Consider the following 72,089-nt stretch of genomic DNA (forward strand, 5'->3'; position numbering starts at 1 on the left):
TGGCTGGGTCTTTCAGCGTGACAATGATCCCAAACACACAGCCAGGGCAACAAAGGAGTGGCTTCGTAAGAAGCATTTCAAGGTCCTGGAGTGGCCTAGCCAGTCTCCAGATCTCAACCCCATAGAAAATCTGTGGAGGGAGTTGAAAGTCCGTGTTGCCCAACGACAGCCCCAAAACATCACTCCTCTAGAGGAGATCTGCATGCAGGAATGGGCCAAAATACCAGAAACAGTGTGTGAAAAGCTTGTGAAGAGTTACAGAAAACATTTAGCCTCCGTTATAGCCAACAAAGTGTACATAACAAAGTATTGAGATGAACTTTTGGTATTGACCAAATTTTCCACCATGATTTGCAAATAAATTCTTTAAAAATCAAACAATGTGATTTTCTGGGGTCTCTCATGGTTGAGGTTTAACCATGCTGACAATTACAGGCCTCTCTCTCATATTTTCAAGTGGGAGAACTTGCACAATTAGTGGTTGACTAAATACTTATTTGCCCCACTGTAGTTGACCTTCTTATAAATCTCCAGGTCTCAACCCCATCGAAAATCTGTGGAGGGAGTTGAAAGTCCGTGTTGCCCAATGACAGCCCCAAAACATCACTTTGACAAAACATCACAAAGAAGATCTGCATGGAGAAATGAGCCAAAATACCAGCAACAGTGTGTGAAAAGATTGTGAAGAGTTACAGAAAACGTCTGGCCTCCATTAGTGCCAACAAAGGATACATAACAAATTATTGAGATGAACTTTTGGTATTGACCAAATACTTATTTTCCACCATGATTTGCAAATAAATTCTTTAAAAATCAAACAATGTGATTTTCTGGGTATTTTTTCCACATTCTGTCTCTCATGGTTGAGGTTTACCCATGTTGCCAATTACAGTCCTCTCTAATATTTTCATTTGGGAGAACTTGCACAATTAGTGGTTGACTAAATACTTATCTGCCCCACTGTACTAGATAGAGAATCAAAATAAGGGGAAGTATTCAGTCTTCCTCAAACCCCTGACAACTCGACACGTCTCAACACATTTCTTAGTCACTTCCAAGATAAAATCTCATCTAGAAACATCGTCGGACCTTTTCAAAACCGCGTTTGCATGACAACAGGTGCAAAACGTTGATAAACAGTTCAGATCTGGTGAGTACTTTTCCAAGGAAAGTGAAAGTTAGCCAAGGAGAAAAACGGAATCATGGAGATGAAGAAGGTCGGTCCAAAGAAAACACAATTTGAAGATGAAAAGTCAGGCAAGGAACCTATGTTGGAGGCCGAAGGTGAAGGCAATCCGTACGCAATGGCAGGTCGCAGCCCACATGGTAAGTGGAAAACATTTACTGTAGTGTCTTAACAATATGCACTGAAAATAGAGAAAAGTATTTGTTAACTTTTTTGACTTAAAAATTGCCTATTCTTTCTACTGTAAGTGTTGCTCTTAAATTTTGGTTCAGACAAAGAAGAAGAAGAAGCTGGACGAAGTGACTACATCGGACTGCAAAAGCCAGCTGAGGATATCTATTCAAACATTTCGGACATAGGTAAACTCAACTGCATAATGAGTGTTTCAAGTACCATATTTTACACACTATAAATCGCACTTTTTATTATTTTTTTTACAATTAGGCTGGGCCTGCGACTTATACACAAGTGTGACCTATAGATATGCTTTTTTCGCTCTGACCCCCAAACAGCCTTTTATGTGTTTTTTTATATAGTTATCTGAAAACTGATATCATAATACGTTAACAGATGCCTATTTAGCCTGTTGTTCTCCATTTTACTTTTATTACGTTAACTTATAGTGTTTGTTTTGGTTTATGATCAATTAAAAAATTGCCTCCCAAAATGCAGTTATATATGGAGGTAGATTTGTGTTCTTATTATTCAATCAAAAAAAAAAGTCGCTACAATCAAAATATATATTTTCAATTAAAAAAAAAAGTTTTTGAATGCAAAAATAAATTTGAAACTAAAAAAAATGCATTTGAAAACTTTTTCTTTGATTGAATTTTTAAAAAAAATTTTTAATTGAAGTTGTTTTTTTTTTTTTGATTGAAACAACTTTTTTGATTGAAGTAATGTTGTTTTGCATTTGGGCCACATTTTGGCTAGGACATTTTGACATTATTCAATCATAAAAAAGGTTGCTTCAAACAAAAAAATATTTTCAAAAGAAAAATCTCAATCAAAAAAAAAATATATAGAAAAAAAGTTTTTGAATGCGAAAAAATTATTGAGACTCAAAAATTTGCATTTGAACACTTAATTCTTCATTGAAAACGTCTTTGATTGAAGCAATCCTGTTTGTGTTTGGGTCATATTATGGGTAAGACATTGATGTCTAAATCATTCAATCCCCAAAAAAAGTTGCTTCAACATTCAAAAAACAAAACAAAAATTCAATCAAAGAAAAATTTGCCAAGACAAAATGACCCCCCAAATAATATATCTATAAATATATTTTGAAAATATTATTTGTATTTGAAATTATTTATTTTATTGAAGTGTCACTTTTTTTTGAAGTGCAAAATGTTTCGAACTACCTTTTCTTGATTGAAGTGGAAAAAGTTTTGATGTCACTTGTTTTTTTTTTAATTAAATTTTTGACACAAATGTTCATTTAGCGCTATTGGTCAGACATGGTTGAGTGACAAGTGGCTACGCTAATCGCGTAAGCCTTAAAAGCTTGATGAAGCAAGAATCATGGCCAAAAATTGAAACTTCAATAAAAATAAATAAAATAAAATACTATTTAAAAAATAAAAATAAAAAAATCGCAAACTCTCCAAATTTTTGAGTCTCCGATATTTTTTCGCATTTTTCTATGATTAAAATGTTTCTTTTTTGATTGATTTTTCTTTTGAAAATATTTTTTTTGTTTGAAGAAACTTATTTTTTGATTGAATAATAAAGACACAAATGCACTAGCCAAAATGTGGCCCAAACGCAAAACAACATTACTTCAATCAAAGATGTTGTTTCAATCAAAAAAACAAAACAAAAAAAACCCGACTTCAATTTAAAAAAAAAAAAAATTAAATCAAAGAAAAATAGTTTTCAAATGCATTTTTGTTTTGTTTTAAATTTATTTGCATTCTAACACATCTTTTTGATTGAAGTGACTTTTTTTTTTTAATTGAAAATATACAGTGGGGCAAATAGGTATTTAGTCAACCACAAATTGTGCAAGTTGTCCTACTTGAAAAGATTAGGGAGGTCTGTAATTGTCAACATGGGTAAACCTCAACCATGAGAGACAGAATGTGGAAAAAAAAAAAGAAAATCACATTGTTTGATTTTTAAAGAATTTATTTCCAAATTAGAGTGGAAAATAAGTATTTGGTTACCTACAAACAAGCAAGATTTCCTGCTGTCAAAGAGGTCTAACTTCTTCTAACGAGGTCTAACAAGGTCTAACCAGGCTCCACTCGTTACCTGTATTAACGGCACCTGTTCTAACTCATTGTCGGTATAAAAGACACCTGTCCACAACTTCAGTCAGTCACACTCCAAACTCCACTATGGCCAAGACCAAAGAGCTGTCGAATGACACCAGAGACAAACTTGTAGACCTGCACCAGGCTGCGAAGACTGAATCTGCAATAGGTAAAACGCTTGGTGTAAAGAAATATACTGTGGGAGCAATTATTAGAAAATGGAAGACATACAAGACCACTGATAATTAGGGGTGCTCGATATCTATTTTTTGAAACCGATACTGATATCGATAACTTCCTGCTCCTCAAGGCCGATACCGATACGATAACCGATAATATATGTTTAATTTTTCAATGTATATTCACCTGAGTTTTTGAAAACCTGTAGGTCAAAAATACTAGTGGTTGATTCAGCATAGATTTGCCTTTGACCGGACCAGAATTTTCATGATGACATGAACATTATTATAATGAACAAAACAAAGACAAGAACAGTTTTGAATAAAAATAAAGTGTCCATATTATTTTTTTTTCAAATAAATATCATTTGAGTCAATCACAATCAATGAGTCAATATCATTGACGATGTGTTCCCCTGAACTATGAGCACTGATCTAAAACAAACATAAACTCAACAGGTATTATGCTTTGTCGGCATATAAAAAATTTGGTGCCACAGGAGAGGAGACTTTTGTCGTCTTGTTCCATGAAACAACTTTCTTAACCTGGCAATTATAGAACAGCAAGCCTACCAATAACCAAAACGCCTCTCAAGAACTTGGAAACATAACACTGTAAAATGCAAACATTTGCTAATTGCCATAGTAAGGTTTATAACTCAGTGAAGGAAAAATAAGGCCTCTAGAATGGTAACAAATTTTTGCATACTGGGAAAATGGGAGTAGAAAGAAATGGACACATCCCAATCCGACACCGTGCCAAAAATATTATTGATAGGCCCGATAACATATGGTTATCGGATTTATTGGGATGACGTCATAATTCCTATTATCGGACCGATAATTATCGTGCACCACTACCGATAATCTCCCTCGAACTGGGGCTCCATGTAAGATTTCACGCCGTGGCGTCAAAATGATAACAACAACGGTGAGCAAAAATTCCAGAATCATAAGGGAGGACCTAGTGAATGACCTACAGAGAGCTGGGACCACAGTAACAAAGGCTACTATCAGGAACACAATGCGCCGCCAGGGACTCAAATCCTGCACTGCTAGACGTGTCCCCCTGCTGCAGAAAGTACACAACCAGGCCCGTCTGCAGTTCGCTAGAGAGCATTTGGATGATCCAGAAGAGGACTGGGGGAATGTGTTACGGTCAGATGAAACCAAAATAGAACTTTTTGGTAGAAACACATGTTCTCATGTTTGGAGGAGAAAGAATACTGAATTAGATCTGAAGAACACCATACCCACTGTGAAGCATGGGGGTGGAAACGTCATGCTTTGGGGCTGTTTTTCTGCAAAGGGACCAGGACGACTGATCTGTGTAAGGGAAAGAATGAATGGGACCATGTATTGAGAGAGTTTAAGTGAAAATCTCCTTCCATCAGCAAGGGCATTGAAGATGAGACGTGGCTGGGTCTTTCAGCATGACAATGATCCCAAACGCACAGCCAGGGCAACGAAGGAGTGGCTTCGTAAGAAGCATTTCAAGGTCCTGGAGTGGCCTAGTCAGTTTCCAGTTCTCAACCCCATAGAAAATCTGTGGAGGGAGTTGAAAGTCCGTGTTGCCCAATAACAGCCCCAAAACATCACTGCTCTAGAGGAGATCTGCATGGAGCAATTGGCCAAAATACCAGCAACAGTGTGTGAAAAGCTTGTGAAGAGTTGCAGAAAACGTTTGGCCTCCGTTATTGCCAACAAAGGGTACATAACAAAGTATTGAGATGAACTTTTTGTATTGACCAAAAACTTATTTTCCACCATGATTTGCAAATAAATTCTTTAAAAATCAAACAATGTGATTTTCTGTTTTTTTTTTTCCACATTCTGTCTCTCATGGTTGAGGTTTACCCGTGTTGACAATTACAGGCCTAATATTTTCAAGTGGGAGAACTAGCACAATTAGTGGTTGACTAAATACTTATTTGCCCCACTGTATATTTTGATTGAAGTGACTTTTTTTTTTAATGAAGCAGCTTTTTTATATTGAATAATAAAGACACAAAGCTAGTTATACCCCAGTGCAACTTCAGTTTTTTTCATCTTCATTGTGCATTCTTTGGCTGGTGTGACTTACAGTCAGGTGGGACTTATAGTCCGAAAAATGCGGTATATGATTTTCCTTTTTTTGTCTTTAAAAAATAACCCCAACACAAATTTACCCTTTCAGGGACAGCGGTCACTACAGTGAACAACTATTCAAAAGTTGACATTTATGACTTTTAACCCTTTATAGGGCAAGTGACTATTTTTTTGTTTGTTTGTTTGTTTACTATTTTTACTAATTATTAGTCTGAAATATCAACAAATCTTAGCTGCCTCTTACATTCCTAACCATAAAAAGGGACAGATTCTGCAGCAGGATGGTGCTCCATCGCATACTTCAATCTCTACCTCAAAGTTCCTCAAGGGAAAGAAGATCAAGATCCTCCAGGACTGGCCAGCCCAGTCACCAGACATGAACATCATTGAGCATGTCTGGGGTAGGATGGAAGAGGAAGCATGGAAGATGAAACCCAAGAATGTTGATGAACTCTGTGAGACATGCAAGACTGCTTTATTTGATGTCCCTGATGACTTCATCAATAAATTGTATGAATCCTTGCCAAACCCCATGGAAGTCATACAAAATATTAAATTTGGATCTCACAGCACCACTACTTACTTCGCTTATGTTATGTAACATTTTTGTATTTGAAGAACATTTTTTGTTCAAATTTCACTCTACTTTCTGTAGGCGACAAAACTTTTGTTTTGCCAAAATTTGACCTTTATGTTTTAATAAATGATAAATCTTTTTTCAGTGAAAAAAAAAAAAAAAATTTGTACATCCAACATCATTTGGGAGGGTCTTAGCTTTCATATGAGCCATTTCTGAAATCAATTTAATAATTAAAAGTCAGGTTATTAGCAATTGTTTCTTCAACATGGATAAGCGACAAGACTTTTGTCGGGGAGTGTACATGAGTGCCCTATAAGGGTAAGAAATAAATCATACTTCATCATGACAGGGGAAAAAAACGGAACAACAATCTTTAACTTGAGCAATTTGTAGGACGTACCACCATCACAGTTCTAATGTGGTTCAGCATAATTAGGTTTATAAGAAACTTACGTAAGTTTCCTTTAAGAAAAAAAGAACATTAAAAAAATCAAAAACAGAAGTTAAGTTATTGCTGATTACCAAGTAGCTCTTTTTTCCCTTTGGCCATTTTAGATAAACACAACACAATTTCTATTGAGTTCGGCCTGACAGCTGTTTTTAACAAATTTTTGGGTGTAGAATCAAAAACTGAGATAAATTTTTTTTCACGTCATGTTTTTGAGATACAGATCCCTGTTTACTTGGAAAATATGAACACCGCTGTCCAAGTACTTAACATTTAGATGCAAATATTGATATATAATTGAATATAAAAGAAATAGGACTGCATTGTTTATTTTTTTTGTATAAAGAATATGTTTAATGGTTATGGTGTTATACTTGTAATATGTGTATGGCTATGTGTGTGTAATATGCGTGTGAAAGTATTAACAACACCATAGGTAGTTAAACTATAAAAACAACATCAACAACAAAAAGGTAATTTAGGAATCAGAATGCAAATTTTTTTTGTAGCATAAAAATCTAAGCAGAATTTCTTTTTTTTTTTTTTTTTTTTACGACATTCAACTTGCAAATGAAATTATTTGGCCAACCGTAATATTTGATGAAATATGTAAAAAGGAAAAAATATATAATTATTTAATACAACCATATTACGTAAGTAGCTTAGCATTTTAAGTCTGCTAGCTTAATGCTGCGTCTTGACTGGCTTCAGTTTCACTATTACACAAAAGAAACAGAAACAAACAGGATGTTTTGGCGATGAGATAAAGTTGCCTCAATGCAGAAGTTGAGCACAGTTGTTTAAGTTCTACACATTTCTCTTTGTTTTCATCCAATTTAACAGTGAGACTCCCAGATAACAACTGACACAGCAAACCAGAACAGGATACAGGATAGATGAGAAAGTTCTTTATTACCTTGAAACAGGTCACTCCATGTAACCCCAACTAATTTATGTCAATGTCTCTGTCCAGGTAAAAAGGCCCAAGGTGCCGCAAGGCCATACAAACTTGCATGCTTGATCTTAAGCGTGCTTTGCTTGGCGCTGCTGGTGGCCGTCATTGTCCTGATTCTGAAATGTAAGTTTCAGCTGCAAACGGTTACTTTTCCCCTCGTAAAGACACAACAAACCTACATTGTGTCAGTCCTCACAGTTCAAATAGAATGGACATCAGTCAACATCATTGACAAAATAAAACAAAAACAAAAAAAAAAAAACAGCTACTTACATCTCATTGTCCTTTTTTTTCTTTTCTTTATTTAGCCCTAATACATACTACATTACCACAACAATAACTGTCAATGATCGTCCATTGACAACTTAAATCTTTTTCGTAATACTTCAAAATACTCATCTGAAATTACCCCCAGTGATATCAGCAAAGAACAAATGCTATGCTAGTAGGCTAGTGAAACACACGCCATAAAGAACTTAAACATTATGTCAATGTTAATTTAAAGGTTGTTTTCACAGGCTTAAACCAGAATTACATTCTTTCACTTGAAATACCTTTCTGTGGATTTTTCTCCCAAATTCCAACTCCGCACCAACATAGTCAGGCGCAAGCTTGCAACAGGAGAAATGTGATTTTTAAAATAAAGCGTGTAAAGGAACAATTTTTATTTGACGTGCTGTTTTAGGCGACTTCTGGAAAATAGTGCGTAAATAGTGAGCTATATATATTCATTTAGACATATTCATTTAGACGCTGTCAGTGTTGTTAATTTTACTTTAAAAAAGTAATTAATTACAGTTACAAATTACTTCTCCCCAAAAGTAATTGTGTTAGTAACTGAATGTAAGAGTAATGAGTTACTTGGCAAAGTAACTAGTGATCATTTTCAAAAAAAAAAAAATCAATAAAAAAAAAACAGGTCACACAATGTGAAGTTTAAAGGGTTTTGGGGACAATTGGCCCTAGCCCAATTCTTTACCCTCCTCTTAACTAGACACAAGGGTATTGCGATAACTAGATAGTAACCTTTGCTATGTGTGGAAGTCATTTAAAGTTGTGAATCAACCGTTAAAGTTGTTAAAATTGCTCCCGTTATTGCATTAGTTCCCTTCTGTCTACTTTCAACATGTGTAAGTTTTAAAACTGTTTCATCATTCAAAGATATATTTACAGTAAGTCAAGATTTTGCCGATTTAGGAGCATTTTGGATTTAAAAAAAAAAAAAAAAAAAAAAAGTTACTTAGGTTCGCTAGGAAGGATCTCTACATCAGAGCCTTCCTGAGAGGTCTACTGCTTTAAGATGGCGGCTGTTTACTAATGCATGTAGTCCTTAAAACATGTTGCCAATGCAGCCGTGTCTGTCATTTGCATCTACAGTAGTTCTATAATATGTGATGTCTACCGTATCATGTGGGCGTAGTTTGTAGGCTATAGCTACAGTCAGGTATTATTGGAGCCACCTAGCATCGTCTTTGCAACGGCGTCTTCCCCACTCGTGCTCTGCTCTCTTGTCTCCGTGAGTCCGTCTCTCTCAGGCTTTATATTCAACCAACTTAGTAACGATTAGTAACGCACGCCTTTCCCACCTCAGTAACGGTAACGGCTAGAGATGTCCTAATCGATCGGCATCCCGATTGATTGGGTCCGATCACGTCATTTTCAAAGTATCGGAATCGGCAAAAAAAATATCGGACATGCCTTTTTTTAATATATATATAATTTTTTTAATTAAATCGTTTTCTAATTGTATTTAACGTTACAGACATAATGTCTTCCAGAGGGTTATCAAATTTATCGCGTTAATGGCGAGAATTAATATTTTTTACATTTATCATGTTACAATATTTAATGCAATTAACGCATGCGCTGCACGACCCACTCACGCATTGACGCGTTCAATTTATAATGGCGCCGTTTTACCCATACAGTATATAGAGCTAAAAGGCAGCGTAAGATGAGTAGAGTGAATTTTGGCAACCTTTGGAGACTTTTTTTAAATGGCTAAAGCCGTACAATCCCTCTCCCAATGATTAGAATAATCGTGGGAATCAACGTGGGGAAGAAAGGTTGTAGTTGATCTTTTCTTAACACCCTATGTTATTCCCAACGCAGATAGATATATCAATTGGTACCACGATGCACAGTCATGGTTGCACTTCCCATCATGCATTTGGGCAGAAGTTAAATGGCTACAGTATCATTTACTGAAAGCTCAACAAATACACTAGATGGCAATATTTAGTCACAATGTACAAAGTCACATTTATCCTTTAAGAATTACAAGTCTTTCTATCCGTGTATCCCTCTCACAGAAAGAATGTTAATAATGTAAATGCCATCTTGAGGATTCATTGTCATAATAAACAAATACAGTATGTTGAATGTACATATTCGTCCGAGTTTTATTCATTTTTTTCTTAATGCATTGCCAAAATGTATATGATCGGGAAAAATTATCGGGAATGATTGGAATTGAATCGGGAGCAAAAAAAAAAAGCAATCGGATCGGGAAATATCGGGATCGGCAGGTACTCAAACTAAAACGATCGGGATCGGATCGGGAGCAAAAAAACATGATCGGAACAACCCTAGTAACGGCGTTGCCAAGATGAGAAAAGTAATTAATTAGATTATTAATTACTGAAAAAATTAACGCTGTTAGTAACGCCGTTATATTCTAACGCCGTTATTAACAACACTGGACGCTCTACTGCCCAAAACAGTGTGTTTCCTTGTGCACTGCCCGACAGCCAGCTATCACCGAATGTACTTCAATAAACCACAAGGCTTGGTCTTTTATTGCCTTTATGTGAAGTGACTTGTTTTCTAATTGTGAAACTATAACACAGAAACATACACATATTCCGTACTCAATACACTACAAACTGTACAACACACATACGTAAGGCTATTATATAGATATCACAACTTGCTTGAGGTACGACTAGCCTTAAGCATAGGCTGGCTTCTATAATACAACAACAAGATTTTGTACATATGACTGTTCTTTATAGAGGTATGCATATACTGCGCATCAATAAGTAAATGACTTGTAAGCCAAACTGTCACAAAATAGATGCAATTATTTTGACCAACAGGTGGCAGCAAAGGTCAACAAGTTTCGCACATTGGCTCAAATATTCAGCACAGATGTAATTGTTGAATTATACAAATTATAAATTAGAATATTTCTTAAAAAAAAAAAAATCTCATTTGCAAGGCGTTGCAGCTTTTATTTTGGTGTGGCAGTGCGCCACAATCTTTTACATTTAGAGGAAACCCTGCAGCTACAGCTATTCAAAAGATGACAATATAGAACCAGTGACTATTTTTAGTCAATAAATATATAAATAAACACCATAAATATGAGCAATTATTATCATGTGTATATACTGTATATGTACTATATCTATTTATGGCGGAAAACACTCAGGTGATTTGAAGTTCCGGTCTGAGACCCCCAATTTGGCCAAATTTCAAAATTGCCCTATATGCATGTGTGATACATTACTGGAAAATTTAAAATCTCGATTTTATCGGGGAAGAAAAATTTTTTAACAAGCACGCGAGAGCATTATTAAAGACACCACGATTTTAACGAGATACTATCGCGTACTTACCTCTTTTTGATCCAAAATTTCCATGTAGCATTTATCACCGAGTGTCAAGACACAGCTGTGAATGGCCACAGCCGGATTTTGGGGGGATTTTATGGGTGAAATATGGTTATATAACAAGTGTCGTGATGCAGAAATCGCAGACATCATGACAGAAATGAAAAAAAAAAAAAAAAAACAACTAAGCGATCGTTATGAGGTAGGTATCCGTGACTTTTTTTAGACGCTAATTCTTTCATTGTGATGTAATTTGTTTAAAAGTTTAAAATATGGGAGTGAAGTTTTTTTAGTCGTTTTTTTTTTTTAAACTAAATATTAGACATTAATTAATGATTCTAAGCTAAAAATGACACATTTCGAATAATGGATATGATTTTTTTTTTTTTTTTAAACTTTACCTTTTTATGGCGAGGTTGAAACAAAAGCGGTTGCGAGACGTCTGTAAACGGGGGTTTCCTGGGTAAAACTGACAAATTAAAAACAGTTTGGGGGCTTAATGCGCCATGAATCTGCTATGGCAGCATATAGACATATTTTTCTATCAAACACAACAGTTCTTTTGGATTAAAATACAGCAGTTTATTTTAAAGAGGGGTGCAAGAATAGAAACTGCTTTTTCAGCCTTGTCTGTGTTTTCCGCCATATATATATATATATATATATATATATATATATATATATATATATACACCATGAATCATAATTGTATTTTTTTTTTTACATATTTTAATTATAAATGAATTTATAATTTGGTTATGTCCCTGAGTAACAGAGACGTGGGAAGTCACTCACAGCAGGTGGGCTGTAGGATGTAGTTTTTTCCATCCCAAAACAGCCGTTTCGGTCTAAATTTATCATGCTCGCGCGTTTTCTCCATACAAGGCGTGCACAATGGCAGTACACAAGCATGCTGGATAGTTTACATACTATTACTATGCTACTATAAAGACAGCGTTGTATTTCACCTACAGTGTGTGTTGGAGTTTTTGTATTGGAAGAAAACGCACCCGTTTAATATAATGCAAATCCCCGCAGCTTGACGGCACAATGACACACAAACACATTTGAAAACTAAAAGGGCCATAAACCTCGGTTTAACACCCCCTATTCACAACACTAAAATAAATTCCACACTTATATCCGACAGCGCTCTGCACGGTAGCAGCTCAACAGCAACAACAAACAATAATATGGCTACAATGCAAGCATGTCTTACCTACAGTATATGACGACGCCAAAGGACAATCATCTTCATTTTCGCCTCGAACGGAATTTTAGAAAATTTCGCCGGTTTTTAAAAGAAAAAAATTGCTAATTCGTGTTTGTGCCATGTTAGCGCCGCCTCTGTCAACAAGTGTCAGGTGGTGTTATTAACAATAAATAAATAAATTAATTAATAAATAAATGAATACAACTTCTTCAACATACATATTTAATCCCCAAAGTTCAATATGCTATTGTTTCTTTTTTTCTTTCTTTCTTTTTAACAACAACCCAAAAAAAATCCTCTCTCTCCCAAAGACTCCTCTCAAAAAATCTACTAAAACACCCCCCACACCAGGGGGTGCTGCAGCATCCTAAGCACTCCACTTTCCGCGCCACTGCCGAGTAACACTCTAGATTTTTTTTTTTCTTCCATAGTACGGTAGGTCGAGTCATTACAAACCACTGATTGCGACAGACATCTAATTCATTTAACCTTTTCATCCACAAATCATGATTTATTTTCATTTATTGTTTAATCCTGACAAAGCACTCATTCAATATTTATAAATAAGTCAAAATGAATTCGACGTCTAGTGCCGTCAGTGCCAGCTGATGGAATTAATGAGTGCTCTGTGAGGGGTTTAAAAAAAAAAAAAAAACATTTTTTGTGCATTAAAGTGTTAAACCTTCTTTCCATTCTTTTGAAAGATTAGCCTTTTTGATGTCCATCCCCCTCTCCCCCAAGTCCTGTTATGCAAAATACAAAAATTATTTACATATCTTAGCAGTTTATGCTGCTTTTACCCCCTCATCAACCTTTTTTCGTAATTCTAGCAAAATCCGCATCCATGGTTTGTCCCATGCAGCGAATCAACTTGCCTCCAGAGACATGCGACATGGACCAGTGCAAGGCTTTGACACCTCAAGATAACCAACGATGTACGCGTCACACACTAGTGAAACGACTGCATCAGTGCTGGATATTTACTTTCGCCACCTTTCCACCTCCTAATGATACGGTTTTTGTAGGTCGCTGCTGCTACAAGTGCCCTTCAGGATGGGTGAGACTGAACCATTCGTGTTTCTTCTTTTCCACGTTCACCCTGAGCTGGCCCGAAAGCAAGATAAACTGTTTACAGCAAGGTGGCTTTTTGGCCGTGATCAAAAGTGAACAAGATCAGGTGATTATCATGCCCAACTTGGCTTCATTGGCGCCTTTTGTCACCACTGATGACCAGTTGATTGCTAAGACCAACTCTGGCTTACATTCTAGACCTCTCTGACTTACAATGGGAACGGCTTTAAATACTGGATTGGTATTGGACGCCAAGAGAACAAATGGAAATTCAGCGACGGCACCTTACTAGAACAGGGGAATAAAACGTGAGTACTTCTTTGTTATCAACATGAATTAATACCAAAACATCTAGAACTTTCAAATCAAATCTTATTTTCTAATTTACTTTGCAGTTACTGGAGAAATGCAAATAAAGCGGGAGATTGTGTTTTTCTGAAAAGCAGCGATCCCGCTAACAGCAACTGGATGACGTCAAATTGCAACTTCTACACCTATTTCATCTGTCAGATGCAGATCTGAAGCGCTCTTCATCAGTACAAACCAAACGATAAATGCTTTGCAAGTTGTGTTACGTAGCACTGTATATCATCTCTAGCTATTTGTCTTCTTGTATATGACGGAAAACACTCAGGTGACTTGAAGTTCCGCTCTGAGACCCACAATTTGGCCAAATTTCAAAATTGTCTGATATGCATGTGTGATACATCATTGGAAAGCTTAAAATCTCAATTTTCTGGGGGAAGAAAAATTTTGAGCAGGAGGGCATTTAAAAAAAAAAACTTTTTTAAACAGTAAAATCCTATCTAGAGAGAGACCTCTAATAGACCAGGACGACTGAACTGTGTAAAGGTGTCCAAACTTTTTGCAAAGGGGGCCAGATTTGGTGTGGTAAAAATGTGGGGGGCTGACCTTGGCTGACGTCCTTTACGTAGAACAATATATTTAAGCAAATTTTAGCAAACCATTCTGTGTGTCACAGTTGCTTTATTTATTTATTTTTTTTAATTAATAATTTTAAAAACCTCGCAACTAGCCTTTGTGGCGTTCTCTTTTGACTCTCGGGATCTTGCGAAATACTGCTGCTGTGAAATTAAACTAGCTTCAATTTGCTTCACTTTCTCGCTGCGTATCTTCCCTGTAATCTTGTCGTGCATGTCAGCGTGTCTTGTTTGGTAATATCGCCTCACATTGAACTCTTTGAAAACAGCGACTGTCTCTTTGCAAATGAGGCAGACACAGTTGTCGCGTACTTTAGTGAAGAAATAGTCCAATTTCCACCTATCCTTGAAGCGTCGCCATCACAGTCAACTTTGTTTTTTGTTGTTGATTGTTGCCATTTTAGAAAATTGGAAGTCTAGGGTCACACGGGGTAGTGAAGCATTTAATGCGTAAGCAGTCCTGCTGACCAATTTAATAAATCTGTGTGCGGGCCAGACATTATTGATCTTATGAAAGAGGCTGGGGGCCGGATGAAATTTGACCAGGGGCCGCATTTGGCCCCCGGGCCGCACTTTGGATATGTCTGGTGTCAAGGAAAGAGTGAATGGAGCCATGCATCGAGAGATTTTGAGTGAAAATCTCCTTCCATCAGCAAGGGCATTGAAGATGAGATGTGGCTGGGTCTTTCAGCATGACAATGACAAAACTCACAGCCAGAGCAACAAAGGAGTGGCTTCATAAGAAGCATTTCAAGGTCCTGGAGTAGCCTAGCCAGTCTCCAGATCTCAACCCCATAGAAAATCTGTGGAGGGAGTTGAAAGTCCGTGTTGCCCAACGACAGCCCCAAAACATCACTGCTCTAGAGGAAATCTGCATGGAGGAATGGGCCAAAATACCAGCAACAGTGTGTGAAAAGCTTGTGAACAGTTGCAGAAAACGTTTGGCCTCCGTTATTGCCAACAAAGGGTACATAACAAAGTATTGAAATGAACTTTTTGTATTGACCAAATACTTATTTTCCACCATGATTTGCAAATAAATTCTTTAAAAATCAAACAATGTGATTTTCTGTGTATTTTTTCCACATTCTGTCTCTCATGGTTGAGGTTTACCCATGTTGCCAATTACAGTCCTCTCTAATATTTTCAATTGGGAGAACTTGCACAATTAGTGATTGACTAAATACTATTTTTGCCCCACTGTACTAGATAGAGAATCAAAATAAGGGGAAGTATTCAGTCTTCCTCAAACCGCTGACAACTCGACACGTCTCAACACATTTCTTAGTCACTTCCAAGATAAAATCTCATCTAGAAACATCGTCGAACCTTTTCAAAACCGCGTTCGCATGACAACAGGTGCAAAACGTTGATAAGCAGTTCAGATCTGGTGAGTGCTTTTCCAAGGAAAGTGAAAGTTAGCCAAGGAGAAAAACGAAATCACGGAGATGAAGAAGGTCGATTCAAAGAAAACACAATTTAAAGATGAAAAGGCAGGCGAGGAACCTATGTTGGAGGCCAAAGGTGAAGGCAATCCATACGCAATGGCAGATCGCGGCACACATGGTAAGTGGAAAACATTTACTGTAGAGTCTTAAACACATGCACTGAAAATAGAGAAAAGTATTTTTTTAACTTTTTTGACTTAAAAATTGCCTATTCTTTCTACTGTAAGTGTTGCTCTTAAATTTTGGTTCAGACAAAGAAGAAGAAGAAGCTGGACGAAGTCACTACATCGGACTGCAAAAGCCAGCTGAGGATATCTATTCAAACATTTCGGACATAGGTAAACTCAACTGCATAATGAGGGTTTCAAGTACCGTATTTTGCGCACTTTTTTATTTATTTATTTTTACAATTAGGCTGGGCCTGCGACTTATACACAAGTGTGACCGATAGATATATATCTTTTTCACTCTGACCCCCAACAGTCATTTATGTGTTTTTTTTTAATAGTTATATAGTTATCTGAAAAACTTACTATTATACATTAACAGATGCCTGTTTAGCCTGTTGTTCTCCATTTTACTTTTATTACGTTAATTTATAATGTTTGTTTTGGTTATGATCAGTTAAAAAATTGCCTCCCAAAAATGCGAGTTACATATGGCGGTAGATTTGTGTCCTTATTATTAAAAAAAAAAGCCGCTTCAGTCAAAATATATATTTTCAATTAAAAAAATGTGTTTGAATGCAAAAATAAATTTGAAACTGACAACTTTTTTGATTGAAGTAATGTTGTTTTGCGTTTGGGCCACATTTTGGCTAGGACATTTGTGTCCTTATTATTCAATCAATAAAATAAGTTGCTTCAAACAAAAAATATTTTCAAAAGAAAAATCCCTTCAATCAGAAAAACAAACAAACTTCATTTATAGAAAAAAAGTTTTTGAATGCGAAAAAATTATCGAGACTCAAAAATTTGCATTTGAACACTTAATTTTTCATTGAAAACTTTGATTGAAGCAATCCTTTTTGTGTTTAGGCCATGTTATAGGTAGGACATTGGTGTTTAAATCATTCAATCCCAAAAAAATTTGCGTCAACATACAAAAAAAAAAAAAAAAAATTAAATCAAAGAAAAATCATTTACAAAGATAAAATGACCCCTCCAATAATATATCTATAAATATATTTTGAAAATATTATTTGTATTTGAAATTATTTATTTTATTGAAGTGTCACTTTTCAATGATTGAAATGTTCCTTTTTTGATTGATTTTTCTTTTGAAAATATTTTTTTGTTTGAAGAAACTTATTTTTTGACTGAATAATAAAGACACAAATGTACTAGCCAAAATGCGGCCCAAACGCAAAACAGCATTACTTCAAAGAAGTTGTTTCAATAAAAAAAAAAAAAAACAACTTGACTTCAATTAAAAAAAAAAAAGTTCAGTCAAAGAAAAAGTTTTCAAATGCATTTTTTGAGTTTCAAATTTTTTTTTGCATTCAAACACATTTTTTGATTGAAGCGACTTTTTTTTTTTTTTTTTAATTGAAAAATATATAATTTGATTGAAGCGACTTTTTTTTTTATTGAAGCAGCTTTTTTATGGATTGAATAATAAAGACACAAATCTACCTCCATAGTTATATACCCCAGTGCGACTTCAATTTTTTTCATCTTCATTGTGCATTCTTTGGCTGGTGTGACTTACAGTCAGGTGCCATTTATAATCCGAAAAATGCTGCATATGATTTTCCTTTTTTAAAAAAACAAACAAAAAAAAAAAACACAAATGTACCCTTTCAGGGACAGTGGTCACTACAGTGAACAACTACTCAAAAGTTGACACTTATGACTTTTAATCCTTTATAGGGCAAGTGACAGTTTTTTTAATTTACTATTTTTACTAATTATTATTGTATTATCATTATTTCTAAATTGCGGAGGTGCGGTGAAAGAGTGGTTAGCACGTCAGCCTCACAGTTCTGAGATTGTTGGTTCAATCTTGTCTCCGGTCTCCCAGTGTGTAGTTGCATGTTCTCCCCGTGCCTCTATGGGTTTTCTCCGGGTACTCGGGTTTCCTCCCACATCCCAAAAACATGCGTGGTGGACTGATTGAATACTTCAAATTGTCCGTAGGTCTTACTGTGTGCATGAATGGTTGTTTGTCTTTGTGCCCTGCGACTGGCTAGCAACCCGCTCAGGGTGTACACTGCCTCCGGCCTGTTGTTAGTTTAGATAGGCTCCAGCACTCTCGTGGGGATAAGCCATTGAGAAGATGAATAAATATTTCTAAATTATTAATCATGATTGTAGTTTTTAATGTTGTTTTTATATACCGATTGTTTTGGACTACAACTTGCACCAGCCAAAGAAAGCACAATGAAGTGGAAAAAAACCCATAAATCATTCTGAATTATAAGTGCTTTGGAGGACAATTTAAAAAAAAAAATATCAGAGACAAACAACAAACATGATAAGTTAAAAGTTAAAATAGTAAAATGGAGATCAACAGGCAAAATTAGCTTTCATTTTAATTAAGATAACATATTAACAGTTTTTCAGATATCTATCTCCTAAAAAACATAATCTGAATATAAATTGTAGGCCTGGGCAAACTTTAAAAAAAAGTGTAACTTGTAGTGCGGAAAATACGATAATAATAACTAAATTTATAAATTAATAAAACCAAAATTCATTAAATTAAAATAAATTAAAAAAAGAAATACACACTGGTTGCGACCCCATGTATAGACATGTGTCTGGCACACTTCACATTGGCTGTGGTGTCCCTCAAGGGTCTGTGTTGGGACCAAAATTATTCATTGTGTATATTAATGATATCTTCCACGTATCCCATGTATTAAAACTTATTTTGTTTGCTGACAACACCAACATATTCAATAGTAGTGATAATTATGGCGAGCTTGTAACTACCGTGAAAAAGGAACTAAAAGCCATAAAGATGTGGCTGGAGATAAATAAATTATCCCTAAATATTAAGAAAACAAAGGCAATACTTTTTGGTAATGTAACAGCAAATTCTGAGTTGCAAATAACTATTGAAGGTGATCAAATGTATGTATGTAGTGTCATATATAAAAAGAAGTTTCTGCTCTTGGACTCCTCTTTAAAATAAACTGCTGTATTTTACGCCAAAGAACTGTTGTGTTTGGTAGAACAATATGTCTATATGCTGCCATAGCAGATTCATGGCTTATTAAGCCCCCGAACTATTTTCAATTTGACGGTTTTACCCTGGAAACCCCCCGTTTGCAGACGTCGCGCAACCGCTTTTGTTTCAACCCAGCAATAAAACGGAGGTAATTGTTATTTCTTATTCTAAATGTCTGTCATTTTTAGCTTAGAATCAATAATCGATGTCTAATATTTCGTTTTAAAAAAAGACTTTAAAAAATTATTCACTCTCATATTTTTTAAAGTGAAAAATACAACAACATATACTGTATAAGTCGTGTCTGAATATAAATTACAAGCCCTGCCAAACGATAAAAACAGTGCGACTTATAGTCCGGAAAATACGATAATAATAAATGTACATTTATGAATTAATGAAATTAAAATCAAGAAAAACAGAAATACACACTGGTTACGATGTATGTAACACTCTAAAGTAGATCTTTTCCCCCTCATAATATTTTACTCATAGAATGCCATTGATAGAAGTCCAATTCATTTAGATTGGGAAGACTGGAGGTATAGGCATCTTTCAGTTCCATTAATGGTGCTAGACGTCCAAATAATCATCCTTTTCTGTTTTTGTTTCAATAATAATAATAAAAATTAAATGGGGAAAATGTTCACTAGATTGGAATAAATCAACATCTAGCGCCATCAATGGCAGCCAATGAATTACATGAGTGCCCTGTAAGGGTAAAAAAATAAGTCATACTTTATCATGAAAAGGAAAAAAACGGAACAACAATCTTTAACTTGAGCAATTTTTAGGATGTACCATGTGGTTCAGCATAATTAGGTTTATAAGAAACTGACCTAAGTTTCCTTAAAGAAAAAAGAACATTAAAAAATCAAAAGCAGAAGTTAAGTTATTGCTGATTACCAAGTAGTTTTTTTCCCCCCTTTGGCCATTTTAGATAAACACAACAGTTTCTGTTGAGTTCGGCCTGACAGCTGTTTTTAACAAATTTTTGGGTGTGGAATCAAAAACTGAGATCAGTTTTTTTTTTTATGTCATGTTTTTGAGATACAGATCCCTGTTTACTTGGAAAATATGAAAACCGCTGTCCAAGTACTGAACACTAAGATGCAAATATTGATATAGAATTAAACATAAAAGAAATAGGACTGCATTGTTTATTTTTTATAAAGAATATGTTTAATGTGTGTATGTGTATGTGTGTGTAATATGTGTGTGGAAGTATTAACAACACCGTAGGTAGTTAAACTGTAAAAACAACATCAACAACAAAAACGTAACTTAGGAATCAGAATGCACATTTTTTTTTGTAGCATAAAAATCTAAGCAGAACTTCTTTGGGTTTTTTTTTACAACGATGTTCAACTTGCAATTGAAATTATTTGGCAATCCGTAATATTTGATGAAATATGTAAAAAGGAAAAAATATATACATAATTATTTAATACAACTGTATTTTGTAGGTAGCTTAGCATTTTAAGTCTGCTAGCTTAATGCTGTGTCTTGACTGGCTTCAGTTTCACTATTACATAAAAGAAACAGAAACAAATAGGATGTTTGGCAATGAGATAAAAGTTGCCTCATTGCAGAAGTTGAGCACAGTTGTTTAAGTTCTACACATTTCTCTTGGTTTTCATCCAATTTAACAGTGAAACTCCCAGATAAGAACTGACACAGCAAACCAGAACAGGATACAGGATAGATGAGTTTTTTTTTTTTTTTTACCTTGAAACATGTCACTCCATGTAACCCCAACTAATTTATGTCAATTTCTCTTTCCAGGTAAAAAGGCCCAAGGTACCGCAAGGCCATACAAACTTGCATGCTTGATCTTAAGCGTGCTTTGCTTGGCGCTGCTGGTGGCCGTCATTGCCCTGATTCTGAATTGTAAGTTTCAGCTGCAAATGGTTACTTTTCCCCACCTAAATACTAGGGCTGTCAAACGATTAAAATTTTTAATCGAGTTAATTACAGCTTAAAAATTAATCGTAATTAATCACAATTAATCGCAATTCAAACCATCTCTAAAGTAAGCCATATTTTTCTGTGAATTATTGTTGGAATGGAAAGATAAGACACAAGACGGATATATACATACAACATACTGTACATAAGTGCTGTATTTGTTTATTATAACAATAAATCCACAAATGGCATTATCAACATTCTTTCTGTTGAAGTGATCCATGGATAGTAAGACTTGTAGTTCATAAAAGATAAATGTTATAGTTACAAGTTATAGTAATTTTATGTTAAAACCCCTCTTCATATTTTCGTTTTAAAAAATTTGCACAATTTTCAATCAAAAGTAGAGTTAATATAATAAGAATAAGAATACAAATAACAATAATAAGAATTGAGTGACCAAACTCTGAGTAATGCCAGTTCACTTTGCATTGTTGTTTAGCTGTGTGAGAATAGGGCCTCATTACTACAGACTGAAGTGCTTTTCTTTTTGTGAACATTATTTTTTTTTTTGAGAGATAGCAATATTATTTTTGTTGTGCTTTCACCAAATGATACTTCTGTTTGTTGTGAAGGAGTTGCAGAAGCGTATGCCAATAAACGGCGCAGCCCAAAGAACGCCTTTGCCCTCTCGCCTTTACAACAGATATATCTCTGAGCATATCTTACCCAAAATACAACAAGAGACACATAATTGCCACTAAAAGAAAGCAAACTTACCGAAATATGTGTGGAGCACAAAGCAACAGCATAAACGTCTCACAATTACTAATTCTCCCACTATTAGAAGGAATAACATTAGTATGGAACGGCGCTGCGCTGCCCCCTCTCTTCACTCTTAATGTCCATAAACGGCGTCATTGAAATCTGTTTGAGGCAATGCGAGAGCGGCTCATTCAGTGCATGCGTTAATTGCGTGAAATATTTTAACGTGATTAATTAAAAAAAAAAAAATTAACGCCCGATAACAATAACGCGATAATTTTGACAGCCCTAGTAAATACACAACAAACCTACTTTGTGTCAGTCCTCACAGTTCAAATATTTAACTGTCAATAGTCAAGTAGACATCAGTCACCATCATTGGCAAAATAAAACAAAACAAAGCAAAAAAAAAATCAGCTACTTACATCTCATTGTCTTTTTTTTCTTTCCTTTATTTAGCCCTAATACATATTAACGAACCCTCGTCCGTTGACAACTTAAATCTTATTCTTAATACTTCAAAGTACTCATCTGAAATTACCCCCAGTGATATCAGCAAAGAACAAATGCTATGCTAGTAGGCTAGTGAAACACACGCCATAAAGAACTTAAACATTATGTAAATGTTAATTTAAAGGTTGTTTTCACAGGCTTAAACCAGAATTACATTCTTTCACTTGAAATACCTTTCTGTGGACTTTTCTCCCAATTTCCAACTCCGCACCAACATCGTCAGGAACAAGCTTGCAACAGTAAAACCGATGTGATTTTTAAAATAAAGCGTGTAAAGGAACAATTTTTATTTGACATACTATTTTAGGCGACTTTTGGCAAATAGTGCGTAAATAGTGAGCTATACAGTGGGGCAAATAAGTATTTAGTCAACCGCTAATTGTGAAAGTTCTCCCACTTGAAAATATTAGAGAGGCCTGTAATTGTCAACATGGGTAAACCTCAACCATGAGAGACAGAATGTGGGAAAAACCCAGAAAATCACATTGTTTGATTTTCAAAGAATTTATTTGCAAATCATGGTGGAAAATAAGTATTTGTTCAATACCAAAAGTTCATCACAATACTTTGTTATGTACCTTTGTTGGCAATAATGGAGGCCAAATGTTTTCTGTAACTCTTCACAATCTTTTCACACACTGTTGCTGGTATTTTGGCTCATTTCTCCATGCAGATCTTCTTTGTGATGTTTTGTCAAAGTGATGTTTTGGGGCTGTCATTGGGCAACACGGACTTTCAACTCCCTCCACAGATTTTCGATGGGGTTGAGACCTGGAGACTGGCTAGGCCACTCCAAGTCCTTGAAATGCTTCTTACGAAGCCACTCCTTTGTTCCCCTGCTGAAAGACCCAGCCACATCTCATCTTCAATGCCCTTGCTGATGGAAGGAGATTTTCACTCAAAATCTTTCGATACATGGCCCCATTCACTCTTTCCTTTACACAGATCAGTCGTCCTGGTCTCTTTGCAGAAAAACAGCCACAAAGCATGATGTTTCCACCTCCATGCTTCTCAGTGGGTATGGTGTTCTTCGGATGCAATTTAGTATTCTTTCTCCTCCAAATACGAGAACATGTGTTTCTACCAAAAAGTTCTATTTTGGTTTCATCTGACCATAACACATTCTCCCAGTCCTCTTCTGGATCATCCAAATGCTCTCTAGCGAACTGCAGACGGGCCTGGACGTGTACTTTCATCAGCAGGGAGACACGTCTGGCAGTGCAGGATTTGAGTCCCTGTCGGCGCATTGTGTTCCTGATAGTAGCCTTTGTTACTGTGGTCCCAGCTCTCTGTAGGTCATTCACTAGGTCCCCCCATGTTGACAATTACAGGCCTCTCTAATCTTTTCAAGTAGGAGAACTTGCACAGTTGGTGGTTGACTAAATACTTATTTGCCCCACTATATATATTCATTTAGACATTCTCATTTAGACGTTGTACTGCCCAAAACAGTGTGTTTCCTTATGCACTGCCTGACAGCCAGCTAAGATTGAATGTACTTCAATAAACCACAAGGCTTGGTCTTTTCTTGCATTTATATGAAGTGACTCACTTTTATATTGTGAAACTATAACACAGACACATATTCAAAACTAAATACACTACAAACTGTATAACACACATACATACACAACTATTATATAGATATAACAACTTGCTTGAGGTACTACTAGCCTTAAGCATAAACTGGCTTCTATAATGCAACAGCAAGAGTAAAGTTTTGTACATATGACTGTTCTCCATAGAGATATGCATATACTGCGCATCAACAGGTGCAAGTAAATGACTTTCGAGCCAAACTGTCACAAAAAGGATGCAGTGAATTATTTTGATGGACAGGTGGCAGCAACACACTACAAAAGGTCAATTGGCTCAAATATTCAGCACAGAAGTATTGTTAAATTATACAAATTATAAATTAGAATGTCTCTTTAAAAAAAAAATCTCATTTGCAAGGTGTGGCGGCTTTTATTTTGGTGTGGAGGTGCGCCACAATTTTTTTAGTGTAGGGGAAACCCTGCAGTGGTCACTACGTTGGACAGCTATTCAAAAGTTGACAATATAAGACAAGTGACTATTTTTAGTAATTAAATATCAACATAAATATGAGCAATTATTATCATTTGTATGTATGTATGTATATATATATATATATATATATATATATATATATGCCATTAATTATAATTGTGTTTTTTCTATATTATTCTTTACATTTTTTATATAATAATAAATACATTTATAATTTGGTTATGTCCCCGAGTAACAGGGACACGTGAATTTACTCACAACAGGGGGGCTGAGGATCTTATTTAGTTTTTCCCATCCAAAAACAGCAATTTCGTTCCAAATTTATCATGCTCACGCGTTTTCTCCATACAAGGCGTGCACAATGGCAGTACACACGCATGCTGGATAGTTTACATACTTTTACTATGCTACTATAAAGACAGCGTTGTATATAATGTAATATAATGCAAATCCCCGAAGCTAGATGGCACAATGACACACGAACACATTTGAAAACTAAAAGGGCCATAAACCTCGGTTTAACACCTCCTATTCACAACACTAAAATAAATTCCACACTTATATCCAACAGCGCTCTGCACGGTAGCAGCTCAACAGCAACAACAAACAATAATATGGCTACAATACAAGCATGTCTTACCTATTTGACGACACCAAAGGACAATCATCTTCATTTTCGACCTCGAACGGAATTTTAGAAAATTTCGCTGTTTTTTTAAAGAAAAAAAATCGCTAATTCGTGTTTGTGCCGTGTTAGCACCTCCTCTGTCAACAAGTGTCAGGTGGTGTTATTAACAATAAATAAATAAATTAATTAATAAATAAATGAATACAACTTCTTCAACATACATATTTAATCCCCAAAATTCAATATGCTATAGACCCTACTCACGTGACGTCACAGCCACGCCCCCGCGCCATGTTGTCCGTATACTCGTCATGTTAATGCATTAGCGCTTCGTAAATTCCTCCTATTATGGCGTGTTTTTCTGCTCGTTAACATTAATAATCAAAATAGTGAAGTCATGTGTGGCGGTCGGTTGCAAAAACAGAGAAGATAGACGGAGAGACTAGAAGTTTTACCGTATTCCGAGAGACCCGGAGAGGAAAGTGAGATTGACTGCTGCAATTCGACGAGAAAACTGGGCTCCAAACGACTACCACAGATTATGTAGTAGTCATTTTATATCTGGTAAGATGCATTTAATATATATTTAGAGGGTTTTGGGCTGACAACCACAATTAAGATCATTGCTAGGCTAATCGCCGACAACATACACTCAGACGTTGTGAATGGACTACCTGAAAATATATAATTATAAGGGGATAATAAGACAGTTGTCATACAATTAATTTACAATTTCACTAGGTCAAAAGCCAAAAAATAAATTCTACTAGGGACAATCTGGAGTAGTGCTATCGCACTTCATATTCATTACATATTATATATGTATGTAGTGAGAGTGCTATCGCTAAACCATATAAACATTAAAAGCCCTAGCTCCATTGACAAATGACATGAAATACATTAGACTTGACAGTGGATGTTAGCAAGAACAAAAGATTTTGAATTGAAAATTTCGTAACTCACCTTCCTGAGCACAAGATTCTTACCGAATTTTCGTGTACGAGGACCTGTTTCACCCAACCAGCAACGTAGCATTTATAAGCCTCCAAGCTCTTAAAGTTTTTCAAACTTTCGTGAGAATAGGCTGATTTTGTGTGGACGAGATAGTTGTAAATATCAGGGTCAGGCAAAGACGCTGAAGACAGCGGTTCGAAAAACATCGATTTAGGCATCAAATATGGATCTGGCGAATGGATAAACTGAAGCTTTTCCACGTAACGCCTTTTATGCAACGCATCCAATGAGTTTACGGCGTCAGATAACACCGGGGCTTCCATGAATTGCTCTATAACTTGCACGACTTATTGAAAACAATGAGAATAGGTCTAAAAAATACGAACAATATGGCGGCCGGATACAGCAACACGTCATTTTGTGACGTAGGTGAGTAGGGTCTATTGTTTCTTTTTTGTCTTTCTTTCTTTTTAACAACAACCAAAAAAAGAATCTACTAAAACACCCCCCACACAAGGGGGTGCTGCAGCACCCTAAGCACTCCACTTTCCGCGCCACTGCCGAGTAACACTCTAGATTTTTTTTTTTGTTTTTTTTTTCATAGTACGGTAGGTCGAGTCATTACAAACCACTGATTGTGATAGACATCTAATTCATTTAAACTTTTCATTTATTTTTTAATCCTGACAAAGCACTCATTCAACATTTATAAATAAGTCAAAATAAATTCGACGTCTAGCATCCGTCAATGCCAGCTGATGGAATTAATGAGTGCCCTGTTAGGGTTAAAAAAAAAAAAACAGTCATTTTTTGTACATTAAAGTGTTAAACCAACATTCTTTTGAAAGATTAGCCTTTTTGATGTCCATCCCCTCTCCCCCAAATCCTGTTGTGCAAAATACAAGTTAATTACATATCTCAGCAGTTTATGCTGCTTTTACCCCCTCATCAACCTTTTTTCCGTAATTCTAGCAAAATCCGCATCCATGGTTTGTCCCATGAACCGAATCAGCTTGCCTCCAGAGACATGCGACATGGAGCAGTGCAAGGCTTTGACACCTCAAGATAACAAACGATGTAAGCGTCACACACTAGTGAAGCGATTGCATCAGTGCTGGATATTTACTTTTGCCACCTTTCCACCTCCCAATGATACGGTTTACGTAGGTAGCTGCTGCTCCAAGTGCCCTTCAGGATGGGTGAGACTGAACCATTCCTGTTTCTTCTTTTCCACGTTCACCCTGAGCTGGCCCGAAAGCAAGATAAACTGTTCACACCAAGGTGGCTTTTTGGCCGTGATCAAAAGTGACCAGGATCAGGTGATCATCATGCTTAACTTGGCTCCATTGGCGCCTTTTGGCACCACTGATGACCAATTGATTGCTAGGACCAACACTGGCTTTCCATTCTAGAACTTTCTGACTCAAAGTGGGAACAGCTTTAAATACTGGATTGGTATTGGACGCCAAGGGAACCAATGGAAGTTCAGCGACGGCACCTTCCTACAACAGGGGAATAAAACGTGAGTACTTCTTTTTATCAACATGAATTAATATCAAAACATCTAGAACTTTCAAATCAAATTTTATTTTCTAATTTACTTTGCAGTTACTGGAGCAATGCAAATAAGGCGGGAGATTGTGTTTTTCTGGAAAGCAGGAATCCCGCTAACAGCAACTGGATGACGTCAGATTGCGACCTCTACACCTATTTCATCTGTCAGAAGCAGATCTGAAGCGCTCTTCATCAGTACAAACCAAACGATAAATGCTTTGCAAGTTGTGTTACGTAGCACTGTATATCATCTCTAGCTATTTGTGTGATTATATATGGCGGAAAACACTCAGGTGACTTGAAGTTCCGCTCTGAGACCCACAATTTCAAAATTGTCTGATATGCATGTGTGATACATCATTGGAAAGCTTAAAATCTCAATTTTCTGGGGGAAGAAAAATTTTGAACAGGAGGGCATTTAAAAAACAAAATTTTTTAAAAAATTCAAATCCTTTCGGGAGGTGAGAGCAGAATTACAGACGCCATGACTTTAACGAGATATTATCGCAAACTTACCTTGCTTTGATCCAAAAACTCCATGTCACATGGATCACTGAGGGTCAAGACACAGCTGTGAATGGCCACAGCTGGATTTTTGGGGGATTTTATGGGTGAAACATGGTAATATAACAAGGGTCGCGATGCAGAAATGGCAGACATCAAGGAGTGTTCGAAATTTTCCTTTTTATATAGTTACCCTTTTAAATGTTTTTTTTTTTTCTATTTTTCTTTGTTTGGATTGATTATTTATCATCTAACATATCAGGGGAAATGCGACAGTAACAAAAAAATACAATTAAGCGATAGTTATGAGGTAGATATCCGTGACTTTTTTACAGACGCCATTTTTTTCCATTGTTGCGTAATTTGTTTAAAAGTTTAACATATGCGAGTGAATAATTTTTTAAAGTTTTTTTTTTTTTTTTTTTAAACAAAATATTAGACATCAATTAATGATTCTAAGCCAAAAATGACAGACATTTTGAATAATAAATAATAATTACTTACCTTGTTTTCATGGCTGGGTTGAAACAAAAACAGTTGCGCGACGTCTGGAAATAGGGGTTTCCAGGGTAAAGCAGGCAAATTAAAAATAGTTCGGGGGCTTAATACGCCATGAATCTGCTATGGCAGCATATAGACATATTGTTCTATCAAACACAACAACTGTTTTGGCTTAAAATACAGCAAATTCTTTTAAAGAGGAGTGCAAGAGCAGAAACTGCTTTTTCAGTCTTGTCTATGGTGGAAAACACTCAGGTGACTTGAAGTTCCGCTCTGAGACCCCCAATTTCGCCAACTTTCAAAATTGTCCGACATGCATGTTTGATACATCATTGGAAAGCTTAAAATCTCAATTTTCTGGGGAAAGACAATTTTTGTGAACAGGCGGGCATTTAAAAAAAAAAAAAAAAAAAAAAAAATTAAACAGCAAAACCCTTTCTGGAGGTGAGAGCATGAAAGAGCAGAATTAAAGACGTCATGACATTAACGAGATATTATCGCGTACTTACCTTGTTTCGATCCAAAAACTCCATGTAGCATGTATCACTGAGTGTCAAGACACAGCTGTGAATGGCCACAGCTGGATTTTTGGGAGATTTTATGGGTGAAACATGGTAATATAACAAGGGTCACGATGCAGAAATCGCAGACATCAAGGAGTGGTCGAGATTTTATTTTTCATATATTTACTCTTTTAAATATTTTTAAAATTTTTTCTTTGTTTGGATCAATTATTTATCATCTAACATATCGGAGAAAATGTGACAGATAAAGAAAAAATACAATCAAGCAATAATTATGAGGTGGAAATCCGTGACTTTTTTTACAGACGCCATTTTTTTCATTGTGACGTAATTCGTTTAAAAGTTTAAAATATGCGAGTGAAAATTTTTTTTGAAGTAGTTTTATCTTCAACAAAACATTAGACATCAATTAATGATTCTAAGCTAAAAATGACATTTTGAATAATAAATATAATTAATTACCTTCGTTTTATGGCTGGCGGAAACAAAAGCGGTTGCGTGATGTCTGTAAATGGGGGTTTCCAGGGTAAAACGGACAAATTTAAAATAGTTCAGGGACTTAATGCGCCATGAATCTGCTATGGCAGCATATAGACTTATTGTTCTATCAAACACAACAGTTGTTTTGGCTTAAAATACAGTAGTTTATTTTAAAGAGGGGTGCAAGAGCAGAAACTGCTTTTTCAGTCTTGTCTGTGTTTTCCGCCATATATAAAACGTATTGTAGTATTAAACATAAGCACTTTATCCATTATAGTGTTGAACCAATACAGATTTCTACACCCAGCTGTCAAAATGTCGATACTGCACCGATACCTTGTTTTCACTGTAAAGAGATTTCAATCATGGCTTGGTCAGACACTGCTAGAACTCATTGTATACCATTGACAGCACTTGACTTAATCTATTTGTAGTAGGAGGTCTGATAGCGAATGAGCGAATGCTGCCAACCCTCCCACTTCAAATGAATTGGATGTCTACTAGTGATGAACTGATTGCCAGGAGGGTGCGTCCTGGCCAGAGCAAGAACAAATGTTTATTATTTTAACTTATTAGCTACCATTGACGGTGCTAGACGAATGTTTATTCCCTGCCACCCTTCCAGTTTAAATCAATTGAATGTTTAGCGCTGTCAATGGCAGCCGTTATGTTAAAGGTTCACTTTTTGCAAGATTTTGTTTGTCATTTTTTTTTCTAAAAGAAGAAATCATTTTTCTTTTTTAGCGGCTAATAAAGTTGACAAAAGCATAACAATGAGCATTCTTTTGTGGCTATCTTGTCGCACAAGTCTACCCAAGATTCAGGACGGTCACAGACAAGTGAAGACAACAGAAAGGTCAAGACACAGAATTAAAATAAGGGGAAGTATACAGTCTGCAACAGACAGCTACAGACTGGACACGTCTCTGCTTATTTTCTTTTACTCTGATTGGACATTTTTAAGGTAAAAATATTGTCGAAGTTGTTTTACACGCTTTTATCATTCCCAGTAACTACTGTTCCAAGGAAAGAGAAAGTTAGCCCAAGAGAGGAAGGGAATAATGGAGATGCCGAAGATTGCCGCTAAGAAAACAAAACAACTTAAGGCGAAAAAGGCAGCCAACGAAGCTATGCTAGAAGTCAATGATGTAGAGAATCTGTATGCACTTGTGGAAGGTCTGCATGGTGAGTAAAAATATTTACTGTAGAGTCTTAACCACACACATTGAATATGGATGAACATTTTGAGTTAAATATCAACATTTATTCAGAATTAATAAGAATGGAACCTTAGTGCTTAAAAATTACATAATGTTTCTACTGAAATGAGTGCTCTTAAATTTGGGTTTAGACACAGAAGAAGCAGCTGGACCAAGTCACTACGCTGCTCTGCAAAAGCAATCTGAAGATATCTATTCAAGCCTTGCAGAAACAGGTAAACCCAATTGCATAATGTGTGCTTCAATTACTTTGCTATCAAAAATCCGAATTAAAAAAATTAGCTTTAGTTTGAGGAAACTCTAGGTCTTCCCGCAATCAAACTGCTAATGTGCCTCAGCATAAATAGATTAATCAGAAAATGACACAAGTTTCTTTGAAAAAAGAAGTCTGATGAGAAGATTAAGGCATCAAAGCAGAAGTTGTGGGGTTCTGTTTTGTTTGACAAACAGCTAGCTTCTTTTTTGTTTTTGTTTAATCTAGGGCTGTCAAAATTATCGCGTTACCGGGCGTTAATTCATTTTTAAAATTAATCACGTTAAAATATTTGACACAATTAACGCAGATGCCCCGCTCAGATAGATTTAAATGACAGTTCAGTGAAACGCTCATTTGTTGTGTTTTATGGAGTTTTGCCGCCCTCTGCTGGCGCTTGGGTGCGACTGATTTTATAGGCTTCAGCATCCATGAGCATTGTGTAAGTAATTATTGACATCAACAATGGCGGGCTACTAGTTTATTTTTTGATTGAAAATTTGACAAATTTTATTAAAACGAAAACATTAAGAGGGGTTTTGATATAAAATTTATATAACTTGTACTAACATTTTTCTTTTAAGAACTACAAGTCTTTCTATCCATGGATCACTTTAACAGAATGTTAATAATGTTAATGCCATCTTGTTGATAGATTTTTATATTAAACAAATACAGTCCTTATGTAACGTATATTGAATGTATATATCCATCTTGTGTCTTATCTTTCCATTCCAACAATAATTTGCAGAAAAATATGGCATATTTTATACATGGTTTGAATTGCGATTAATTGCGATTAATTACGATTAATTAATTTTTAAGCTGTAATTAACTCGATTAAAAATTGTAATCGTTTGACAGCCCTAGTTTAATCATGCACCTTATTTTACAATATTAAACTTGCATGGTAATTTATTTGGCAATTTGTAAAACAGTGATCCCTCGCTACTCCGTGCTTCAAACTTCAGTCAATCGTGGATGTTTTTTTTTTTTTTTTTTAAATTAAAAAAATAAAATGAAATAAAGACAGTATTTTATAGAGATGTCCCGACTCGATCACAGACAGCCTCTCGCTTGCCCTCCAGCTACTTTTCTTGCTCAGCAGGAAGCTGGAGTTTGCTTGTTAAGGTTAATGATTAGTGACAGGGGTGCTGCTTTGATCTTGCCAGAGAAGCTTGGTAGCGTTATCTCCAAAGCCGCAGATCTGTCAATCATCGTTTAGCTTGTTAAACACTAGCTGTAGCTGCTGTGGCAACTCATTGTAAGTGACGAGAGGCTGGTCTTAGCAGCATAACTGCTTTTGAGTGGACTCACTCAATGAAGCATTTAATAAAGACAAGCATTTTGCTACGTAATTCTTATTTAAAAATAATTCTAAAATAATTTTTAACACACCCCCAAAATTTTTTTTAAATGTAAATTAGCTCTGCCTCTACTTTGCCAATTTCTGATTATCACTTGGTCCCCCATTAACTGCGAAAAACGAAGGATCACTGTATTTCATAAAACCATAGAAATCAAATGTGCATATACTGGTTTTAACTTGACCTTGAGCTTGGTTTTTATTTGACAAAAGAAATCATGAATGACAGAACACATGTAGGCTAACTTGTGATTGTGTGACAGACCTACCATTTTATCACCACACTTCACAAACAAGAAGTTGCTATGCATATAGAGCTGGAGAACAATTTTTCAACATATAGACTTTTAGTTGATAATGTGATATGAAATGAAAATACACAGTGTGTATTTTCGACAGCTGCATCTAGATTAGCTTAGTCTGCTAGTTTAATGCTGCTTCAGTTTCACTAGGTATTTCGGATTAAAAAAAAAAAAAGCGTTTTGGGAATGAGTTTTAAGTTGCCTAAATCTAGAAGTTGGGCACACAATTGTTAAAGTAAAAGTTTCTTTGTTTTTTCATTTTTTATCCAATTTAACATTGAGACTTGAGACAACTGCCTCAGCTATTCAAAAGTGGATACTTAAGACATTTCACCCTTCAGAGAGGAAGTCACCAGTATCTTTGGTAATAAAAAAAACAAAAAACTTATGTTTAAACTTAAGACAATTAAACCTTTATAAGACACGTGACTGTGTTTGATCATTAAATAAAAACTGAAAATATTATATATTTTATTTTTGGAAAATTATTAATCATGACTGTGTTTTTGAATCCTTTTTATTAAAATAAATGAATATAAACAGAAAATGAACATTAATCACCGCCCCAAGTATAGCGCTCGTAAATTATTTCTTTTCATGGTAATTAACTTATTGCACGCCAGGGTTAGGGTTACTGTGAATGCTCATGTTTCAGTACCTAGATGCCGAATCCACTCCTCCTGCTTAGATAGCTCTGCCGATGACAGCTAATGAATTGCTTGAGTGCCCTGTAAGGGTTAAAAAAAAATCATGATTTGTGCATGAAATGGCTAATATATCTATGTAAATGTCTCTTTTCAGCCAAAAAGGCCCAAGGTACCTTGAGACCATACAAAGTTGCATGCTTGATCCTGAGTGTACTCTGCTTGATGCTGCTGTTGGTCATCATTGTGCTCATTGTGAAAAGTGAGTTTTTTCCTGGAAAGGGTTGCTTTTCCCCATGGAAATCAAGCATCACTAGCATGTGCAGTTGCTTTACTGTAAATGGTTGCCAAACCTCAATGAAAATTGGGGTACAGTGATATCCTGCACAGTAGCGGTTTAGATTCACCTATTTGGGATTTTATTGAAAACATTTATCAAGTAGGGGGCAAACTCTAGAAACCATTTTTTGTCGGCGCTTATTATTTTGGAGAATGCGCAAAAAAAATTGAAAACCATTATTTTATGCATCGGCGTCAATTGTATGCCAGTTTTGACGATTCACTATCAAGCGTAGTCCCTGTTCTCAAAGTACATTGATGTAGGTTTATTAAGGGAAAAGGGTGGAGGCGGGAGAACGACGAGGAGCCGCCACGGGGCGGCGCAAGGTCGGAGCCCCGACCTCCCCCCACTCCCGCGGCCAGCAGCCCAGGCAGAGGGGAGGCCACGCCCCAGGAGCCACGCCATAGGGAAAAAATGTGGGACCCACCTACCACCCTATAAGTGTGGCTGCCAGGTTCCCAGCTGGCAGATTGGTGAAAATTTACACGGGGCTAATTGTGATACCGTAAGTTCCATACCTCTCCAACAGGCTTTCAAGGTACATGCTATCATTGGGTTTTTGAAGCAGCTATGGTGCTTGATACTAGAACTAATAAATGGGAGGTTTGCCAAATGTATTCGGTTGCAATTCGTTTGCTCTAATTCTAGCCATGACTGTTGTTCAGTGTTAAGATGTAACCACCTAATAAGATAATGTATTTGATTTGCTATATAATAGTGTTGGAAATTGGGAGCTTCTAAACCCCCCTCTGGTTTATTTCTTTGCTAATTCTGTTTTTCTTGTTCTTAAAGTAGAATTTTGTGACGGCTGAGTCTAGGTCTTGAAACCATTTTTGAGTGGGTTTAAAGGGGATCATTGAGAACAAAGAATTTATTTGTGGTAATATTTTCATTTTGACTGTCGCTATCCGGCCCAAAAGTGAGATGGGTAGATTATTCCAGTGTGTCAAATCTTCACATATTTTTGCTAAGAGAGGTGTAAGATTTAGCTTAATTAGTTCTGTAAATTAGTTATGAGGTAGACTTTTTTACAGACGCCAATTCTTTCATTGGGACGTAATTTGTATAAAAGTTTAAAATATGAGTGAATAATATTTTTAAGTCGTTTTTTATTTTTTAAACTAAATAGTAGACATCAATTAATGATTCTAAGCCAAAAATGACAGACATTTTGAATAATAAATATAATTACCTACGTTTTATGGATGGGTTGAAACAAAAGCGGTTGTGCAACATCTGTAAACGGGGGTTTCCAGGGTAAAACGGACAAATAAAATAAAAATAGTTCGGGGGCTTAAAGGGGAACTTTGAAGTAAGGTTGGCCAACCATGTTTTTGAATAATATCAATGGCTAATCAATTATAAGCATATTTTCATTATTTTTTTTAACGCAACCCTTCCAGATTCTTTGTTTAACCCATAGCAACGCCCTTGACAACGAAAATGCTTTTCTTCGGCAATCTTCGGAAATTACGTCACACCTAGACATGCGAGGGAAGTCCACCATAGAACAGTATTGTTTGTTGCATTGCTTCTCGGTAAGATGCCACAGCGGTGTGTGGCGATGTTTTGTTCTCGCTCAAACGAAAAGTTGTATGAGTGGCCAAAGGATAGCAGGGCACGTAAATGGACATCTTTCGTTCGCACGAAGCGAATGAATTTCACGCCATCATCGAGTAGTGTTCTCTGCTGCAAACACTTCGAAGATGCCTGCTTCCTTAACCGGTCTGCTTATGATCAAGGATTTGCCAAAAAGTAAGTGTGATTTTTGGATAGATGACTGATGACTTTGTCAAAGCATAGCTGCCTACTGTTGTGGAATTGAACAGTATAAGCTAGCGACGTTAGCCAAAAGTTAACTCGTGGAAATCCCCGATCATAGTTGTTGTTGCGTTCGCTAGGTTAAGCGTGTTTAAATTGTGCGTCATCTACGATCATGTCCGAAAGGGTTAATCCACTGTCAATCGGGAATCGGGTGTGGATGTGCATATAAACGGGTCGGCGTCGCGGTAATTCACGGTCACGTTGCTGTAAGAGACACACACCGCCGGTTAGTTTGTGCACATTTATTTGTATTTGTATTATGTATTTCCACCTTCATGCTTCAAGCATTGCATTGCTTATGGACGGTTCAGCGTTCACAGTGATCGCATGATAGGCTTCTAATTTGTGTTTTATGAGAGCCGCTGACAGGTGACAGCTGAAAAATAGCGTGTTGGTTTAGCGTAGCCATTGAGTCAATCTCGCAGCGAATCAGCGAGCGCGCAGGTCACGCAGTGAATCATGGGAAATGTAGTCTCGGGACAACACTGAAGTGGTGCTTTGTAATCTGTTCGCTTGTGTGAAAAAACTACATTTCCTCACGCCATTAGACGCCAATTCCTGCCGAGAGCTGTGCCGAGCTGTGTTCTAACTTTTCCATAAGAACTGCTCCATGTGTTAATAAAGAGACAAGGTTGTCAGCGCGTCGTGTGTTCGATACATTTGTAAACAAAAAGCTCATAACAAGACACTATGCACAATCCGTTTAAGAGACGCTGGAGTGGGAGGCGAGGAGGAGATCGGCGAGAAGCAAAACTTCGCGGTCGAATGTGGCGGCAGTCCGCTATTATTTTGTTTTCTTATTGTTGCCACAATAAAGTGGAGAAAGCCATCGAAGACTCATCTCCTTCTTTCCCCCCAACATTTTTATATTATTATTTTATATGCACGAGAGCTGCCGGATCTGCCAAAATGAACATGAAGTCTGATTATTATTTTTTTTAACAATGTCATCAGATAGACAAAAACATAACATTATGTTCAAATGCCTGCATCTTCAAATCATAAAAATAATAACAGCCTATATCTTACCAATGTCGTAATCTCGATGGGTCTTGTATCTATTCCAGGTCAGGTAGTCTAGGCACACTGTTTGCATTCTGATTAGTGTCTGGCTAATACATGTTAGATCCAACATAAAATTCCAAGCTCCTCTTCTTCCTCCAACTCTTCAAAAACTTGGATCTCCTCCCTTGCGCTCGGTTTATCGCTTATATCGCTGTTTGAATCATTGTTTGAAGGGCTTTGTATGGCGGCCGTATGTATGAAGCTGCCAACGTTGTTCCCGGTGAGACGTATCACTTCCGGGTTCGTCCCCTTTCAGGCTCGAACTTCGGAAACGTGATTATTTTGTCAAATATACAACATATAAATTATTTTTTCATGCTTTATTTGGTGGACAATGTTTAATTACTTTACTTGTGACCCTATTTGGCATGTGAAGAAATTAGTTCACACTACAACTTTAACGTGCCATGAATCTGCTATTGCAGCATATAGACCTGTTGTTCTTTCAAACACAATTTACTTTTGGCTTAAAATACAGCAATTTATTTTAAAGAGGGTTGCAAGAAAAGAAACTGCTTTTTCCGTCTTGTCTGTGTTTTCCGCCATATATAATTATAGCACCATTGACTCGCGCTAGCTTAGCCATGTCGGAGCCCTGAAACTAACAAACTGCACGGAATTTATTGAAATTAACTCCAACCAACAATTAAACCCCCGCTAACTCGAAGATTATGCCTTATGCAAAAAATTCTGAACTTCCCCCTTTAAATTCATTCATAGGAAAGTCAACTACATGCGATGACATTTTTCGGCCACCAGGGGGCACTGCCTCCAGTCAATATCCGCCTATGTACTGTATCCTAAAAGTTACTGTACAAGTAAGACGAGTTGGTTGTCTGCATTTTATACCAATTATACTTCCTCACTAACCTTTTTCTCCAATATTAGTGAAATCTAATTCCACATTTTATCCGGCGAGCCAAGTCAGCTGGATTCAGGACACATGTGACAAGGAGCAGTGCAGTGCTTTAACACCTCAAGATGAACACCGATGTGAGTGTCACACAAGTATCGGTGCTGGACATTTACTTTGTCCTCCTTTTCATAAATGATGTGCTGCTTTACGTAGTTCACTGCTGCTACCCGTGCCCCAGCGGGTGGGTGAGATTGGACCAGTCCTGTTTCTTCTTTTCCACGTTCAACATGAGTCGTCTCGAGAGCGAGTGGACTTGTTCGAGTAAAGGCGGAATTCTGGCCGTGATCAAAAGTGACAAAGTGCAGGTGGTCTTTACACCCAATTTTAGGTTCTCCTGACAACTTTCAACACCACAGATGAGCAAATCTTTGCTAATTCCAACTAGCAAAATAACTTGGATTTCACTAATAAATCAATATAAATAACATAACTAGCTTTGCTAACTCACCTCACATGGACACACACTTGGCCAAGCAACATACACACACTTTTAGAGCTCTCTTGACCCTTGTTGTAAGTCTTCCTACAGTACTAGCCAAAAGTATTAGCACCCCTGCAATTCTGTCAGATAATGCTCAATTTCCCCCAGAAAATGACTGGAATTACAAATGCTTTGGTAGTAACATCTTCATTTATTTTGCTTGCAATGAAAAAACACAAAAGAAAAGAGAGATTTTTTTTTTTTTTCTAAATCATAATCATTTTACACACAAAACTCCAAAAATGGGCCGGACAAAAAATTAATTACCGCCCGTTAATGCGCTAAATTTGACAGCACTAGTTACATTACGTCAGAAACTCGTTCGGTACGCCTCCGTTCCGAACCGAGCACCCCGTACCGAAACGGTTCAATACAAATACATGTACCGTTACACTCCTAGTTTTTTATAATATTTATTATAAATTACATGATACTTATTATATATGTAAAAAAATAACTACTCACTAGTTATGGCCCTATTTAATATCAAAGTAATTTTTAAGTTATTTTATTGTTATGATGTAAAATTTTTTTATTTTTTTACTTAATTCATTGCATACCATTGATTAGCGATGGGAATCAAGAACCGGTTCCTATAGATAACCGGATCCGTGTGTTTCAATTCCATGGATGATAATTCATCCATGAAAGGGTTAACATCAGCAATGTCCATGCCTCATGATAAGCAGGAAGGACACAAACTTAAATGCTTTACATTCATTGTTTGAAAACATTATAAAACATCTGTTTTGTACAATGGAGCTATTCTACTTTGTATCCATATTGAGTCATAGATGTAATGGCGTAGATTTAAAAAGGATTCGTGTTCTATTCAACTGGTCACAATACGTATTAGTGACGATTTGGCCTGGTAGGGCCCCCTGACTCATAGGCAGGGGTGAAAGTGGGCCAGAACGGTCAGGAACGCAGTTCCGGTATAAGATTCAGGGCCAGAATGCAGTTCCGGTATAAGATTCAGGGCCGGAATGCTGTTCCGGTACACGGTGCTTTAGTTCCGAAAATAGGACAACTGTCAAAATGCTATGTAAAAAAAAAAATAATTTTTTTTTAAATGCTAAGCTGCCACACATGCATTTCATCTCCAAGAAGAAAACAATCTACCAATATTAGATTTACATACACAAGTGTTAACAACAAGCATAATAAAGTGCTTATGTAGCGTAATCCCTTTCCACCAATATTTATTATTTAATTTATCCACGGACGGCATGGAGGTTTCCCCAGCTAGTGCAGTTATCTGAGTCTGATGATGAAGAGTCACGTCAATGTGTGAATGCACGCAGCAAAGCAAAACGCCTGGACTCATTTATCCGTTCAAATGGCTGACATGTGATCAGCAGAGATAGCTAGCTCTGATTGGTTCAAATGTGCTTGTCTTCTGGAACAACAACAACAAAAAAGTTGAATTAATGCGACAAAAAAAGGAAAATAACATAAAATGGATCAAATCTTTAGGAGCAACGAAAGAGTTGAGGAGGCTTATTTATCATATTTAGTTTTATTTGCTCTGATGGGGAGGTTCAGAACATCTTAGCTGTCAATGTACACTTTGGACTTATATTTGTTCATTTATGTTAGGCTAATTATTCATTTCTTTATGATTTAAAAAAGTCAATGTTTGCGCAATCTTCAAACTATATTCCATTTCACTCTGCATAATATAAGTCATTTGTACTTATTTTTCTGAATGTATGTTACTTATATCTTTATTATTAAAAAAACAAAACAAAACAATGAGTAAATGTTTACATTAACTTCAATTTTAATATACATCCTATGTTTTTAAGTAGTTAAAATTGAGATTTGGCATTTAGTATGTGAGGAAATAAGGGAAAATAAAAATTAGGAGATGGAAGTTGGGGTTAATGCTGTTTTTGTTAACTTTTATTTTGCAAATCATTGAAAAAAATACTATTTTGAATGAAAATCAGTTTTAGCATGTGTTATGGAAATAACTCTGCTAAAACAGTTTTCTTTGCATTTCAGTAGTTTAAGAGGTTTGACCCCCCCGCCCCAAATGAAAGAATAAATTGATAAATACATAAAATTTCTGGCTCTGTGGTGACCTTCACGTCGTGGAGTTCCGGCAAGAAATTCTAGCCACTTTCACACCTGCTTAAAGGGCCATATGCATTTGTGTTGATGACGCTTAGCAGAAAACGGTCATGATGCTATGCTGGCTTTCCATTCTAGACCTTCCTGACTCAAAATGGGAACGGCTTGAAATATTGGATCGATGGTTCAGTGTTTCAAGACATGGGGACCAACGACACACAAGACGGGTATGACACATGAGTACTGTATTTTTCGCACTTCAAATCACACAGAAGGTGTGCCAGCCAAAAAATGCACAGTGAATAGGAAAAGACTACAATTGAAACTACAGTATAAGTTAAATATTTGAGTAAATACATTAAATAACAGGCTAAATAGACATCTGTTAATGTAACTAATTAATAGTTATTCAGATAACAATGGCCAAAACAAGACAAAATAACTTTCAATTGAAGTCCTCATCTTCAGCATCCTTTCTAAATAATTCTGGAAGTAGAGAGTACACCTAAAGTGTTCTTCACTCAGCTGTCAGTGTAGGAAAAATTCAAACAAACCAAAGTAAAACTAGTATTAGTCGCAGGCACAGCCAAAGTATGAAAAAAGGTGTGATTTATAAAGCGGAAAATACAGTGTTTTTTGTTTCCAAATGAAAACTACCGATAAACAATAAACTTTCAAAACTGAATTTTTATTTTATTGATTTAATTGCAGTGACTGGATCGACTTTGACGCTTTAATAAAATGCACTGTTTTGGACACCAGCCTTCCCGCTAAGGAAAACAAGAAGCTTTATGATTGCAGCATGGAAACCTACTTCATCTGTCAAGTCCATATCTGAACCGCACATCATCTGGAAAAACTAGGAATGCAACAATTAATCGAGTAAAGCTTCAAATTTTAATTTTGCTGCTTCGAAATATGCGTTGTAATGATTTGTTTTGAAAATGCTGGTCAGGTAGTCCCCAGGTTATGAACGAGTTCTGTCCTACGCTGGCGGTGTAACCTGAATTTCCATGTAAATTGGAATTAACCCTTTAAAACCCCATAAATAACCCCCAAATCTCAAAACAACTATCCAAAAACAAGTATTATTTGACATTGTACCATCCTTGCCAAGACGTTAGAGCTAAGCTCCGAAATGCTGATGTCAGAAGTGTGGTTTGGTGACTTTATTCAGCTGCTTGTGACATCAACACTTGCAGAATGAAACAAAAAGAAAAATAAAGTCAAATCAGTTTCATCTTCAATAACAGCAATTCAAATTTGCGTTTATAACGAGCTGCAGATACAGCAACAACAGTCCACACGAACGATTAGCACGAATCAGAAAAAACATCATCAAACACAATCACACAAACTCACCCCAAGTATTCAACCAGAATTGAAAAGGCACAATAAACAGTACAAAAGGTGTTATATACAAGTGTTGCCTCTATGGAGGCTTCACAAGCCACAAATGTGCGCGTAGGCCTCTCTGTCCCACTTGACTGCCCACATTTTCGTGGGTACGTGTACGCTCGTCCTCGTGTGTGTGCGTGAGCTTTTCTTCGTGTACGCAAATACGTTCTTCGTGTGTACATGCGCTCTTACTCACGTGTGGAAGTATCACCTGCGCTCTGCTTCCGGCACCAAAATAAAAGCAGGCATGACAAAAAAAACCCCCAAACAACTGGAGGCAAAATAGTGGATGACACTCCGGCTTCACGTAATTCAGGTGCATCGTAACTTGGGCTTCAGCTATCGATTATTTTAGTAGTCGATTAATCGATGAACTAGTTAGTTCAAATAATCAAGTAATCAGATAAGGAACATAAACAATTAAAATACCTGCGCTGAGCCTCAAACGGTATAAAAGAACGAAAGAACAAAAGAACAACCGGCTAATGTGCATAGCAAAAGTCCGCCAGCTTTTTTTTTTTATTTTTTATTTTTTTACAGTGCTCTTAACAAATGGTTCAAACAAATGTTCTCACCAAAAACAGCGAAATTACAAATGCATTAAAGAAAACATTAGCTCAAACAAAAACGTAGTTTATATCGATCTTAACAGGGAGCAGATGGACTCCATGCCCTGTGAAATGAGTTACCGTATTGGCCCAAATATAAGACGGTGTTTTTTGCATTGAAATAAGACTGAAAAAGTGGGAGTCGTCTCATATTGGGGGTCTAGACATTATACCTATTCACCACGCTAGATGGCACCAGATATCATTGAAGTGCATGCTGAACTTGAGGAGTAATGTTCTGTCATGACAGATCTCAGCTACTCTCGAGTTTAACCAGTTTGCATTATTTTATTGCAATGTTTTTTCTTATTCAGATTTGTTTCAAGACTACAGTTACAGTTAGACCTCACTTTGATGGTTAATGCAGTTATTGCAATTTTGTTGTTTTATCACAATAGATTGGTTTATTTACATTTCAAAACCCTGAAGCCATTCATTTATGAATGTGATTGCACTTTAGTTTACATATTTAAATGTTCAGATATTAAGATTTGAATGAGGCAAAATAACATGCTTTTTCTCTCAAATATATTGTTATAATCATTTGTTTCAGATGTACTGTAATTATTTTCTGTATAAAAAATGTTCTGGTGTTCAAAAAGTCTTTTTCAAACTTCTTTTACAAAGGGGGTCGTCTTATCATCAGGGCCGTAACCTGGGGGCTACCTGTTTTTAGTTTATTGATTTGGGAGGATACAATGGCATCTAGTGGCAATAGTGAATATGACATAACGCTTATTTACCTTGGCTATTGAGACTCCTCTTGTGAGCATTGTGAATGAGCAGAGCAAGCTTCTGATACAAAATATAATGCAAAAATAATAAAACAATATCTAATTCATATCGATGTCTAACGAGTTGCTTACTTGTTCGGACAATGAAGTGTGAATTTATGTTAATTGAAGTTGTGGTTGTAGTTAATACTCATTTTGAGTTTGGGTAAGCAAGGCATGTTACAAATTCTTAAATTATGAATAAAGAATAAAATGATTGACTAATGATTAAAACAATTCAAACTGAATTCACATTCTAAGACTCAGAAATAAAGTAGTTATAGATTTAACTATTAATTTTTTTTTGTAAAGATTATATGACAATAGATAATCATACGCTTTATTATTATTATTATTTATCAAATTTTCGTTTTTGCTGTTGTTAATAGCCCCCTCCCCCCATATTAACTCATTGGCTACATTGCAGACAATACAGTAGATGGTATATGATCACAGTATACAACTTACTGTAAGGTCAAATACCAGATAGAGAATTATAATAAGGGGAAGTATTCAGTGCTCATGGAACACAAAGAAATGTAAATGAAAAAACGTAATGCATGAAAAACGTGCAGATTTTGAACGTACGGCGTACGCATTTAAAAATCAGTGCTCACTTGTACAAATTAAGCCGAAACTGTACAACTTGACAGGTATGCTCTCGTCACGTCTCATCCCGTCTTTCCTGTTCATTTTGCTTTGGCTGCCGTTTTGTGAAATACTGACAGTGCTGTCATGCTCATTAATGTTCCTCTCGGGTTCAAACTGAAAGGGATGAACATATGACATGTTTATGTTGCTAGAGTTAAACTCTGAAAGCCCGGCAGCGTAACAATGTGACGTCCCCGCCCTGCGAGGTCAACAACAATGGCGACTACTACTTAAACTAATTTTGCAAATTGTATAAAAACGTAAACATCAAGAGGGGTTTTAATATCAAATGATTTTAACTCATAATAACGTTTATCTTTTAAGAACTACAAGTCTTTCTATCCGTGGATCTCTTTAAGGCAGCCATGTCCAAAGTCCGACCCGGGGGCCAAATGCGGCCCGTGGCCAAATTTCATCCGGCCCCCAGCTTCTGTCATAAAATCAATAACGTCTGGCCCGCACACAGACTTAATAAATTGGTCAGCAGTACTGCTACCAGCATATCAAGTAGCTTATACACTAAATGCTGTTCCTCATTTACCCACTAAAAGGCAGCAGCACTCTAAGCAACATTACCCAGTGTGACCTTTTGCTCCCAATTTTCTAAAATGGCGACAATCAACAACAAAAAAAGAAAGTTGACTGCGACGGCTGACACTTCAAGGAGTGGTGGAAATGGGACTACTTCTTCAATAAAATACTCAACAACTGTGTCTGCCTCATTTGCAAAGAGACAGTCGCTGTTTTTAAAGAGTTCAGTGTGAGGCGATATTGCCAAACAAGACACGCTGACATGTACAACAAGATTAAAGGGAAGATACGCAGCGAGAAATTGAAACAACTTGAAGCTAGTTTAATTTCACAGCAGCAGTATTTCCCAAGAGCCCGAGGGTCGAAAGAGAACGCCACAAAGGCTAGTTGCGAGACTGTCGAAATTATTAATTAAAAAAAAAAAAAAAAAAAAAGTGAAATGCGAAAAGCGAATGTGACACACAGAATGGCTTGCTAAAATTGGCTTAAACATGTTCTTTGTAAAGGACGTCAGCCAAGGTCAGCCCCCCACATTTTTACCACACCAAATCTGGCCCCCTTTGCAAAAAGTTTGGACACCCCTGCTTTAAGGCGTTGTTCTGCCAAAATGTTGTACATCGGCGAAACGTGCTACAAGAGGCGAATTTGACACCCATAGCACTACCGTGCAGTTTCAACTTGTTTTGTTTAGATGCATACAGGCAGAACATACTAAAGATGTCTTAAGCAAATCCTTAATGTAGTTATGTCAAATAAAGACGGTTTAAATAAAATACTCAATAAATATTTTGAATTGAATTGAATTGAACACGTTTATTTCGAATACTTAATACATAGGTACCGATAATCGGTGACAATAATGAAAAAAGAGAAAAACAAAACATGAGTATTCGAAAAGGAGTGAGAAGTAAAAACTTATTTACTCCCACCCCTTGTCCTTAAAGTCCTGACATATCAATTCCATTCCTTACATTTAAATATATACATTCTTGTTTAACAAATATACAATCTCACCATATAACCCTGCATATGACCTATACACAAATGTTGCAAAAGCCCAGTTCATTAATCAGCCCAGAAAACATAAATAAATGAATAAATGACCGCAATGTCCCATATCCCAATAACCATAACACCCTAGTTGTTATCCATATTTCCCTCATCCTTATATTTTTTGAAAATCATATCTTTATCTAGTCTCACCCCACATACTGATATGCAAAAACTTTTCCTTGTCGTCCGAAATCTGGGTTCTTTGAAGTCCCAATATCCCCATAAATTGTAACTTTTTTCGTGGTTTGTAAACAACTGCTGAATATTCTGAGGTAATACATTTCTTATAGCTTTGAACATTATTTGTGCTGTTTGGTATTGTACGATATCCGAAAGCTTGAGCAATTTTGACTTATGAAAAAATGTGTTTGTCTGATCCTGATAACCAGCTTTGTGTATGATCCGTAATGCCCTTTTCTGCAGTACATTTACTGAATATCGCAAAGTTTTGTAATTATTGCCCCATACTTCGGCACTGTATTGCAAGTAATACAAAAATAGTAAGTACTCGCCGCTTTTAACCCATGTGCGCATGCGTGCGGATGCTTGCGCAAGCGCACTGAGCATTGTGTAGGACGTCTCGGAAGGAATTGCAGAACAGCGTCTGTGTGGAAACTCCCACAGTTGGTTCTGCACGTAGCGCTTAGCTTGCACTAATCATTAATTTTCTGAGGAAAAAAAAGTCTTAAAATAAAACGGAAACAGTACGTAAGTCAACCAAATTGAAAATGCAAAACCGAAACGGTTCAATACATCCAGGTGAACCGATAGTGATTCGTTTACTGAGTTGTATGTGCTGGTATGTGTGCATACAACGGTCTCCCTTTGCTGACGTCACACCAGCTAGTGAACAATGCTTGGCTACGCTGATGAATTGACCGATTGTCTTCGGAGCTCCTGCAGTGTGGGCAATTAAAAAATTATTTTCTTCAATAAGCGTGGAAAACATTTAACGGAGGGTGACAAGTTATTTCTTTATATGCTATATAATCAGGGGTGAAAGTGGGCGGGAACGGTCAGGAACGCAGTTCCGGTATAAGATTCAGGGCTGGAATGCTGTTCCGGTATACGGTGCTTTGATTCTGAAAATATGACGGCAACTGTCAAATCGCTATGTAAAAAAAAAAAAAAATTATATATATATATATTGTCGTGCTGCCGCCTTCCGTGATGGCGGATGTGCGCGGCGTGGGTGAACAGATTCGCACGACAAAGGGATCTCACTTGCAACTTTTATTCCTCTTCAGCACAGGTTAGTCGCGTACAACGTCACTGATGGTTCTCGTATGCGTTGTGCTGGCTTCTAGCTCAGGCACGGACAGCGTTTTAGCGTATCCGGGCAGCGAGCCGTGAAAACCGTGCAACAACAGAAAAACGAACGACGAGTCTCGCGATGCCAGCCAGTTATATACCGAGGCTGCGTTCAATGACCATAAGCGGCTCGTAAAAATCAAAACAATAACAGAAGGTTACCATAGGCTTATTAACCCCAACTTCACTACACTACCCCCCCTCTAGGAATACTGAGTCCCTTCAGTATCGCAGGCAGTGTATAGAGGAATAACTAAGGACTATGAAATTGCAACATTATCAACAGTGGAATAACATTAACTGAAACAAATAGAACCATTAGCGTAGTGCTATGCATTGCTAATACTTGAATCTTTTTGGTCTATTAACAACGCGACCACTGGATGTTCTAACAGTCTTTTCTAATGAGTCTATATCACCTCGTCTTGTCATCTGGCATGCTGGATCGCTGGGAGTAGATGCGTCACACGAACCTTTGGACAGCTCACTCGAGTCCTCAGCCGCTTTGTTTGAGTTGTCTTGCATCAGTATTTCCGGCACCAGGGGAACGTCCTCTTCACTCATCTGGTTGTCTGTATCTTGACGTTGCAGCAGTATGCTTCTTTGGCGCGACACCCAGACTGGTATCACGTCACTGTTGTAAGGCTTGAGTCTGTCATGGTGTATTATGATGCTCCGCTTGGGACCTTGAATCTCATACAGGACAGGACCTCGCCGTGCAGCAACAATAAGGGGACCTTTCCAAATTGGTTGAAGTTTTGGGCTCATTCCTTTCTTCTTGGTGTCATCCTTAAGGAATACCAGGTCTCCAACATTGTATGAATGCTCTTTTGCTCTAAGATCATGCATCTTTTTCTGCCGTGCTTGTGCAGTGCGGAGGTGCTCTCTCGCCAAGCTGTGCACTTCATTCAAACCTTCTTCCAGATTGTACAGGAAATCTGACACTTCCATGGGACCGGTGTTCAGCTTCGCAGTACCAGATTGGATATCTTGAGGTTGGTGGGTTTCCCTGCCAAGCATTAGTCTATTGGGAGTGTATCCAGTCACTGAGTGTCGGGAACTGCGGTATGCTGCAGCGAGAAGTGGCAAATGCTCATCCCAGTTTTTCTGGCTCTGGTTCACATAACACCGAAGCATTTGTAGCAAGGTCCTATTGAAGCGTTCTACTTGCCCGTTAGAAGATGGGTGATACGGTGTGCTCCTGGTTTTGGTAATCTGGAGAAGTCTACACACATTTTGAAACAGCGCACTTTCGAAGTTACGACCTTGATCTGTGTGTAGCTCAAGTGGAGCTCCAAACCTTGCAATAAACTCGTAGACAAGCTTCTTGGCTGTCGTTTCAGCACCTTGGTCAGGGACAGGGAAGGCTTCGACCCATCTGGTAAACTGATCGATAATGACAAGAATGTATCTGTTACCAGAGTTTGACACAGGGAATGGCCCGAGAATGTCAAGGTGCAACCGATCTAGGGGTGCTCCACATTGGTAACTTTGAATCTTTGCTCTGTTTGCTGGTCCGGCATTCTTGCATGCACTGCAATGGGGACACCTCTTGACAAACAGATGAACATCCCCACTCAAGCCATACCAGTGATAATTTTGACGCACACGCTCAAGAGTTTTGGCTTCTCCTAGGTGACCAGAATATGGAGGATTGTGGCAGAACTGCAGGATTTCTTTCTGCATGGATGCGGGAACCAAGAGTAGATAGGCTGGTTGCTGTTCTCCAATCCTCTCCCAGGAATAGTGAAGGACTCCTTGTCTCAGTGTGACCTGGGGCCAACAAAGCCAAAACTTTCTCACCGCAGGACACTCAAGCATTACCTCGTCTTTAGAAGGCAGTGTCCCAGTTTGCTTCCAATTGTAAAGGATGTTAAGCACAGGGTCTGCTTTCTGAAGTGCTGCGAGTTGCTCCGGAGTAAACGACTCGAGCCAGTTGGCCACTGGGCTTGTTTCAGATAGTTGGTCTTCTATTGATGCCTCCTGGCTGATTGTGTCACTTTGTGGTTCAATGCACCTGACAGCTAGTGGAACAACATAATCAACGTCTTCTTCAAATTTGGCCCATTGTTTGTGAATTCTTTGGCAGTATACACATCCTTTGCATGGCAGATCTGACAGGTTTGTTCCAGCCTGGTAGCAGTCACAATTGTCCACCTCTTCTCTTGGCAACCTTGACATGGCGTCTGCATTAGCATGGCGTTTACCAGCTCGGTGTTCAATGTGGAAGTCATATTGGCTCAACTCTTCAAGCCAACGGGCCAGTTGTCCTTCCGGGCATTTGAAACGGAAAAGCCAAGTGAGACTACCATGATCGGTCCTAAGTAGGAATTTTCTTCCAAGTAGATAGTGGCGAAATTGACGAGTGAAACGAACAACTGCAAGTAACTCGCGGCGAGTAACACAGTACCGTTGTTGAGCTGGAGAAAGGTGGCTACTAGCGTAAGTCAAAACTCGCTCCTTCCCCGATTGGATTTGAGACAAGACTGCTCCTACACTGTTGCTCGATGCATCAGTATCAAGAATAAACTTGCCGTCAGGATGAGGATACCCTAACACGGGTGCAGTTGTGAGTCTTTGTTTGAGCAGTGTGAAAGCAAACTGATGCTTATCCGTCCATAGGAACACAGTCTCTTTTTTGAGAAGGTTATGGAGGGGGCTTGCCAGTTCTGCAAAATTTGGAACAAACTTGCGATAGTAGTTGCATAGTCCGAGAAAAACTTGCAACTCTTTAACGTTGTTGGGAGGGTTCCATTGTTGAACATCTTTGATGAGAGCTGGGTTTGGTCGGACTCCTCCTCCACTCACGACGTGACCCAAGAAGAGAACTTCTTCTTGAAGCAGATGGCATTTTGATGGCTTCAGTTTCAGCCCATGGCTTTGGAACCTCTGAAAAACCTGCTCGAGCCGGTCTAAACTTTGTTCAACACCATTTCCAATAATAATGACATCATCCAGATAAATGAGAAGAGTTTCCCACTGAAGGCCTCTAAGGACATATTCCATTGCCCTCTGAAATGTACTTGGCGCATTACACAATCCGAATGGCATACGAGTATATTCATAGAGACCCCATTTGGTTATGAATGCAGTCTTTTCACGGTCTTTGCTATCCACCGAGATCTGCCAGTAGCCAGACTGAAGGTCAAGGGTTGAGAACATAGTAGCTCCACCGACGACATCGAGACATTCCTCAATCTGGGGAAGTGGATAAGCATCCTTGACTGTCAGATTGTTCAAGGCACGGTAGTCCACACACCACCTCACCCCTCCATCTTTTTTACGCACCAAGACTACTGGGGAGGCCCATTCAGAAGCTGATGCCGTGATCACACCTGCTTCCAGCATGGCCTTCAGATGTTTTTCCTCCTCACCTTGAAATCCAAGAGGGGTTCTCCTCACTGGCTGGCGTACAGGTCTGGCTAATCCGGTGTCTATCTTGTGTGTGACGGCAGACAGGTAGCCAAGTTCGGAATCATTTTTGGCAAAGATGGATTGGTAAGTGAGCAGTATTTGGGTGAACCGTTGTTGCTGATCTTCACTGAGAGCTTCACTTGTAGCAGCAACTAGGTTCTGAAGATGTCTTGGAATTTCAGGGATGGTTGCCACTCTTCCGACCACCAGTGATGGTGCGTCCTCTCCGGCATCCTGTTTTGGCCTATGGTGGATTTCAGGACAAGCTTCTATGAGAACCCCCAGGCAAACTCCTCTTGGTAGTGCTGTTTTTTCAGTGGAGAAATTGCACACTCTAACTGGAACTTTTTATGCCATGGTGACCAGAACACTCCCAGAAGTTAAGTTATCTGTGATGTGGAAAGGTTCTAACACAGCTGTAATTCCTGATTTCGGGTCTTCCACTTCACCCCACACAATGCATTCAGATGCCGCTGGAATGGTTGTGGCTTTTCCAAGCATCACTCTGGTCATACAATAGTCTGTACCATCATCACGCACAATTTTTGAAGGTACAAGTTCACCACCAATGAAAACTTTGCCACGGGTATAGATGACAACGTCATGTGCTTTCATCAGATCCAACCCAAGGAGTACGCAGTCTCTTATTGAAGCAACATGCACCTCCCAGGCAATAGACTTGGACCCAATTTTAAAGGTTACTGTGAGTCCGTGCTTAGCTTCCATTCCATCCCCGACTCCTGCGCTCAGTAGGTATGTCTGAGGTAGATCGACAGGTGTTGTGTTGTTTTCCAGTATTCTTTGGTACAACTCCTCTGATATCACAGTTGTTTGTGCACCAGTGTCTGCCACAGCTTGCGTTGGAATGCCATTCACGGTTAGAGGAATTTGTAAACTCTCACCTCTCCTCTTGGTGCATCCAATCTGCCGGCCTTGTAGCTGGAAATCGTCGTCCACAACTGAGCTGTCACCTGACTGCACCTGGAAGTCTTGGTGTTTGTCACCGTGGTTACGGGCTGGGCTGGATGGCCTAACACAGTCTTTTCTGAAATGTCCAGCTTCCCCACACCTGAAACATGGGCCTGCTGATCCACGATTTGGGCTTGGTGTTTGAGAGCGTCCTCTATTGGATTGCAGCAGTTGGTAGTTCGGTTTTATTCCAGATATGGGTTGTTGGGATGCTTTTGGTTGTTGAAGCCCTGTAGTTGTAGATGAGAGATTTTCCACTTGAAGCTGGAGATGATCCACTTTGTTAACAAGGGCTTTCATTTGGTCCATTAGAGCAGTGAACTGGTCAACGGTAACATACTGCGGGGTTTGAATTCGGCGGGACATTGTTGATACATCTTCACATGTATCTTCTTCATCGACCCATGAAACGCGTCTTGCTCGGTTCTTTATTTCGGGGTCGCGGCCCACAGTAGCTTTGAAGTTATGTTCGTGGGCCTCCACAAATTTCTGGGCTTCCACAAGGGAACCCGGATCACGATTCATTACTTCATAAGCAACTTTTTGGTTGCGTAAGCCCTTGAGGAAAACATCAGTGGCCAACTGGTCCTGCAGCTGCAGATCGACCCCTGGGTAGGCGAGTGTGATGAGCCGTCGCACCTCTTCAGCAAATTCAGCTGACGTCTCTCTGCCTTGTCGGAGCTCTCCAAGCTTCCTCCTTATTGTTGTCGGAGGATCTATTTTCCCAAAGCGTTGAGTGAGTTGCTCGACCAGAAGTACATAATCTTCCCTCGTACGCTCTGGTAGTGAGCAAACATAGCGCACTGCAGCTCCTCTCAAACACTCATGTAATCTGTCCACTCGTTCCATGGCACTCCATCCATATTTCCTGGCTTGACGTTCGAATGGCATCAGAAACGACTCCCAGTCCTCATTTCCATCAAATGTGGCTAATTTTGCCCGTTGCACTTCTGGCAAGGTGTTAGCATGAACTCCATAATTATTTTGTCTGCTTTCATCACGATAGCCTAGCGTGTGTTGAGTTTCACGCTCAGTCTCTCTATTTTCTCTGCGCCCGCTATCAGTTTCAAGAGCTGCATTCCGTCTGGAGGGGCCTGAACTCCGGGCTCTTTGATCAATCACCTCCAATTCGGCTGCAAAGGGAGCACGGTGTTTTGGTCGAGTCGTTTGGCCAGAAGATGTGCTCGGTTCAGGTGGGCGTCTCTCCCTAGTAGAGGTCATTAAGGCGTTGCTCTCCTCCCCACTAGCACTCCTGAGTTCTGCTGCAGGTTGTTGAGCAGATGTGTTGGCTATGTGAGACAGGACGGGGGCCAACATCATTTGAAAATCCCTTGTTTGTTGATTTTGATTTTCCAACAAAGCTTGTAACCATTTTGGAGCTGTATCTGCCTCTGGGTTGCTTGCTGTAGCACCTCCAAATTCCTCAGTCATTTTTATGACGATCCTTCTTCGTTCTTTATTGATTTCACTTTCAAATGTCTATTTTGCGATGTACTTCCGGTTTCGCTCTTATTTTGAAGGAGCGGACCGGAAGTTGCACTAGTGTGTGCGGCGATGTGGCGGTCACTTGACGTTAGCGTATTAGCGTTAGCTCCGCCAATGCCACAGACGAGTTATAGCTTCTTCTTTTTTTTTTTTTTTTTCTCGATGCTTTTGATTGGGTCAGGATTCGCCAGATTAATTTTCCCTTGGCCGGATTTACTCACTGAAGTTTGCTGTTTATCCCACTTCTGACACCAGTTGTCGTGCTGCCGCCTTCCGTGATGGCGGATGTGCGCGGCGTGGGTGAACAGATTCGCACGACAAAGGGATCTCACTTGCAACTTTTATTCCTCTTCAGCACAGGTTAGTCGCGTACAACGTCACTGATGGTTCTCGTATGCGTTGTGCTGGCTTCTAGCTCAGGCACGGACAGCGTTTTAGCGTATCCGGGCAGCGAGCCGTGAAAACCGTGCAACAACAGAAAAACGAACGACGAGTCTCGCGATGCCAGCCAGTTATATACCGAGGCTGCGTTCAATGACCATAAGCGGCTCGTAAAAATCAAAACAATAACAGAAGGTTACCATAGGCTTATTAACCCCAGCTTCACTACAATATATATACACAGAGCTGCCACACATGCATTTCATCTCAGGTAAGAAAATCTACCAACATCAGATTTACATACTCAAGTGTTAACAACAAGCATAATAAAGTGCTTGTTTAGCGTAATCCGTTTCCACTGATATTTATTATTTATTTTATTCCACTGACGGCATGGAGGTTTTCCCAGCTGCTGCAGTTATCTGAGTACTGACATGTGATCAACAGAGATAGTTAGCTCTGATTGGTTCAAATGTGCATGTTTTCTGAAACAGCAAAAAAAAAACAACAACAACAACAACAAAAAAAGGGGGGGGGGGCAATGCAACAGAAAATGGATCAAATCTTTGAGCGCAAGGAAAGAGTTAAGGTGGCTTATTTATCATATTTAGTTTTATTTGCTCTGATGAGGAGGTTCAGAACATCTTGGACGTCAATGTGCACTTGGGACTTATATTTATTCATTTATGTTAGGCGACTTATTCATTTCCTTATGATTTCAAAAAGTCAATGTTTGCACGATCTTCTCAATATATTCCATTTCACTCTGCATAATATAAGTCATTTGTACTTATTTTTCTGAATGTAAGTTACTTATATCTTTATTATTAAAAAACACAACAATAAGTAAATGTTTACATTATCTTAAATTTTAATATCCTACACACAATGTTCTTAAGTAGTTAAAATTAAGATTTGGCATTTAGTATGTGAGGAAATGAGGGAAAATAAAAATTAGGAGATGGAGGTTGGGGTTATAGCTGTTTTTGTTAACTTTTATTTTGCAATTCATTGAAAAAATACAATTTGAATGAAAATCTTTTTGTGTGTGTTATAGAAATAACTGACCAAAACAGTTTTCTTTGCATTTCAGTAGTTTTGAAATAAACCCCCCCACAAAAAAAAATTAAAAAAAAATAAATAAAATTTCTTGCTCCGTGGCGACCTTCACGTTGGGGAGTTCCGGCAAGAAATTCTAACCACTTTCACCCCTGTATATGATAAAAGAAATAAACACAATTATGTGATTTTGTGAAAGCAAAGTATATCCTCTTTAAGTTAAATGTTTACTTTTTTGGAGATTTTGCTTGCTATTTTTTCTAAATCAAAGGAATCATGGACTTTTTTGCAGCTAATAAAGTTGACAAAAGCATAACAAAAATGAGCACTTTTATTTTTGTATAAGCCTATCTTGTCACACTTTGCCCGAGATTCCACCCAAGATTTACAGGAAGGTCAAATACAGGACAGAGAATCAAAATAAAGGGAAGTCTTCGGCAGACAGCTAAAGACTGGACATTGCCGCGTATTTTCTTTCTCTCTGATAGGACACTTTCAAGGTACAAACTTGTAGCGTTGTGGCATTTCTTTCACCCGCTTTTATAAGTCATTCAGTCCCATTGAGTACTGTTCCAAGGAACGAGAAAGCCCAAGAGTAGAAGGGAATAATGGAGATGACGAAGGTTGTCACAAAGAAATCAAAACAGCTTAAGAAGAAAAGGACAGCTAACAAAGCTATGCAAGAAGTCAATGATGAAGGAAATCCATATGCACTTGTGGAGGGTCCATATGGTAAGTAAAAACATTTACTGTACAGCAGGCGTGCTCATGACATCGATCACAACGTAGTCTCATTAGATTGTGGCACAAAAAAAGGCTAAAAAAGGTTTATTTATTTAATTTATGTCCCCCCCCCCCCCCCCCCCCCCCCAAAAAAAAGGCTCGGGAACTTAAGGGTTAATCATGTTTAGCGGTGCAATTTCTCTGCTGACCTTTATAGACAAGATGTTTTCTGCTAGACAGAACACCATGAATTGAGTTTGAAGTAGACAAGTTTTTTACTGCCAAATCAAATCAGAGGAACCAACGAAATCTCTATAAATGGATTCAGCACGACGTAATTGAGACTCCTGGACTTTATTTTGCTGTGCTTGGTTGTGTGAACTCCTGGAAGCGCCCATATACAGTATATGCTTGGAAGTGGACTGGTTTGAACAGCATCCAGCTTCAAAAGCCCCAGTGTGGATCTACCTCGCCATACGCCTTAAATCAAAACTCGCAGCTTTAACCCTAAATGATCCACCTAAAAGATTGCATGTTTGTTCTTATCACTTCGTTGATCGTTTGTGGACAAAATTCTAACAATCTGTGCAGCCTGTGTTAACATTGGGTGTAGATTGATACGCTGGCCACTTAAGTGACCAAAATAAGGCGAAATTACGAATATTATTACTAGGGCTGTCAAACGATAAGAATTTTTAATCGACTTAATTACAGCTTAAAAATTAATTAATCGCAATTAATCGCAATTTAAACCATCTATAAAATATGCCATATTTTTCTGTAAATTATTGTTGGAATGGAAAGATAAGACACAAGATGGATACAGTGCCTTGCAAAAGTATTCGGCCCCCGTGAACCTTGCAACCTTTCGCCACATTTCAGGCTTCAAACATAAAGATATAAAATTTTAATTTTTTGTCAAGAATCAACAACAATTGGGACACAATCGTGAAGTGAAACAAAATTTATTGGATAATTTAAACTTTTTTAACAAATAAAAAACTGAAAAGTGGGGCGTGCAATATTATTCAGCCCCCTTGCGTTAATACTTTGTTGCGCCACCTTTTGCCCCAATTACAGCTGCAAGTTGCTTGGGGTATGTTTCTATCAGTTTTGCACATCGAGAGACTGACATTCTTGCCCATTCTTCCTTGCAAAACAGCTCAAGCTCAGTGAGGTTGGATGGAGAGTGTTTGTGAACAGCAGTCTTCAGCTCTTTCCACAGATTCTCCATTGGATTCAGGTCTGGACTTTGACTTGGCCATTCTAACACCTGGATACGTTTATTTTTGAACCATTCCATTGTAGATTTGGCTTTATGTTTTGGATCATTGTCCTGTTGGAAGATAAATCTCCGTCCCAGTCTCAGGTCTTGTGCAGATACCAACAGGTTTTCTTCCAGAATGTTCCTGTATTTGGCTGCATCCATCTTCCCGTCAATTTTAACCATCTTCCCTGTCCCTGCTGAAGAAAAGCAGGCCCAAACCATGATGCTGCCACCACCATGTTTGACAGTGGGGATGGTGTGTTCAGGGTGATGAGCTGTGGTGCTTTTACGCCAAACATATCGTTTTGCATTGTGGCCAGAAAGTTCAATTTTGGTTTCATCTGACCAGAGCACCTTCTTCCACATGTTTGGTGGGTCTCCCAGGTGGCTTGTGGCAAACTTTAAACGAGACTTTTTATGGATATCTTTGAGAAATGGCTTTCTTCTTGCCACTCTTCCATAAAGGCCAGATTTGTGCAGTGTACGACTGATTGTTGTCCTATGGACAGACTCTCCCACCTCAGCTGTAGATCTCTGCAGTTCATCCAGAGTGATCATGGGCCTCTTGGCTGCATCTCTGATCAGTTTTCTCCTTGTTTGAGAAGAATTTTTGGAAGGACGGCCGGGTCTTGGTAGATTTGCAGTGGTCTGATGCTCCTTCCATTTCAATATGATGGCTTGCACAGTGCTCCTTGAGATGTTTAAAGCTTGGGAAATCTTTCTGTATCCAAATCCGGCTTTAAACTTCTCCACAACAGTATCTCGGACCTGCCTGGTGTGTTCCTTGGTTTTCATAATGCTCTCTGCACTTTAAACAGAACCCTGAAACTATCACAGAGCAGGTGCATTTATACGCAGACTTGATTACACACAGGTGGATTCTATTTATCATCATCGGTCATTTAGGACAACATTGGATCATTCAGAGATCCTCACTGAACTTCTGGAGTGAGTTTGCTGCACTGAAAGTAAAGGGGCCGAATAATATTGCACGCCCCACTTTTCAGTTTTTTATTTGTTTAAAAAGTTTAAATTATCCAATAAATGTTGTTTCACTTCACGATTGTGTCCCACTTGTTGTTGATTCTTGACAAAAAAATTAAATTTCATATCTTTATGTTTGAAGCCTGAAATGTGGCGAAAGGTTGCAAGATTCAAGGGGGCCGAATACTTTTGCAAGGCACTGTATATACATTCAACATACGGTACATAAGGACTGTATTTGTTTATTATAACAATAAATCAACAAGATGGCATTAACATTATTAACATTCTGTTAAAGCGATCCATGGATAGACAGACCTGTAGTTCTTAAAAGAAAAATGTTAGTACAAGTTATAGAAATTTTATATTAAAACCCCTCTTAATGTTTTCGTTTTAATAAAATTTGTAACATTTTCAATCAAAAAATAAACTAGTAGCCCGCCATTGTTGATGTCAATAATTACTTACACAATGCTCATGGGTGCTGAAGCCTATAAAATCAGTCGCACCCAAGCGCCAGGCGAGGGCAGCAAAACTCCATAAAACACAACAAGTGAGCGTTTCACTGTACTGTCATTTAAATCTGTCTGAGCGGGGCATCTGCGTTAATTGCGTCAAATATTTTAACGTGGTTAATTTAAAAAATTAATTAACGCCCGTTAACGCAATAATTTTGACAGCCCTAATTATTACAGTTGCCGAATGCAGAAGGGCTAACACGGATTTTCTTGTTACAAGGAAATACTATAAGGTAATTATAATCTAGGTAGGTTATAGTTATGATATTATGGGCTAATCTCACATGTACATATAAACACAAGTAGTACGTCATTATGTCATTTAAAAAAATTTTTTTTATTGCAGATATTGATCGCAGTAAAACTTTTGGACATCATGATTCTATTTCTTGTTTAAAACAATTAGTGCATATGGAAAACAGGTCAATAAATCACAATTTATAAAATTAGAAAAATATTAACAAAGGCGGAGCATTAATCAAGCCTTCTATCATCAAGGCACAATTAACGTAGTCTCGATATATGTCCGTAAACATAAATGTTGTTGTGAGGCGCAAGAACTTCTCTTCCCTTGCCTAATAGCGATTTCCACCTGAACAAAAAAAATGTGTAACACTTGCATTTAGGGTAAAAAGCATGTGTATGACTTGTAGTAGATGAGTGTTTGTTTTCCATTTCTTTATCGTTGAAGCTAATGCAAAGCCAATGATGTCTCAGCTATGACGCAACACAACGAATTCTAGTCAAATTGAACATAATTGTACCTGTTGTTGCTTTGTGGTAGCACTGTCTCAGTTCCACATCTGCCTTCATGAACATAAAATTCTCATATTCATGTATTAGGACACATTCAACTGGATGCTTCTTGAGATTTTGAGGTCCCTGATTGCTTTTCCATCTAATGTCACTAAATCAATAGAATACAAAATGATTTTGACTCTTCGCCATTTCTAATGTTGTCCTCCCCTGTTGTGATGATTGCAGATGGACATAGCATTTCCAAATGGTCTTTTTTGAGAGACTTTGATAAGTGATTCCACCCCAGCATCACTGTTGTTTTGGTTAGAGAAAGTGTAAAACGGAAGACACGAGCAGAAATGCGGAAGTAAAGTGGAAGAACCTCGGAAACTTGTCTATAGGCGCTACATGACGCTATGCAAATAAAGTTGAACGTATTGAATTAAAAAAAAAGAAAAATCACCCATCCCATCAATTGATTGATACACAGAGCAGCCAGTGAAATGTCACCTGAGTTTTATCATATTATTATTATTGTTTTTTTCAATTAACAGTTAGGTTACTGTTTATACTCAAACAACAGCTCTAAGTGCAACAATGTTAACAAGATAGTTGCATGCAACATACCGTATTGGCCTGAATATAAGACGGTGTTTTTTGCATTGAAATAAGACTGAAAAAGAGGGGGTCGTCTTATATTTGCGGTCTAGACGTTATACCCATTCACGACGCTAGATGGCGCCAGATATCATTGAAGCGATGTTCTGTCATGACAGATTTCAGCTACTCCCATGTTTAACCAGTTTGCATTATTTTATTGCAATGTTTGTCCTTATTCAGATTTGTTTCAAGACTATAGTTACAGTTAGACTTCACTTTGATGGTTAATGCAGTTATTGCAATTTTGTTGTTTTATCACAATATATAGGTTTATTTACATTTCAAAAACCCGAAGACTTTAGTTTACATATTTAACAGATATGCAACAGATATTAAGATTTGAATGAGGCAAAATAACATGCTTTTACTCTCAAATATATTGTTATAATCATTTGTTTCAGATGCACTGTAATTATTTTCTGTATAAATAATAATTTGGTGTTCAAAAAGTCTTTTTTCAAACCTGAGTCTTGAAAAAGAGGGGGTCGTCTTATAAACAGGGCCGTCTTATATTCGGGCCAATACGGTACGTTGCTGCTGAACTTTCAAGCCCATCCGCCCTGATAAAGGTCAATTGCTGAAGGTTGTCTCATTGAAAAGTACCGTAAATTTCGCACTATAAGGCACACCTGACTATAAGCCGCCACCGACCAAATTTGACCCGAAAACGGCATGTGTTCATAGATAAGCTGCATTGGACTATAAGCCGCAGCTGTCCTCACTGTATTATGGGATAGTTAAACCAAAACATATTAACCACTAACACTTTATTTTACAGGCATCATATGACTGTCATAAGACCAAATAAACTACCATTAAACTTTGAACTAATAGGCTGCAAAGCTTCATTGCTTCAAGAAGCTTCATTTTGCCATCACTGCTCCCTTGGGGGAGACAGTCAACCTCTGCTGCCACCTGCTGTCAACACTATTGTTGTCCAACATGCCTCCTAGCATGCTTTCCAGCGCTATAGATTTAAATTACAATCAAAATTCAAAGTTCTGTGTCAATTACTTCTTCAGTTACTGTTCCAGTTGTTTCATTAATTGCTAGTTATTGTATTTGATAACACTTAATTTGGCAGTGGCGCCATAAGACTGTCATTAGACATTCATAATTATGACAATACACTGTCATGTGCATTAATGAATGCTTATAACAGAAGTCATTTAGTGTTATCCAGCAAATTATCTCACTTTTGAATGGATGTAAAACATCCGAGCTGGACATAGAGTTAGTGATTAGGGATTAAACTTAATGACATCTCTCATAAGCATTCAGTAATGCCCATGATAGTGTCATATCATAATTATGACGGTCTTTTGACAGTCTTATATCACGCCACTGTAAAATAAAGTGTTACATATGAACCCAAATAAATAAAAAAATAAGCCTCAGAGGACTATAAGCCGCAGGATTCAAAATGAAGGAAAAAAGTAGCGGTTTATAGTCCGAAATTTAAGGTAGATGTTGTAGCAAAAAAGTGTGAGCACCCCTAATGTAAAGTCTCATCGATACACATTGAATATGGATGAAAGTCTTGCCCTTTTTATTATTTTTTTCTAATTCAAAATACTTTAAATTTGGTTTTGACACAGAAGAAGCAGATGGATCAAGTCACTACTCGGCACTACAAAAGCCACCTGAGGATATATATTCCAGCATTTCGGAAACAGGTATGGACTCAAATGCATAATGTGTGTTTCAAATATTTTCATTCATTCATCCTCTGGGCCGCTGATCCTCAAGAGGGTCTTAGGGGTGCTGGAACATGTCCCGTGTAACTCTGGGTAATAGGCGGTGTACACCCTGAATTTAGGTTGCCAGCCAATCGCAAGGCACAAGGAGACAAACAATAAATCATGGATGGATACTCATGTGCTTTTTTGATATTTATGAATATATCTTTGGGAAAAAATAACCAATCTTTCAGATATAATCTTTCAGATTTCTAGTTATAATTTTAGGGCGTGATTTACTATAGTGTGTATCATACTATAAATAGGGTTACAGTGTAAGAAACAGTGTAAGAAACTGAGTTCCTTTGAAAAATGCCAGATGACCACACTAGAAAGCAGAAGTTGTCTGATCATGTTTTGCAAGTTATTGCTGACGAGTAGGAAACTCTTTCACTCTGTAAATTTACTATTTTACATGAATCCTTTCATGCACACATTATGTTGTTGTTTATTATTATTGTTATTTTAACAAACATCCAGCAATTTGGATACCTTTTTTCAATCTTGGGTTATCTTGAATACAAACATACAAATTCCAATTTGGCACAGTTACCTTAGACTTCCATAACTCAAAATTTAATTACGTCTTCTGTTTCATATTGCAAACATGTTTGATAGCTCTTTATTCAGTCATGAGTTATCTTGATTTCTTGAACACATATTCACATACAAACGGGCAGACATACAGAACCAAATACTTAACCTCTGATGTAACCGTTGAATAAACAGTTGTTAATGTAGAACAATGGTTTGAACAATTTTTGGCTTTAACCAGGGATGGGCAAATTATTCCACCAAGGGCCGCAGTGGGTGTTCTTTTTCATTGCAACCCATCAAGGGGACACCTTTTCACCAATCTGGTGTCTTACAACTGCAATCACTTGATTGCAGTCAGGTGCTTCTTGTTTCCCCAGAACCCTCATTAGTTAAACTGCCGGTGCTGGATCAGTTGTTCCAAACACCGTGACCAGAGGTGGGTTGTAATGCGTTACATTTAAGCCGCTATATTTACTTGAGTAACTTTTTGAGAAAAATTTACTTCTTAGAGTAGTTTTACAATGGCAATAGTTTATACTTTTACTCAGTATTGTCACAGATTACTTGGAAAAGTAATTTTAATTTCTGATTATGCCTCAAAAAACTTATCTAGTTATTTTTCTGATTACTTTATTATCAAAGTAACTACGTTACTTTAAAAGTAATTAATTGGTTACTTTTCACCAATTTTCTCCCTTTGCTGCCTCAACATAAGAACGACAACAGAAAAATAGCATTGCATATAATTGACTTTCTGATAGTTGAATTTAAAAGGGTCAGAATTTTTCACATAAGGCTAATTTTCGAGCTAGCGGGGGTTTAATTAGTCCATGAAGTTGATTTCAGCCATCATTGACTTGCGCTAGCTTAGCCACTCCGGAGCCCTGAAACCAACAAACAACAACAACAATGACAACAAACCAGACAAACTGCATGGTTTATGTTAAAATCAACTCTAATGACTAATTAAACCCCCGCTAACTCAAGATTAAGCCTAATCTCAAAAATTCTTAACTTCGGGTAAGGGTTTAGAGGTTAGGATTAACAGCATAACTGTGCCAATATAAAACAATACAAATTGACTGCTCTGTAATTAAAAGACTCAAATGAATTGCACAGTGCAATAAACACATAGGTGGGGGCGGGCGCGAATGCGCGAGGACAACCCGGAAGGACGGCGTACACGCACGCGGTCAATTTGGCCGCAAAACGTGGCGGCAACTAAGCACTTCACGCTCAGTCGGACTTGCAACACATCCCAAAGATGCTAAATGAACACGTCACCTCATGACATAAATGCGCAACACAAATATGAATGAGCACCCTTGCTCCACACGCCATTCTCAGTCCCAAAAAACATAGCGCGTGCGACTCGAGACAAAAACAGGAAGTAATTATGAGTGGTTACCACGGAAACGAACGTATAGTGGAAACCTTTCTAACATTTTCTATTCAAAATGCTCTTCGTACATACATTATGAGGCACATACGAAATAGTAATGCACAGAGACTAAGGAAACTAATCAGATTACTGGTTTGGAAAAATGAACGCGTTAGATTGCTTGTTACTGAAAGAAAGTAATCAGATTACAATAATGCGTTTCTTACCGTAATTTTCGCACTATACGGCGCACCCAACTATAAGCCGCCACCCACCAAATTTGACACCAAAATGACATTTGTTCATAGATAAACCGCACTGGACTATAAGCTGCAGCCGTATTAACTGTATTATGGGACATTTACATCAAAAGATATTCACCGGTAACACTTTATTTGACAGCGGCATCACACGACTGTCATAAGACCAAATGAACCACCATTTTCAGCCAACTGGTTCAAAGCTTCATTGCTTCAAGAAGCTTCATTTGGCCATCACTGCTCCCTTGGGGGAGACAGTCCACTTATGCTGCCATCTGCTGTCAATACTGTTGTTGTCCAACATGCCTCCTAGCATGCATTGCAGCGCTACAGATAAATAAACAGTAAATAACAATCAAAATTCATGTTCTGTGCTAATTATTTCTTCAGTTACTCTTCTAGTATTTCATTTATTGCTAATGATGGTATTTGGTAACACTTTATTTGACAGTGGCGCCATAAGACTGTCATTAGACAATCAAAATTATGATATGACACTGTTATGAGCGTTAACAAATGCTTATAACAGATGTCATTTCGTGTTATCTGGCAAATTATTTCAGTTATGAATGGATGTAAAAGAGCCAAGCTGGACATAAATCGAGTTTGTGACATAATTTGCCGGTTGACACTTAATGACATCTGTCATAAGCATTCAGTAATGCCCATGATAGTGTCATGTCATAATTATAACTGTGTTATGACGCCGCTGTCAAATAAAGTGTTACCTATAAACCCAAATAAATCAACAAATAAGCCACACTGGACTATAAGCCGCATGATTCAAAATGAAGGAAAAAAGTAGCGGCTTATAGTCTGAAAATTATGGTTATAATGCAATTGTGACAACACAGCTTTTACTTAAGTAGATGTGTGAAGAAGAAACACTACTTTTACTCGGCTACTTTGGGTTACACTACAGTTGGTAAATTTTTCTTTTTTATTGTAAATATTGGCTTCATTTCTGCCAGAGATGCCGACAGTGGCTGTCTCACTTTCACCAACGAGATGTCGCAACAATAACCACATGACTCCATTATATCAATCATAGGTAACAATGTTTTTCTCCACTAGAGGACGCTCATGCTTTTTGGATGGGTTATTTTTCAAGTGTTCTCATCTGAATTCGATGTTTTTTGTGTCATTTACAGGGGTATGAAAAAGTATCAGAACCTTTTGGAATTTCTCACATTTCTGCACTAAATAACCATAAAATGAGATCTGATCCTTGTCAAAAATCACACAGATGTAAAACAGTGTCTGCTTTAACTAAAACCACCCAAACATTTACAAGTTTTCATATTTTAATGAGGATAGCATGCAAACAATGACAGAAGGGGGAAAGTAAGTAAGTGAACCCTCTGCCTAAGGAGACTTAAAGAGCGCGTGAAACCAGTTTATATCAAAATAATTTAAGTCTGATGTGTGCCCAAGACTGATGAGTAGTTTAAAGCTGCCCTATCACTATAAAACACACACCTAGTAAGAATTGTTTTGATGAGAAGCACTGTCTGATGTGCATCATGGCTCGGTCAAAAGAGCTGTCTGAAGATCTGCGATCAAGGATTGTTGATTTGTATAAAGCTGGGAAAAGATACAAAACCATTTCTAAAAGTCTGGATGTTTATCAATCGACAATCAGAGAAGTTATCTACAAATGGAGAGAGTTGGGCACTGTTGCTTCTCTCCCAAGGAGTGGCCGCCCATCAAAGATGACGCCAAGAGTTCAGCGCAGAATACTCAGAGAGGTAAAAAAGAACCCTAGAGTGTCTGCTAAAGATTTACAGAAATCACCGGGACAGTCCAATATCTCTTTGCACACATCAACTATATGTAAACCTATGGGCAAGAATGGTGTTCATGGGTGGACTCCACGAAGGAAGCCACTGCTGTCTAAAAAAAAACAAAAAAAAAAACAAAAAAAACATTGTTGCTCATTTAATGTTCGCAAAAAGGCCCTTGGACACTCCACATAAGTTTTGGCAAAATATTTTGTGGACTGATGAAATCAAAGTTGAATTGTTTGAGAGTAACACACAACATAATGTGTTGAGGAAAAATGGAACAGCTCACCAACATCAAGACCTCATCCCCTCCGTGAAGCATGGTGGAGGGAGCATCATGATTTGGGGCTGTTTTCCTACCTCAGAGCCTGGACAACTTGCAATCAATGATGGAAAATGAATTCAAAAGTTTCAGGATGTTTTGCAGGAAAGCCTGAGGCCGTCTGTCAGAGAGTTGAAGCTAAAAAGGGGATGGAGCTGAAACAGTACAATGATCCAAAACAAAGAAGTAAATCAAATTCAGAATGGTTTAAGAAGAACAAAATACACATTCTGGAGTGGCCAAGTCAAAGTCCAGATTTGAACCCCATTGAGATGCTGTGGCATGACCTAAATACAGCGATTCATGCCAGACATCCCAGAAATCTGACTGACCTACAGCAGTTTTGTAGAGAAGAATGGGCCAAGATTAGTCCTGATCGATGTGCCAGACTGATCTGCTGCTACAGGAAGCATCTGGTTGAAGTTATTTCTACCAAAGCTACTAAATGTGATGGTTCACTTACTTACAGTGCCTTGCAAAAGTATTCACCCCCCTTGAATCTTGCAACCTTTCGCCACATTTCAGGCTTCAAACATAAAGATATGAAATTTAATTTTTTTGTCAAGACTCAACAAGTGGGACACAATCGTGAAGTGGAACAACATTTATTGGATAATTTAAACTTTTTTAACAAAAAAAAAAAAAAAACGGAAAAGTGGGGCGTGCAATATTATTCGGCCCCTTTACTTTCAGTGCAGCAAACTCACTCCGGAAGTTCAGTGAGGATCACTGAATGATCCAATGTTGTCCTAAATGACCGATGATGATAAATAGAATCCACCTGTGTGTAATCAAGTCTCCGTATAAATGCACCTGCTCTGTGATAGTCTCAGGGTTCTGTTTAAAGTGGAGAGAGCATTATGAAAACCAAGGAACACACCAGGCAGGTCCGAGATACTGTTGTGGAGAAGTTTAAAGCCGGATTTGGATACAAAAAGATTTCCCAAGCTTTAAACATCTCAAGGAGCACTGTGCAAGTCATCATATTGAAATGGAAGGAGCATCAGACCACTGCAAATCTATCAAGACCCGGCCGTCCTTCCAAACTTTCTTCTCAAACAAGGAGAAAACTGATCAGAGATGCAGCCAAGAGGCCCATGATCACTCTGGATGAACTGCAGAGATCTACAGCTGAGGTGGGAGAGTCTGTCCATAGGACAACAATCAGTCGTACACTGCACAAATCTGGCCTTTATGGAAGAGTGGCGAGAAGAAAGTCATTTCTCAAAGATATCCATAAAAAGTCTCGTTTAAAGTTTGCCACAAGCCACCTGAGAGACACACCAAACATGTGGAAGAAGGTGCTCTGGTCAGATGAAACCAAAATTGAACTTTTTGGCCACAATGCAAAACGATATGTTTGGCGTAAAAGCAACACAGCTCATCACCCTGAACACACCATCCCCACTGTCAAACATGGTGGTGGCAGCATCATGGTTTGGGCCTGCTTTTCTTCAGCAGGGACAGGGAAGATGGTTAAAATTGACGGGAAGATGGATGCAGCCAAATACAGGAACATTCTGGAAGAAAACCTGTTGGTATCTGCACAAGACCTGAGACTGAGACGGAGATTTATCTTCCAACAGGACAATGATCCAAAACATAAAGCCAAATCTACAATGGAATGGTTCAAAAATAAACGTATCCAGGTGTTAGAAGTGCCAAGTCAAAGTCCAGACCTGAATCCAATCGAGAATCTGTGGAAAGAGCTGAAGACTGCTGTTCACAAACACTCTCCATCCAACCTCACTGAGCTCGAGCTGTTTTGCAAGGAAGAATGGGCAAGAATGTCAGTCTCTCGATGTGCAAAACTGATAGAAACATACCCCCAAGCGACTTGCAGCTGTAATTGGAGCAAAAGGTGGCGCTACAAAGTATCAACGCAAGGGAGCCGAATAATATTGCACGCCCCACTTTTCAGTTTTTTATTTGTTAAAAAAGTTGAAATTATCCAATAAATTTTGTTCCACTTCACGACTGTGTCCCACTTGTTGTTGATTCTTGACAAAAAATTAAAATTTTATATCTTTATGTTTGAAGCCTGAAATGTGGCGAAAGGTTGCAAGGTTCAAGGGGGCCGAATACTTTTGCAAGGCACTGTATTTTCCCCCTTCTGTAGTTGTTTGCATACTATCCTCATTAAAATATGAAAACCTATAAATATTTGGGTGGTTTTAGTTAAAGCAGACACGGTTTTTTCATCTGTTTGATTTTGGCAAAGATCAGATCACATTTGATGGTGATTTTATGCAGAAATGTGAGAAATTCCAAAAGGTTCAGATACTTTTTCATATCACTGTATATGGCCTAATATGGTCATGTACTAGGTTACAGTACAGTATAATAATAACAGTTCATAAAGATCAAGTTGTGCTGAGAAAAAATTATACCATTACTTAAAATAATCAGAGATTGTAAGCAGTTACTTGAGTATTCTTTTCGACAATTTTTTTAATACTAATTCTTGAGTAAAATTTTGGATGACTACTTTTACTTTAGTAAAATATTTGGCTACTCTACCCACCTCTGACCACGACCCACTGTGGCCCTTGAGGACCGGTTTGCCCACTCCTGGCTTAGACAATGTTGCCGCTAACTTCAACTAATCTAAATGTCTCTCATCAGCAAAAAAGGCGCAAGATACTGCAAAGTGTTACCGAGTCATATGCTTGATCCTGAGCATGCTCTGCTTGATACTGCTGGCTGCCATTGTGGTCATTGTGAAAAGTGAGTCTCAACAGTAATCGCTTAATTTTTTCCAGAGGAAATTAAACACTAATGTACTACACTGTACATCTACCTCGTCTTTCTCTCCGAACCCTGTTGTACAAAATAAAAAGTTACTGTAGATATTTCACCAGATTGTTGTCAGCATGTTATGCTCATCCTCACCCTTTAAAAAAAATTTTTAACTCTAGTGAAATCTGAATCCACAGTTTGTCCCGTGAACCAAGTCAGGTGGGTTCCAGAGAGATGCAACAAGGAGCAGTGCAGCACTTTTACGCCTCAAGATGAACACCGATGTAAGTGTCACACAAGTTAAGCTACCTCGTCCGAGCTGGACATTTATTAGGGCCAACGTTCCCCTTTTCGTAGGTAACTGCTGCTTCATCTGCCCCATCGGGTGGACGAGAGTTGACCAATCCTGTTTTTTCTTCTCCACGTTCACTCTGAGCTGGGACAAGAGCGGGACGCACTGTTTGGAGCAAGGTGGCTCACTGGCCTTGATCGATAATGACGAAGTGCAGGTGGTACACATGCCCAACTTAGCCCTCATGTCACGTTTTGACACCACTGATGACCGACTGATTTCTTATGCCAATTCTGGCTTTCCATTCTAGAACTTTCTGACTCAAAGGGGGAATGGCTTGAAATACTGGATCGGTCTGGGACCTCAAGGGAGCATGACACCCAGGTTATCTGCGTGGAGTTTATTATGACTATTGTTTTGAACAAGAAATACCAAAAAAGTACAAAACTTTCAAAACTGAATTTTTGGTTTTTAAATTTATTTTACAGTTACTGGAGCCGGAAACCGTCATTCGGAAATTGTGTTGTTCTGGACAGCAGCGGTCCCGCTGACAGCAACTGGATGAAGTCAGACTGCGGCTCCAACAATTTCTTCATCTGTCAGTTGTAGATCTGAACTGGACATCATTAGTTCAAAACAAACAAGAGATGCTTTGCAAGTTGTGTTACGTAGCACTGTATATTATCAGGCATGTGCGAGTATGACATTCTGACGGTATGATGACCTTAAGCCAAAATAGACCCCACTCACATGACGTCACAACAACACCTCTGCGCCATATTGTCCGTCAGCTCGTCGTGTTTATGCATTAATGCTATGTAAATTCCTCTTATTATGGTGTGGTTTTCTGCTCGTTACCATTAATAATCAAAATGGTGAAGGCGTGTGTGGCGATTGGTTGCAGTAACAGAGAAGATAGACGGAGAGACTTGAAGTTCTACCGTATTCCGAGAGACCCGCAGAGGAGAGCGAGATGGACTGCTGCAATTCGACGAGAAAACTCGGCACCAAACGCTCACCACAGACTATGTAGTAGTCATTTTATACCTGGTAAGATGCATTTTATATTTATTTAGAGGGTTTTGGGCTGACAAAAACAAAAACACAATTAAGATCATTGCGAGGCTAATCGCCGACAACATACAGTTTCAAATTCAAGATGTTTATTTCTTCCGCCTTCATTATTTTTTGAATAATATTTAGCTGGTACCAAGTGAAAAAAGCTGGCCTGGTCTACGGATCATCAGGTAAACAGGGGTGTCCAAACTTTTTGCAAAGGGGGCCAGATTTGGTGTGGTAAAAAGGTGGGGGGGGCTACCTTGACTGATTTACGTAGAACAATATATTTAAACAATTTTTAGCAAGCCCTTCTGTGTGTCCCATTTGCTTTATTATTATTTTTTTTTAATTCATAATTTCAACAATCTCACCTTTGTGGCGTTCTCTTTCGACACTCGGGCTCTTGCGAAATACTGCTGCTGTGAAATTAAACTAGCTTCAAGTTGCTATAATTTCTTGCTGCGTATCTTCCTTGTAATGTTGTCATACATGACAGCGTGTCTTGTTTGGTAATATCGCGTCACATTGAACTCTTTGAAAACAGCGACTGTCTCTTTGCAAAAGAGGCAGACACAGTTGTTGCGTATTGTATTGAAGAAATAGTCCAATATCCACCTATCCTTGAAGCGTCGGCAATCGCAGTCAACTTTTTTCTTTATTGATTGTCGCCATTTTAGAAAATTGAAAGTAAAGGGTCACACGGGGTAATGTTGCTTAGAGTGCTGCTCTTAAAGTTTTTCAAAGTTTCGTGAGAATAGGTTTCTGTGGACAAAATAGTTGTAGATATCGGGGTAGCAGATGTCAGGCAGAGAGGGCGAAGACAGCGAGTCGAAAAATATCGAATTAGGCATCAAATATGGATCTGGCGAATGGATAGACTGAAGCTTTTCCGCATAACGCCTTTTATGCAAATCATCCAATGAGTTTACAGCGTCTGAAAGCACCGGGGCTTCCATGAATTGCACTATAAATTGCATGACAAATTGAAACCATTGAGAATACGGATAAACAATGACTGACAATATGGTGGCCGGATACAGCGACACGTCATTGTGTGATGTTGGTGAGTGGGGTCTATATCACAGTTTCATGGTATTGCAATTACTGCTCTAAAATGTGTTACTTTGAGATATCTGCGTAAAAAAAAAAAGATTTTTATTTTTCAAACCATGAGCAAATTGGAACATAAGTATAATGTTAAGTAAAAAAAAAAAAAAAAAATCTTAATAAATTTGAAATAAATGCAGTCCTTAAGGTGAGCCTAAACCCACAGCCAAAGGTCAACATAATTACCATCAGAACAAAACAATTGAAATTATTTTCCATAAAAGGCATGTGTGTATGACCCGAATCATGTTTACATTATACATACACTCGCTTTCTCAACACAGACAGTTGCCGGAGAGAAAAAAAACACGTTTTACCACCGCTAGACACACTAAACACACTGGAGTTAACTCTCTTAGCTGGTGGGAAACGCTAATGACAGTGTTTACAAACCTTTAATTTTGTATAAATGCGAATTCATATTGGAGGTATCACCTCCTCGCCAGCCACTCTCCACAAACATGTTTTACATGTTGGTTGGCCCTCCTCCTCTAAGGCGCGGCCATCTATAACTCTTCTGTAGCCGAAGTATTCCCATACCAGTGATTTCGTTTTCTTCGGTGGGGGGACAATTGAGGGGTTTCACCTACTCCAGCCATCGTGTAGCACAGCTGACTGATTGACACTGAGCAATAACTGGTGAGGGAGGGTTGAGCCTTACAGCTGCAAGCGAAGAATTTCTCCATGCATTTTTGGGACATAAAAAATAGCTAATACCTTAGGGACAGTATGACAGAAAATTTTGCAGTTTTGAAACCTTGACTTTTTCATACCACCGTGTACCTTGAAACCGGTAATCAACACATGCCTATATATGATAGAGCGCAATTCTTAGTAACTTAAATTTTTTTTTTTTTTTTTTTTTAAAGTTATGTACTTAACGTGGTATTAAACATACCTAGTGATTAAAAGTCCTGTCACTATGACATGATTTCAGCGTTTTAGACAGGATACAGGAATTTCAAATTGAATTAGCATTTTAAAAGCCAGACATGAAATAGTTAATGGTTTACATCAGGGGCACCCAAACTATGGCCCGCGGGCCGAATATGGCCCGCCTCCACATTTGGTCCGGCCCCCTGAACAATACCAGACAGCATTTTTTTTTTCCCCCTCAATAGTGTTATTTATTTCCTGGCCTTTTTCTGTGAAGAGCTCAGAGAGGGTTATTTGGTTATTATTTATTTAATTAATAGTGTTATTATTATTTATTATTATTATATTATATTATATTATTATTTTTATTTCATTTACTTTTGTTCGGTGAAGAATCCAGAAAGGGTTATTTGATTGTGGCTTTCTGAAAAACAATATTTTTTTTACATTTAGGCACTCCTGCAATCGTCACACTTTTTCTGTTACAAACTGACCCCAGCCCCTCATCAGAGAAGGGAAAAGTTATGTGGCCCTCACAGGAAAAAGTTTGGGGACCTCTGGTTTACATTAACACAACATTTTGCAAATAAATGACAATAGATTATAATGTGCTTTATTTTCGTACATCCAAACTTTTTGTCGTCTGTCGCTGTGAATGGCAGTGAAAAATGATTACGCAATGCCAAACATCCCTGTTGAAATGGATTTGATGTCGATAGTTTTCAATGACAGTGAGTTAAGCGGTACAAACAAGAAAATAATTCAGAGGTAAAAAGATATTCTAAAATACTGTATACAGTCCCTGACAAAAGTGTTGTCGCTTATCCATTTTGTAGAAACAATTGCTAATAACCTGACTTTTAATTATTCAATTGCTTTCAGAAATGGCTCTTATGAAAGCTGACCCTCCCAAATGATGTAGAATGTAAAAAAATATATTTGTTTCACTGAAAAAAGATTTATCATTTAATGAAGACATAAAGGTCAAATTTTGGCATGACAAAAGTTTTGTCGCCTACAAAAAGTAGTGTGAAAATTGAGAGAAAAAAAAAAAAGTACTTCAAATACAAAAATATGTTACAAAACATAAGCGAATTAAGTAGTGGTGCTGTGAGATCCAAATGTAATATTTTGTATGACTTCCATGGACTTGAAGGACTGCATCCATGCGGTTCGGCAAGGATTCATACCATTTATTGATGAAGTCATCAGGAACATCAAAGAAAGCAGTCTTGCATGCCTCCCAGAGTTCATCAACATTCTTGGGTTTCGTATTCCATGCTTCCTCTTTCATCCTGTTCATGTCTGGTGACTGGGCTGGCCAGTCCTAGAGCATCTTGATTTTCTTTGCCTTGAGGAATTTTGAGGTACAGATTGAAGTATGCGATGGAGCACCATCCTGCTGCAGAATTTGTCCCTTTTTATGGTTAGGAATATAAAAGGCAGCTAAGATTTGTTGCTGCCGC

General features: G+C 37.9%; 4 protein-coding genes across 4 annotated transcripts; 3 read left to right on the forward strand and 1 right to left on the reverse strand.

Moving 5' to 3' along the window:
- The first annotated feature begins 560 nt into the window (after positions 1-560).
- On the forward strand, positions 561-28,937 carry LOC130915329 (uncharacterized). Its single transcript, XM_057835288.1, has 14 exons — positions 561-1,326; positions 1,459-1,545; positions 7,713-7,817; positions 13,352-13,456; positions 13,547-13,698; positions 13,791-13,900; positions 13,988-14,097; positions 15,956-16,099; positions 16,233-16,319; positions 20,941-21,045; positions 26,927-27,031; positions 27,122-27,273; positions 27,367-27,476; positions 27,563-28,937. Exons 1-14 carry the CDS (start codon positions 1,203-1,205, stop codon positions 27,687-27,689), a joined length of 1,623 nt encoding a protein of 540 aa, XP_057691271.1. The 5' UTR covers positions 561-1,202; the 3' UTR covers positions 27,690-28,937.
- Positions 28,938-37,327: 8,390 nt separating this feature from the next.
- On the forward strand, positions 37,328-40,859 carry LOC130915288 (early activation antigen CD69-like). Its single transcript, XM_057835226.1, has 5 exons — positions 37,328-37,349; positions 37,420-37,524; positions 37,601-37,752; positions 40,143-40,231; positions 40,716-40,859. Coding segments are annotated over exons 1-5 (474 nt in total). The 5' UTR covers positions 37,328-37,348; the 3' UTR covers positions 40,843-40,859.
- A 4,237-nt stretch (positions 40,860-45,096) lies between these two features.
- Positions 45,097-52,029, reverse strand: LOC130915330 (uncharacterized). Its single transcript, XM_057835289.1, has 2 exons — positions 50,271-52,029; positions 45,097-50,087 (listed from the first exon to the last, which is right to left on the reverse strand). Exons 1-2 carry the CDS (start codon positions 52,027-52,029, stop codon positions 46,669-46,671), a joined length of 5,178 nt encoding a protein of 1,725 aa, XP_057691272.1. The 3' UTR covers positions 45,097-46,668.
- A 1,970-nt stretch (positions 52,030-53,999) lies between these two features.
- On the forward strand, positions 54,000-69,311 carry LOC130914325 (CD209 antigen-like protein E). Its single transcript, XM_057833401.1, has 7 exons — positions 54,000-54,369; positions 60,126-60,203; positions 67,176-67,277; positions 67,487-67,573; positions 67,647-67,798; positions 67,892-67,965; positions 68,070-69,311. The coding sequence occupies exons 1-7, from the start codon at positions 54,246-54,248 to the stop codon at positions 68,188-68,190; spliced, it is 738 nt and encodes a 245-aa protein (XP_057689384.1). The 5' UTR covers positions 54,000-54,245; the 3' UTR covers positions 68,191-69,311.
- The last annotated feature ends 2,778 nt before the right edge of the window (positions 69,312-72,089 follow it).

The sequence above is a fragment of the Corythoichthys intestinalis genome, chromosome 4 (genome assembly GCF_030265065.1).
Source record: "Corythoichthys intestinalis isolate RoL2023-P3 chromosome 4, ASM3026506v1, whole genome shotgun sequence".
Classification (NCBI taxonomy): domain Eukaryota; kingdom Metazoa; phylum Chordata; class Actinopteri; order Syngnathiformes; family Syngnathidae; genus Corythoichthys; species Corythoichthys intestinalis.

Bases quoted from the DNA above. Each gene is read 5' to 3' on its own strand.
- LOC130915329 (XM_057835288.1), top strand. From the start codon at position 1,203: ATGGAGATGAAGAAGGTCGGTCCAAAGAAAACACAATTTGAAGATGAA. The intron at 13,901-13,987 runs GTGAGTACTTCT...TTTACTTTGCAG, and splicing joins CTAGAACAGGGGAATAAAAC to TTACTGGAGAAATGCAAATA. The intron at 27,274-27,366 runs GTGATCATCATG...TTTCCATTCTAG, and splicing joins TCAAAAGTGACCAGGATCAG to AACTTTCTGACTCAAAGTGG.
- LOC130915288 (XM_057835226.1), top strand. The intron at 37,525-37,600 runs GTGAGTGTCACA...TGCTTTACGTAG, and splicing joins ACCTCAAGATGAACACCGAT to TTCACTGCTGCTACCCGTGC. The intron at 37,753-40,142 runs GTGGTCTTTACA...TTTCCATTCTAG, and splicing joins TCAAAAGTGACAAAGTGCAG to ACCTTCCTGACTCAAAATGG.
- LOC130915330 (XM_057835289.1), bottom strand. From the start codon at position 52,029: ATGTTGGCCCCCGTCCTGTCTCACATAGCCAACACATCTGCTCAACAA. The intron at 50,088-50,270 runs GTACAGACTATT...TGGCATAAAAAG, and splicing joins AAAAATTGTGCGTGATGATG to TTCCAGTTAGAGTGTGCAAT.
- LOC130914325 (XM_057833401.1), top strand. From the start codon at position 54,246: ATGGAGATGACGAAGGTTGTCACAAAGAAATCAAAACAGCTTAAGAAG. The intron at 67,574-67,646 runs GTAAGTGTCACA...CCCTTTTCGTAG, and splicing joins GCCTCAAGATGAACACCGAT to GTAACTGCTGCTTCATCTGC. The intron at 67,966-68,069 runs GTTATCTGCGTG...TTTATTTTACAG, and splicing joins CAAGGGAGCATGACACCCAG to TTACTGGAGCCGGAAACCGT.